Source organism: Alosa sapidissima, chromosome 4 (genome assembly GCF_018492685.1).
Source record: "Alosa sapidissima isolate fAloSap1 chromosome 4, fAloSap1.pri, whole genome shotgun sequence".
Taxonomy (NCBI): Eukaryota; Metazoa; Chordata; class Actinopteri; order Clupeiformes; family Clupeidae; genus Alosa; species Alosa sapidissima.
The window spans coordinates 19,190,663-19,262,068 of NC_055960.1; the positions used below are offsets into that span (position 1 = coordinate 19,190,663).

General features: G+C 42.4%; 4 protein-coding genes across 8 annotated transcripts in view; all 4 read left to right on the top strand.

Moving 5' to 3' along the window:
- Positions 1-3,032: 3,032 nt before the first annotated feature.
- Positions 3,033-43,097, top strand: cntn2 (contactin 2). Of its 3 annotated transcripts, XR_006031166.1 has the most exons (24): positions 3,380-3,687; positions 12,088-12,164; positions 13,589-13,730; positions 15,594-15,769; positions 15,946-16,041; positions 16,476-16,688; positions 17,005-17,107; positions 17,321-17,502; positions 18,902-19,038; positions 19,840-19,969; positions 20,403-20,553; positions 23,125-23,252; positions 23,365-23,540; positions 24,363-24,483; positions 24,676-24,834; positions 24,930-25,079; positions 25,484-25,554; positions 26,160-26,394; positions 27,034-27,149; positions 28,065-28,251; positions 29,747-29,859; positions 40,180-40,348; positions 40,869-41,132; positions 41,992-43,097. XR_006031166.1 is itself a non-coding variant. In XM_042088840.1 (23 exons), the coding sequence occupies exons 2-23, from the start codon at positions 12,107-12,109 to the stop codon at positions 40,979-40,981; spliced, it is 3,126 nt and encodes a 1,041-aa protein (XP_041944774.1). In that variant the 5' UTR covers positions 3,033-3,207; positions 12,088-12,106; the 3' UTR covers positions 40,982-43,097. The 3 variants fall into 3 exon arrangements, 2 of the variants coding, with proteins under 2 accessions (XP_041944774.1, XP_041944773.1); XM_042088840.1 differs by lacking the exon at positions 3,380-3,687 and adding an exon at positions 3,033-3,207 and having other exon boundaries at positions 40,869-43,097; XM_042088839.1 differs by having other exon boundaries at positions 40,869-43,097.
- On the top strand, positions 30,366-52,117 carry chia.1 (chitinase, acidic.1). 3 transcript variants are annotated; one of them, XM_042088842.1, is made up of 14 exons: positions 30,366-30,406; positions 42,891-42,894; positions 47,377-47,385; positions 47,596-47,630; positions 47,730-47,759; positions 49,162-49,366; positions 49,618-49,674; positions 49,852-50,017; positions 50,217-50,341; positions 50,610-50,733; positions 50,957-51,139; positions 51,274-51,390; positions 51,484-51,610; positions 51,729-52,117. In XM_042088842.1, exons 4-14 carry the CDS (start codon positions 47,606-47,608, stop codon positions 51,935-51,937), a joined length of 1,368 nt encoding a protein of 455 aa, XP_041944776.1. In that variant the 5' UTR covers positions 30,366-30,406; positions 42,891-42,894; positions 47,377-47,385; positions 47,596-47,605; the 3' UTR covers positions 51,938-52,117. The 3 variants fall into 3 exon arrangements, with proteins under 3 accessions (XP_041944776.1, XP_041944777.1, XP_041944775.1); XM_042088843.1 differs by lacking the exons at positions 42,891-42,894; positions 47,377-47,385 and adding an exon at positions 42,680-42,685 and having other exon boundaries at positions 30,400-30,406; XM_042088841.1 differs by lacking the exons at positions 30,366-30,406; positions 42,891-42,894 and having other exon boundaries at positions 47,324-47,385.
- A 4,355-nt stretch (positions 52,118-56,472) lies between these two features.
- chia.2 (chitinase, acidic.2) lies at positions 56,473-59,885 on the top strand. Its single transcript, XM_042089422.1, has 12 exons — positions 56,473-56,521; positions 56,788-56,848; positions 56,938-56,964; positions 57,054-57,258; positions 57,468-57,524; positions 57,632-57,797; positions 57,966-58,090; positions 58,397-58,520; positions 58,686-58,868; positions 59,088-59,204; positions 59,376-59,508; positions 59,611-59,885. The coding sequence occupies exons 2-12, from the start codon at positions 56,827-56,829 to the stop codon at positions 59,862-59,864; spliced, it is 1,413 nt and encodes a 470-aa protein (XP_041945356.1). The 5' UTR covers positions 56,473-56,521; positions 56,788-56,826; the 3' UTR covers positions 59,865-59,885.
- Positions 59,886-63,425: 3,540 nt separating this feature from the next.
- The window catches only part of LOC121707005 (acidic mammalian chitinase-like), a 9,368-nt gene continuing 1,387 nt past the window's right edge, over positions 63,426-71,406 (top strand). Inside the window, exons 1-6 of the mRNA XM_042089199.1 lie at positions 63,426-63,450; positions 63,817-64,021; positions 64,135-64,191; positions 64,526-64,694; positions 65,480-65,604; positions 65,706-65,829. Coding sequence (XP_041945133.1) covers positions 63,426-63,450; positions 63,817-64,021; positions 64,135-64,191; positions 64,526-64,694; positions 65,480-65,604; positions 65,706-65,829 — 705 coding nt within the window. The remainder of the gene's footprint in view (positions 63,451-63,816; positions 64,022-64,134; positions 64,192-64,525; positions 64,695-65,479; positions 65,605-65,705; positions 65,830-71,406) is intronic.

Here is a 71,406-nt window from a genome sequence, read left to right on the forward strand (position 1 = left end):
CTGCCCCTATGCACATATGTTATTTGCATTGCATGCATATGCGCATAGGAAAGAGACAGAGAGAGAGAGAGGAAGAGAGAAGGTTACCGCATGAAAGCCCATTTTTTTCCAGCCCAAAAATGATTGCTCGCTATCGCTTCTGACAGACTGCAGTCTCTTCCAGGGGATCGGTGGTGGCGGGATGTCATCCTGCCTGTCATCCGTCAACCCTGACAGTAGTGGGGCAAAGCACTTGGGTTTCGGTGGGCTTTTAGGCATCACTAAGGAATCAAACGTATTGATCCTTTACGGCAACAGAAGGCTTTCCTTCCCACTGGGAGTTTTAGGGAAATCCAGCCCAAGGCTCAATCATGGCTCTGTCATTAATAGCCAAGAACAGAGGATTACATCATAAGCATTTATTGACCAAGATAATGTGGCCATGTGTACACCCATTACTTATCAAAAGACATTAATGCGGTGCAGAATGAGCATACAATGAAAAGGTTTTCCTCAAAGGAAAAGACATAGAAAAGTGTGGTCAAAAGTGTACATACTGCCACTCAACTCTGGGATGGGTTTATTTAGATGATGATGATGATGATAACATGTTGTTGATGATGATGACGATAACATATTCCCTTATATTATATTATGTATATATTGTTGAAGATATTGAACTATCCTCAGATATGTGTGTAGTACATCACTGACAAATTTTGAGATATTTATGTCTTCTTCTGTGGATGTCTCACTGCTGTTTTCTGAATCATCATATTTGTGTATTATGAAGGAGATATTGCTTTATTATAATAATGTCCCCCTAAGCTCTGAGTAACAATTCTGAATTACTCAAACATTTTGAAATAAGTGAATTTGGTTAATAAGATTTCTATTTTTCTTTCTTAGTCCTAAAAAAGAAAGAGCTAAACCAGTGATGACTAGTGAATAAACTGCTGCAGTTCATGGAGAGAGAAACAAACAACTCCAACAACCAGCAGACAAGAAACATATGGTTCCTGATGGTCCTGGGTGAGATGTGTTTTGTGTTGCATGGTGTGAGCTGCTAATATGAAAATGAATACGACCTGTGAGAGTCGTCTGGGGCAGGGAGGCGAGGGGAGGGCAGGTGGGTAGTGGGGGGGGGCTTCCCAAGGGAGTCCACACTGAGACGACAGGCAGCATCCTCCCGGCTGTATCGCATGAGCCCGGAGAGGAGAACAGCAGACAGGGAGGAACGTTCCCGGAACGGGACACTCCTCGTGTCATCTGACAATGTCTGTAGTACCCATGTCTGGCTGTCACTCTGTCTGGATATGTTGCATTTTGCATGGGTGTGGTTTCAATAAGAACATCAACTCCATGCAACAACGGCCTGGAATCTGACATTTCAGCCCAAGAAGTAATTAGAATAGGGGATTTTAAATAGTCAGTCCCTTTCTTGCCTACAAGTAAATATACAAATGGTTTATTTCATTTCAGGATCAAATTTGCTTACACATTTTATGTGTACAGTATGAGATCCATATATCAAGTATTTATAAGCATTGGTATGATAGGATGTCATCTCCCAAAGACATAAAATATAAAGGAAAATATCCTGCTCAAGTAGTTACTGAGCTGAACTGAGCACTCATGAAGCTCTTAACTATCCATGCAAAATGTGCTAGAGAGAGACAGCAGCAGAAGTAGAAAAACAGGTCATGAAATCATTAAGATAAGTGGGAATTGTAGTAGCCACGCAACGGAAACCGACTCCATTAAAGACGTTCATTAACACTGACCTCTGCAGAATACAGATACAAAGATAATGCACACTGAAAAATGTGCATTATCTTTTAATCTGTATTCTGCACATTTCGTTCATAATTTATTGTGTTGCACATGATATGATACATTCTGCAACTACCTTATTTTGTGAAAAACAGCCATAATCTTCCAGTCCTGTACTGTAAAGCTACATGGCACATTTAGAGTTTTTGGTGTCATCTTACTACATTTCTGATTCCATTACGGTAACTGGATCTTTTCTCAAGGCCAGATACATCTCACTCATCTCCATGCACAGGGCAGTCTGTCTGTCTGACTGAATTTCTTTATTGAATTCATTGCCTTGGCGACTTCCCCTGATAGCGTCCATTATCTTACCCTGGCTTTCTGCCCTTTGGTGCTGATCTCAGAGCAGTTGTCCAAGTAGAGGGGTCAGAAAGGTCATTCAGATCTGAACTGAACATCTGTCCTGTGGCAGCCCGACAAGTCAACCAGCTTTTCATTAGGTGGCTTTCTCACTTGTGGGAGACTAAATTTCATTAATTAGAGCAGAATCCATAACAGCACACTGTCCAATGCATTTGCTATAGTCTTACACTCTTCCTCAAATACATTTGACTTTAAACTGACTTTGCATAGATTTTAATTTGATGCTTGAGAACCATTATGTTGACCTAACATATCTGCATGAGTAGCAGATAATAATAATAATAATAATAATAATAATAATAATAATACAAAAAATACATGAGGGACAAATGAAAATAGAATATAGAAATATAAAACACAATTAAAATACATAGGTTACTAAAACACACCATAAAGGTAATAAAATACATAATTAAACGTTATAAAACAAATACTGCTAATGATTAAAAATGGAAAATAAGATGTAAAGTAAAAGTTAAAAACACTGGATTATTATTATTATTATTATTTGTTGTATGTGTTCTGTATGGTTTGTGAAGAAACAGTTGTTTTTTTCTTTGTTTGCCACACATACTTTGTAATCATTCTGGTTTAATTTTGTGGTGCCTGTCTTGTTGTGAATTTAGTATAATACCACAGGACCAATAGGTGTTACATGATGTGATGTGGGCACTGGGTGCTAATAAGTCACCTCGAGAAAACGTGTGAGCAATCGTTTCTCAGGCACCAGGTGTAGCTTCTGTGAAATTGTGTGAGACACGAAAATCATGCTGTGTGAGTGTGTGTGTGTGTGTGTGTGTGTGTGTGTGTGTTGGTGGGCGCGGGTGTGCTTCCCAATTGTGTGATTGCGTATGTTAGGAGCATATTGTTGCAGATTGGAGAGGTGGGAAGGGGGGGGAAGGGCGTACATCCACCTACCCCCCATCCACATGATTCAGTACGCAGGGGAGACGAGGACCGGCAACAAAGGGCCGAACAATACCGTTATTCTCTCTCTCTTATTCATTTCAATCGGAGGAGACAACGAAGGTGAGTCGGGAGGGGCTGGTGCTGCCGTGTGCGCCAGTGAATGAAAGCAGTGGATTGGAGCATGCTGGATGAGTGAGGGGTGGAGAGAGAGGGTGTGCGTGTGTGTGTGTGTGTGAGAGAGAGAGAGAGAGGGAGAGAGAGAGAGAGAGAGAGAAAGTGTCCCTCAAAATGAAAGCAAGAGAGAGGGCGATCTGAGACACTAACGACGGAAACAGTTGTGCTGAGCACGTCCCTGACGCGATAGGAGAGAGCGCCAGACGGTTAGCTACGCTGACGAATACCCCACATCGGGATAGAGGCGCGCCTGTTATCTGACAATCCCGTCGCCTCCTCTCCTCTACGGAGCATCAGATGCGCGCTGCATCACCCTCCTCCTTGCGCATGATCGGTAGTGTACGCATCTCATCTGCTGGGAGTCAAAACAGCCACTGAGGCAACATCCTGCGTCCAGATCTTTTCTGTTATCGTTGTCTAATTACGGTAAGATTTTTTCACTTGAGATTACTTCAGTACGCAAATAGGGCTTTCTTTAATTTCCTCAAGTGATGTCGCCTAATTTAGAATGTCAAACGAGGGGAAAGCTATCTATGTCGATCTGTTGGTGTGATGGGTTTGAACGAATGTAGCCTACGACACTGGCCCGCATTGGGGGAGCAAGGTACGAATTCGTTATACATAGGTAGCGGGCCTCGTTCAACGTGATCCGGATGTGCACAGCACAGACCGGGCCACATTGCGTATGATGGGCATGTCGTAATGCAGGGGGGCGAGTGTGCTGTACAAATCTGTTCGTCCGTAACGGGAAACCCACTATTTGTCTTCTGCAACTGGCAGGTGGGTAGGCTATAGCCGGCTTACATCCCTTTAACAGGTGCACTGCAACCCCAAAAACACTACCGGGTTCTACTAACATTTCGTTTTTACAGAGATGTGGCGTTTCCTAATGCAAAAAATGTGGACAAATCTTTGAGGTTAAATTAGCATTTTATGCCTTTCAGTTTAAAGCAAGTAGGCTACTAACGTTATGTAAACTAGACGAATATGAGTGCGGGAAGTTGCTCTCTGAGAACTCAAATAACTTGTTCTTAGAACTGTGTCTTACAAAGTCGATGTTTCTATGACTCACCCTGGTGGAATGGGCTGTCTCCGTCTTTTTTGTGAATTTCAGATTATAGATACACTTTGGGCAACCACCGCTTTTTCAGAACAAAGACAAGAATTTCTCGGTCTGTTTTGTGACAAGAATGCAACTGCCTTGCAACTGGTTCTTTGAACAAAGTCTTTCTTTGATAGACACTTCCTCTGTGGTTGCTTCGCCCCTTCCCACCTAGCTTCCCACTCTAATGTGGGTCGCTCTGTGAGTTGAAGTCTCCACTTGATAGGAGTCTCTTGCTTTCCACCTCCTAATACTAACCCATACACACTGGATTAACCTAGGTGTTTTCACGAACTGTACTATTATGGAAGTGGAGACATCTACCTTTGCTGTGGACATAGCCCGCACTAAACAACTAGTTTAGCAACATGAACTAATGTGGTGGATTAAGTTGTGTTGAGGCATCTGGGAGAGGATGCTGGAGTTGGAAGTGGAAGATTGTGATTGTGTGTTTAAGAAGAAAGGTGAAGGTTTAAAGTGGAGGGGAAAGCAGTTTAAATGAGGGAGGAGAGGGAAGGGTTTGGGTAGCGGAGGATATAACATGTGGTAAACTATGAAGAGCTGATGATAGTTTATTTTAATGTAAAGTATAAAGTTGAGGATCAAATGTTAGGTATGTGACTCAGACCTGAAATGCTGATAGTCCACTGTAATGCTGTGTGCATTTATGCCCCCTATTATGTCTCCCTATTTTGTCATGTTGGTATTGTTTGGCTGTCAGTGGAAGGCAGAAACAGTGTTCTTAATCCCAGGTGTGGTAAACAGGCAATTAGATCCCACATTTAGTTAGAGGCGGGCAGGGTGAGGTGGACAGGGTGGGAAGAGGCTGGTTCCGTTTGACCACAAGACCCAATGAGCAGCATCTGGATTTCAACACTTAATTCAGCCATCAGCCATAAAAAAAACACACACACAAATGTGGCCAATTACATGGAGCCTCAATCATTCACCAACTCCTTCCTGAGCGGAACTCGTCCAGTAAAGCACGGAATTATTCATGGGCTAATCAATGGTAAATATAGCTTGACGACTCCATCGGAATCAGGCTGGCTGGTTTATTCTCATAAAAGATTCAGGGGATTTGACTTCTTTAGCAGGGCCGACTCCGCTACTTATTTTTTGTACGCTGCCGTGCCCCAGAAGAGGGGCGGGAGACACAACGAGGGTGTCTCTCTGCTTCTTTCAGTTTGCTTTGGATCCTTTTGGCTTTGTTTCCCCCACTGCATTTGGTATTGAAAGTCTTTCAATTTTTTTTTTCCTTTCTATTTCTTGTGTTTTTTTGTTTTTTTTTCAAACACAGTGAGTCATTTGATTGCTGTGTATTCCCTCTAGCGCTTTGCTGAAAGTTGGTCTTTTTCTTCCAGTCAGCAGTGATACATCATGGTGACTGTCAGCAATCTTAGCAGGCATCTAAAGAACATTATATTCATTATATTATATGCACGCACACGCACACACACGCACACACACACACACACACACACACACACACACACATTATACATGCAAGCGCACACATGCATACACACACACATGCACACAACCCCCCCCCCCCCCCCCACACACACACACACCAAAAAAATGTTAGATGCACCCCCTTCCCCCCCCCCCCACACACACACACACACACACAAATACATCAGTGTTTCCCACATAATTGAATTCTATTTGTAGTGGTAGGTTTGCAGAATTAACTTGAATGCAACAGTTTTTAACAAATTAGTGCAGCGTGATTATGATGCTGACCAGATTTAAGCACAATTTAGTACAACCTGGAAAACCATAGTGGTGGTCAATGTTGATATTGTGGTTGGCCGCCACAAATAAGTCAATGTATGGGAAACACTGCTATATAGGCATACACACAAGGGCATACGCATGCACATGGAGTCTTACAGTAACACATACCTCTACATCTGCTCAGTTGTGTTCTCCTCGGCCCAAGCACTCATATGCCCCCCTGCTCTCGGTTATGCTGACCGCAAAGAGCTCTTACTTCCACCTCTCCATTAGTCTCTTTAAATTCTCTCATCTCACTTCCCCCCTAGGCTGTGTTCAAGCATGGGATGCACACATAGAGAGAAAATCATTTATCAGATTTATCAGTTATGTCCTGTGAAGCTGACCATCTCAGCACATGGCCTACTCTGGGTCTGGTCTTAGGCCAGCTGTGGCCGTATGACCTCCCGTGAGACGGGTTCGACACGGGCACAGTGGGCTCATTGGAGGTCATGGGGATCGAAGGTCAAGGAGCAGTATCCTGAGACATTCACTCCGTCTGAGATTGAGAGCCCGCCAGGAAGAATGGGCGGCTTGTGTGTGATGAAGTGGGCTGCAGAGGCGTTGTGAAGGGGTACAGTGTGAGGCTGAGGAGCCGTCCAGTGCTAATGTGAAGTGTGTGTGTGTGTGTGTGTGTGTGTGTGTGTGTGTGTGTGTGTGTGTGTGCATAAAGGCGGCTATGTTGTGTGTGCCGGGGGAGAATGGAGTACTGAGGAGGATGGGTGGTGAGTGGCGGGTGGGTGTCAGAATAGACTCCCCTTTTGTTCTGTGCCTCCCTGACACAGACGCTGGTTTCTCGTGCACCAAATGAAGTCACGCTGGCGTGCCGTGGAGAGTCCTGCCAAGCTCGCCCAGGAGGGTACGGCCATCCTCGAAGCCCCTTCCTTGCCATATGCATAGACGCATGCACATGTAAACAGATACACATACACACAGACATACAAACACACACACACACACACACACACACACACACGCACACGCACACGCACACACACACACACAAACACACGCACACAAACATACACAGAAAGACACATGCACAAGACACACATACATGCACACTAAATTACATAGATGGTTACATGAACACAGAAGAAGTGATTGGCAACCACTATTTTCCAATGACGTTCATCAGTGACAGATGTGTTTCTAAATGTGTTTCCCTTTGTTTATGTGCCTGTCCATTTCTGTATGTGCGTTCATGCTGTATGTCACCTGTGTTATGTGTCCAATGTGTGTGTGCGTGTGTGTGAGAGACAGAGAGAAAAACAAAGAGAGAGAGAGAGAGAAGTTTAGTGTGTGTATGTATGTACTGTATATATTATGAGGGCCAACGGATCAAGGAGGTGTTCATTCATGGTGTCCCTGCACGTGAGATGCTGCCATCTGTCTGACATCACAGACGTGTCACGGCGGCAGCTCATCCTCCGTCCGACAGCTCCAGACGGCGTGGGCAGGTTGTTAGTGGACCTCCCCTGCTCACTGAACTGTGACAGCGCACACGGACAGTGACATCCTCATCTCCTTGTGCGCTCACATTGATTGGAGCCACAGCTGTTCCCTGCTTGCATCTCACAGTAGCAGTAGCATCATCTCAGCGTCAAAACTGACAGTTTTAGTCGAAATCACTTCTCAATAACGCCTAATTTATAGACATCTTAGACACACATCAGTTTTCGCTCCTAGTCATGCCTCGGGTATCTATTAGATTTCTCCGTACAGCAGCAAAGAACATCCAGTATTGGCTGTTTAATATGAGTTGTTGTCTTGCTTTCTCGGTGTCAGCTCTCTCTTGGCCTTTTCATCACAGCCGTCTCTCTGTGTCCACCATATCTGAAGACATGTGCAGGACAGTGATTATATTACCCATCTCTTGTATGCTGTCAGACAAATAGGAAGAGGAGAGCCTGTATTTAAGTAATGCACTATTCAATTTTATATTCTCCTGTAAATTAGAGGTTGGGTAATTGTTTTCAGCAGTAAACCACCAATTTTTATATTTTTCCTAGTGGTTATTCAACCAAAATACATTGCTCAATTAATTTCAGTGAGATTAATTTGGTAATCCTCAAAAGAATAATAATAGGCAGTTTAATTACTTGGGAGCAAGGTCAGGCGTAAAACCATATGCATGAACCTCTCTCTAATGTAGTCAAGCATGCATGTGCTGTGGGTGTTTTAGTAATGTGTCAATAGATCAGAGCTCTCATTCTCTTTCTGTTTCTCTCTCTGTTTCTGTGTCTTTCTCTCTCTGTCTCTCATTCTATCATATCTCGTATGACTTTATGCGTATATGGCAAATAAACAGAGGTTGATAAACACACACACAAACACTGACGCATGCTTCCCTGGTTACTTTCTAGACAAGCGGGTATCGCCACACTGTTGTCTTAGGGAATTATCTCCCTGTTGGAACAGGTGGTGCACAATATCCCTGGTATGCTTTCAAGGCACGCTTACAGGGCCAAACCACAGGAACAGCCCCAACACACGTACACACACACTCAGGTCCAGCAGAACAACCCCCACACACGTACACACACACTCAGGTCCAGCAGAACAGCCCCAACACACGTACACACACACTCAGGTCCAGCAGAACAACCCCAACACACGTACACACACACACACACACTCAGGTCCAGCAGAACTTAATCCCCAAATCAGACTTCAGGCAAGAGAGGGTCTCTCCAGGTACAGTATGTGTGAGAGAGCCGAGAGAACAGAGCTCGCACTGTAGAGGTCTTCACAGGACTGTGTAGCAAAGTGTGTGTGACCCCACTACTCATAAACCCACACACTCTCACCCTGTGCTCTCAGTAGGGGGTAGCAGAGCCTTTCCTTCTCCTGTTGAACAGTTTAAAAAGACATTGTTGGAGGCACTGGAATGAGGCACCTGTTCCGTGTGGGCTTTAGTGGGTTTTCCTGACAGAGGGCTAACTCTTAGTTCTCCTCATGTTGCATTGCAGGTCTGTGGTCTGTGGTGGGGTCTTTTCTGGCATCAATTGCAGTGAATACACAGAATGTGCTTATCCAACATATGGCAGGACCCTCCCTCACCCATGTTTAGAGGGTAGCCAAGAGTCCATTATGACCTGAGAACATCATCAGGGCAGGATCTGGGGTGGAGTACTCCTACGCTGAGGCAAACAAAGAAGCATAGATGAATGGACAGATAGAGGGAGAGAGAGAGAGATTAGGATGAGCCAGTCATTTGCACTGTCGAGGCTGTGAGTCACAGCCGTGGCACTGGGCAGGGTGTCGTGTTACTGGGATGAGTGGTCTCATGTTGCGATGGGGTAAAGGGATGTTAATCTCTCGTCTGGACACACTGGTGCCACAGCTCACTGCTGGTGATGCCTTTTGCCTTGCAAATTGTTAAAAAATGACTGTACCGTATCAAGATAATAATTGTTTATTTCATTTTAACTGATTAAGGTGACTTTTACACTGTGTAGTAAAGCAAAGCATTGTGACATCTTCACAATTGACTTTTGAAGGAAACATTATAAGCTGAAGATCTCAATGGTATATGAATGGGGATGAACGGATGTGATACTGATGTTGCATATTGGCACGGCGCTGACCAAAATAGATTTGATCACTGGGCTCTGGTAATTGAACTGTTGGTATTAGTGATACGTCGTCCTATCCATGGGGCCAATCTATTCAACTCAATTAGATTCTGTTTTCTTCTATGTTTACACCTATGTGTGTGTACTATGTCACGTGTCAGCAATGTGCCCGTAGATCTCTGGCTAGAAGGAGAGCTAGCATAGCATGGAGAGAGCTGAAAACAATTGGTCAGCAGTTTGGTGGTTGTTAAACACTAATAAAAACAATGATATCAGATCTGTGCTCAGAATCAGTCATTATCCAATGTCTATGTACTGTTACTGGGATTGAGAAAGCCGGATTTGTGCATCCCTAAAGTAGCTGGTTACCCATGGCCTCTTCAGAGGAAAGACTGTCCCAAGTGGCCGGCTTTGCAGAGATGCGTGTCTCTTTAAGCCGTGAGCTGATCGAAACCGTCTAACTTTTAAATAAATGCAGCTTGTGTGGTCTGACTAAGGATCCCCTGCTGTGTAAGAGGAAGATGTTTGGGCTTGGGGGATGCTGGTAGAGGGGGTGTGTGGGTGAGGGTCAGACATGGGGGGTCCCAGCAGCTGCCTGAGGAGCACTCAAGCTGCACTGCCCCAGGCATGCAGGCAGAGGCGTGGAGGATAAATAAAATATGGAGCACGTCAAGGAGGGCAACGGCCTGAATCATGTCAGGAGGCAAGTTTCTGGTTTCGAGGGATCGAATAAATCCCAAGGAGAATCTGTGTGCTGGGCCGGGGGATGCTCCTCACAGACATTGGGAAGTCGATTACTCTGCACAGCCCTGACTTTTTCCCCAACGCTAGTTCTTGTGTGGTCCTGATGCGAGGGCACTCCAATCAGCATCAGTCACGGTAATCAGCGCACAGTGTCAGTCAGTCACCTAACGGGACTTCATCTGCATCTGAAGTGTCATCCAAGACCATCTGTGCATGCAGCCTTGAGCATGGAGTGAGGATGGCCTCTCTGAGCTTCTTTGTCTTATGCGCTAGTACATCGTGAAGCTCAACAATGATCTGTTTCTGTTGGGCTGCAGCTCGGGTGTAAGCTTTCACTGGACTTCCCTGCTGAGCTGGAGGATCCATTTAGACTTGAGCACGGCCTACAGAAAACAGGAAAATTGGGGGAATGAGAGAGAGTGACAGTGAGAGAGAGAGAGAAAGAGATAGCGAAAGAGAATTAGATGGGGGATGGAATTCTGTGTTCTCTCTCTCTCTCCCTCCCCATTTCAGGGCTTAACTGGACAATAACCTCTTTTCAGATATGGTTTCTACTCTCTCTCTCTCTCTCTCTCACACACACACACACACACACACAAACAGACACACACACACACTTCCTCACACTCACAGAACTTCTCTCACACTTGGAGTGGTTGGAAAAGGATAGGTTGGCTTTGTGCAAGGCTTCATTCAAGTAAAATCTGCTATCAGTAGTCAGAGACATACCTAAAAGTCTAATTAGCCTTCAAATTAGCCCTGTTACGGTAACTTAAGTACTTTGGATCTTTACTATGACAACCCCCTTATTGAAACTGCACATCCTCTCTGGGAGCAGACACTGTGCATGTCAAAGTCAAATTCAAAGTGAAGATATGAAATTCGCTGTCATCTTGTCCTTGCCTGGGCTGCATGCGTGGCTGTTATATTAGATGGAGATCCCTTGAGGGTGATTTTGAGAGAGTGAGTGATTGAGAGTGCTGTATAAGTACCCCTCTTGAAACTGGGAGGGTATCTGAAAGACATTTGTTCAACCATTATTTGATCCAGGACTGTGACACTGAGTCATGTTAGCTTTTCAGCCATGATTGCATGGCCTTTCAGCAGCTTTTCTATGTAAGGAGATGTCATTTTGTGCAGCTTGAAGGCAGAGCTTCTGTCCAAAAGGTGATTGGAAAATGACACATTTTTTTTGTGTGTGTGTGTGTGTGTGTGTGGTGTATATGTGTGTCTGTGTATGTTCATTTGAACAACACATTGACGACCACTTTTGTTGAAAAATAATTTTAAAAAAAGAAAACAAGGAAAATAATAGAGACGTGACGCAAAAGCATCACACTCTCCATCTTCCTGGAACTTCGAGCACCGAATGTGTCACATTTGTCGTCCTTGGCCACTTCAGCAATTAGTCATCTTTCCTAGACACATGTGCACTAACCTTAGATCCTCTCCGTAAGCCCTTTCCTCTATCCTCTCCATTAGTGTGGGAGCTGACCTCGGGCTCTTTGTATGCTTGCGAAGCTCACCGCGCTGCCTCTGCGGCTCTGCTACAGTATGTGCAGTAAATTGTGTTCCGAGCCTACTGTAACACCTGGCGCTTGTCATCTTTCTCGTCCTCCGCAGGCCCAGCCGTAAGCGCAGGATGAGAGGTCTGTCTGTCCTGGTGGCTCTCAGCTCCGTCGCCCTGACCTACGCCCTCGGTGAGTACCCTCGTCCTCTTCATCGGACGACTCCGCACTTCACACCGCGCCTCCGCAATGTTTCTTTGACCAACAGGGGGCTCGCAGTGATGCCAACAGCAAGCGATCTTTCCACCGAGGCTGGCTTCTTGTGCTGTTAACGTAAAAGTAACATACAGTGCAATCTGTGCATTTAATCAATACTCCCTCCCAGTTGATCCTATTGGGGACTGCTTAAGCCGCACTCTATTAGTTTTGATCTCATTCGAGGCTATTACAGAGTGAGAGAGGGGTGAGTGGGGTAGGGGGCGGTCGTTTGGATCTTGCTGATGGACTGTCTTTGCTGCTTTGAGAGGTCCATGTCTTTCATGCCCCAGGTCTCCCGGCAGTGCTCACCTGTCGGGCCAAAGCGTGAAGAGTGTGTCAAAGTGTGTCGGAATCAGCCGGAGGAGGGGTTCTCCCCCCAGAGACAGGAGACAGGAGGAGGGGTGGTGGATTAAGAGTGGATTCATTATTGATGGTGTTATTTTAAATCAGCAAGCGATGAGATGGAGACTGCCCTACCACCACCACCACCACCACCACCTCAGCCCATTTTCTCATTTCGCAGGGTTAAGAGGATGTGGTCTCTCATGAATGATTGATGCAAATGTTGAGATGCCATGCCATTAAGCCCCCCAACCCCACAGCCCATCCACCCCTGTTTTTGAGCTGTCACCCCCACCCCCACCCTGAAACCCCAGGTCCACCATGTCTGGGTCTAATGTCAACACTCTTAACACACCACCATTCTGGTGTCCCATTATTCACTGGCATCATCACCCAGTCTATGTGCACACAGAGGTGACACTGATGTGATGGCCTTCTGCATGGCACATTTAATTATGAATGATTTTGTACAGCATATAATTATGAATTATATAGCGCAACTGTTAAGTAGTGGTGGTTATTTTGTTTTTAGCTGAGACATCTGGAGTGCCATAATTACAATAAAGCTGTGAAAGGATGGTGTATTTTAAGATCCTCATGCTTCTGAGACTGCTCTCTGAAGCTGGAAGCTGCGTGGGATTTGTAAGCTCTCTTCAGGGGGTCTGCCGAGTGTGAGTTCTCATTCAGGAATTTGTTGTTTTGTTAGTTCCAGCCACAGTCAGTTCAGGTCAGAGAAGCACACTTCAGCATCCTTACTCAGGTTTTCCCAGACTCTGCCTTTTCACAGCGGAATTGCCATCCTAGGGGGAAAATGATACTGTTAAGCAGTGTGTGTGTGTGTGTGTGTGTGTGTGTGTGTGTATGTGTGTGCGTGTGTGCGTGCGTGTGTGTGTGTGTGTGTACGTGCATGTGCATGTCTCATGCATGTGTGTGTGTGTCTCTCATGTGTCTATGTGTGTGTGTGTGTGTGTGTGTGTGTGTGTCATGTATCTCTGTGTGTGTGTGTTCACATGCAGGTGGAGATATGTGTGTGTCAGGACATGACAGCGGGCCAGTGTTTGAGGAGCAGCCTGTGGGCCTGATCTACCCGGAGGGTCTGAACGAGGGGAAGGTGACCCTGAGCTGCCAGGCTAGAGCCAGTCCTGCTGCCTCCTACAGGTAACACTCCCCCTACTGGCCCCTACAGGTAACACACCCCTCATTGCCCCCTACAGGTAACACTCCCCCCCTGCCCCCTACAGGTAGTACATCCATTGGCCCTACAGGTAACCCCCCCCCCCCCCCCCCACCCCACACTTCCCCCTACAGGTAACACCCCCCCCCCCCTGCTGTCACAGCATCAGCCAAATAATTGCACTAATAACATATCTTATTCAGCATAATTACATAATCATGACCGCTAATTATCATAATCAACATTTCCACAATGCAACCCTGCAGTCGACATGATGTGAGCAGACTTTTACTCATAATATCACGGCAGTTCTTGCATGAAATGTGCCATAAAAATAAAGACTGCATAATTGATTGATTAATAATATGATAGCTGAACTGACTCTCTCAGCAGGGGCGGACCTGCCATTAGGCATGGTCAGGCAATTGCCTGGGGCCTCGTCATCCCCCTATCGTATTTAGTTTTTTTTTTTTTTTTTTTAAATAAATGATCACCGCATCCAAACAATATATTCTAATCCATAATAAAGATTGAAAAAATATTTGCCTCATGATTGCTCATAAACTCATCATAAAATCAATGACTGCAGGTCCGCTTCCTGTCACCATAGCAGCAACTAGCTATCTGAACGAGGTCTTGGTGAGGTGTGGAGTTGAGCGATTGACAGCCAGCCATGAAACATTTCCAGAGTGGAAGTGATAAAAGAAAAAGAAAAAGGGAGGAGGAAGAATTTCGAAAGAAATTGCCTAAATTAACCAACTTCTTCCAGTCGAAGAATTCTTCCACGGAAGAAAGTAATTTGGATAGCTCTTGCACTACATAGCCTATCTACTGATGATGATGATGATTATGATGTTGATCTAAGTGAAACAGTCGTGAGGGACAAGATCACTGTCACTGCCGAAGTCCGCACTAGTGCTGTTGGTGCTGCTACGGACACCATTTCAGTAGCAGAAGCTTTGGTTGCAAACGAAACCAGTACGTGAGTAGCCCTAACACGATACACTACAGTTATCAGTGACGACCCTGCGTTATGGACAGACACCGTAAGAGATGCAGAGCGAGTTGAAATCGTTAAAAAAGGCCCTGTGCAAATTAAGAACTTTGAATTCCCCAGAAATGCAGATAAACCACCCAGAAGATTCACGGTTGAACATTATTACATGACCATGAAAAATTAAGAAAAAATAAACAGAAAATGGCTAGTTTATTCGGTCAGTGCAGACGCTGTTTATTGTTTTGGATGTCGGCTTTTTGTAAGATCGAACGCCTCACTTAGTTCGCACGCACACACTCACTCTCACTCTCTCTCTCTCTCCCTCTCTCTCACTCACACACACACGCCATTCATAATTGTAATACTTTCAAAGGTTTTTACTAATGTTTTTTGATTGTCATCTATGGCAATAAATATTTGTTGTATTTGAGTATGCCTCAGCGTCCCATTATTACAGTTTTAGTGTGTGTGTGTGTGGGGGGGGGGGGGGGTCTCTCAGATACCTGACCCTATACCCTTACAATGTACTAACTTACACCCTCAACATGTTAGCATGCTATGAGTCCTGCAGTTATTTATTAGTGCTGTGTACCAGTCATGGCATATGAGCAAGCATGCTTAACATGATCTCATGATAATGGTCTCCCATGGTCTGTCAACAATCTTTTTTGTTTTGTTTTTAGGTAATAGGACCAAAGATCCTTGATTCCGCTTCAATCCTCTCTGTTAATTTTAAAGTAAATGTAATGTTTATCGATGTCATTGTAAGTCGCTTTGGACAAAATAAACATAAACAATCTCCCAGTGCATAGTTACAGTGTGTGCTGTCTGTGTTGCCTCCCTCCCACAGGTGGCAGGTGAATGGCACAGAGGTGATTCTGGGTGCTGACCCACGGTACTCACTGGTGGCCGGCAACCTGGTGATCACCAACCCACAGCATGACCATGACGCCGGGTCCTACCAGTGCCTGGCCTATAACCGATGTGGCACCATCATCAGCCGGGCTGCCAACCTCAAGTTTGGCTGTGAGCAACCAACCCCCCCCCCCCCTCCTTTCTCTCTCTCTGTCTTACACAGTTATAAGCCTAAGATACAATGTTAATTACTATAACCAACCTAACCCAACCAACATTAATGTGTGAATTAAAAAAAAAACATACATTGTGTAACATTTTGTGCTTTCTTTTTCATCCATTTACAGACTTGCATGACTTTCCACCACAGAACAGGACTCCACAGACGGCCCATGAGGGTTCCGGAACCTTCATAGCCTGCCAGGCTTCTGCCCACTACCCCGGTATGATGTGAATCTCAGATCTCAGCATGGACAGGTAGAAAGGACATTTTATTAGGAATACATTGGCTGTCCAGAACCTGAGTTTCTCAATGGGCAGACATTATGCCAAAGCTTTGGTTCCATCCTTGTGTACTTTGAGGAGATGAACAGAAATTCTCAAGACAGACTTCTCACAGTGAGACATGGTGAAGGCCTGCGGAATCCATTTAAACAGCTGCTGAGGATGTTCACCATGGAATGTTTTCACAGCAGGCTGTCTCCCAAATGTGATAGTTTGGGATTGTCAACCTCTTGATGCTGTATGAAGTCCTTACATCTGTACAGTCCTTACAGAATATTTGTAAATATCTTATTTATAAGAATAAATGTATTTCAATAATGGGTTGGTTGTTGTGGCTGCTCACACTTTTTTCTACCTATGTCTATGTCTGTAGCCCTCTCTTACCGCTGGTTCCTCAACGAGTTCCCAAGCTTTGTGTCATCGGACGGCGGCCGCCTCTTTGTCTCCCAGGTGACGGGCGACCTCCACGTGGCCAAGACCGCGGCCAACGACAGTGGCAACTACTTCTGCTTCACCACCATCAACATGGACATCAGCACCAAGAGCATCTTCAGCAAGGCAGTGCCACTGACCGTGCAGCCCGATGGTGAGCCTCTGCTTCTGGGTCTCTCTACCCCTGGGACCCCCTTGGACCTCCACACAGGCCTGACTGACTTCTGACTGCCAACACTGAGATTTAAATAGAGTGCTTTTAATGTCAAACTTCAAGTAGTCAAGTACAATCTGTAGTCTATTCATCTTTGCACAGATTATTAAGGGACACAAAGACATAGCTACGGTAATTCAGCATATTTTAGTGTAGTAAATCGTAGAGTTCAATAAATTGTCACAGGGGTAGATTGACACACACAGTGCACTACTCTATTTAAAGGAGTCTTGTCTTATGTTCTGTGCACCTGCAGCAAACCCCAGGAAGTCCGCCCCCAGCATCCGTGTGCGTTTCCCCGCTGAGACCTATGCGTTGGCCGGGCACACCACTCAGCTGGAGTGCTTCGCCTACGGCAAGTAAGTCAGCGCTGATGCCTGTGAACCCATCACCACACTGAAAACCATCACCAACTTCTGAACTCTCTAAATCTCTGGTCTCTCTCTCTCATCTCTAGTGTAACCCATTGTGGTAATCTGATTGCACATCTCTCTCTCCCTCTCTCTCTCTTTCCTTTCTCTCTATGTCCCTTTGCGGCCCCCCCCTCCCCCACACCCTCCCCTTTCCTGTAGTCCCGTGCCCAAGCTGCGCTGGAGGAAGGTGGACAGTGTCCTGCCGGTGAAGGCTCTGGTCAGCTCAGAGGGCTCCATCCTGACGCTGCCTGAGCTGGGCTTTGAGGATGAGGGCATGTACGAGTGTGAGGCCTACAGCTCGGAGGGCAGAGACATCTACCAGGGCCGCATCACTGTGCAAGGCAGGTGCCATGGCCTTCACATCACCAGCAGAGTTGTGATAGCAGATTTAAATATATAGTGATTAGATTTATAGAATATAGAATAAAATAGAATAGAATAGAATATCTTTATTTGTCATTGTCACAGGTACAACAAAATTAAGTGCATTCCTTGTTCAGTGCAAAAGTAGCAATAAATAAGTAAAAAAGTCACTATGGACATAAAAGGACATAAAAACGTGCATAAAAACTTTACACCCCACACATATCCCACCCATACACATCCACATTCATAAAATGTAAAACATAAAGATATGCTATGGTAGCACCGTTCAGTGAGATTATGGCTGTTGGGTAGAAACTGTTTCTTAGCCTATTTGTCCTGGTTTTTATGGATCTGTATCTCCTGCCTGATGGCAGTAGTTCAAACAGTTTGTGACCGGGGTGTGATGAGTCTTTCAGGATGGAATTGGCCTTTTTGAGGCAGCGGGAATGGTGCAGTTCATCCAGAGAGGGAAGAGGGCAGCCGATGAATTTTCTGTGCTGCCCTAATGACCCCCTGGAGCCTCTCCCTCTGTGGCACAGTGCAGCTTGTGAACCAAACACAGAGGCAATATGTCAAAATACTCTCAATTGAGCAGCGATAGAATGACACCAGCAGCTTTTGAGGGATGTTGTCCTTCCTGAGAACTCTCAGGAAGTAAAGTCTCTGCTGGGCCTTCTTCACTAGCCCAGTGGTGTTGATGCCCCAGGTCAGGTCCTCCATGATGTTGACTCCCAAGAAGCGGAAGTCTGTGACCCTCTCCACACAGTCCCCTTTTATCACCAGTGGTTGGATGTCTGTCTTTTTCTTCCTGTATGCCACAATGAGCTCCTTGGTCTTAGCTGTATTAAGGAGCAAGTTGTTGGCCTCACACCACCCCACCAAACGCTTAAATTCAGAAGTGTAAAAGTCTCAGAAAGTGAAAGTCCTGCCACATTTTTGTTCCAACCATTCACTTAATCAGCTGATTCTAATACTCTTAAGCCAGGTAGATCAGCTAATTATTGAAATCACCTGTGTTAAATGCACAGGTAGAACCAATACATTGCAGGGCTTTTACTTTCTGAAACCGGACTTTTTCATCTCTGTTTGTCATTGTTCTTACTTGACAGCTAGGTTTTGCTATTTTGTTTTTAAATTCATAAAATCCGAAATATTCTAAAAACAAATTCAATCTTAAAAGAAAGTGAATAATCTTGTAAAAATCATGTAGGCCTACTGTTAAATAAGATCTGAACTGAACTGAACATGAGAATTGATTTGTCTGTGTATACTGTGTGTGTGTGTGTGTGTGTGTGTGTGTGTGTGTGTGTGTGTGTGTGTGTGTGTGTGTGTGTGTGTGTGTGTGTGTGTGTGTGTGTGTGTGTGTGTGTGCAGCCCAGCCAGAGTGGTTGCAGGTGATGAGTGACTCTGAGGTGGAGATCAGCTCAGAGCTCCAGTGGAGCTGTCTGGCAGCAGGCAAGCCCCGGCCATCTATCCGCTGGCTCCGCAACGGACAGCCCCTTACCACACAGGTACACATACACACACACACACACACACACACACACACACACATATGTGGGCACACTGCCTGCACCACATCAGTTTATGCCCTTTTTTTATCTCTGTGAAATTATGGTGTTGAATTGTGTTGAATGACACAGGAGAAATTTGGTTCCTCAAAGGTGATACCTCCCATACTGTGTATGTGATCACACATGCACTCACAACACACATACGCACAAATACATACACACACACACACACCAAATGAGCCAATGTAGCAGCAGTTCTTCTCGTATGCATTGTCCTCACCATTGCTGTAGCCATTGGCAGCATATCATTGCATATCCCTGCTGAAGATGGTCAAAACTGTTAGAAACCAGCTTATGCTGGTAGCTGGTTTTAGCTGGTTGGGCCACCAGGTGGACATGCTGGCGTGTTGATCTGAAGAAGCTGGTCATGCTGGTGTGGGTGTGACCAGCCTGTCATGTGGGATACAGCTGGTATAAGATGGTCATGCTGGTGATCAGCCTGCCAAGCTTGACATTATTGGTGTAAGATGATCATGCTGGTTTTCTAGAATGACCAACATAAGCTGGCATGGTTAAATCAGCAATGTAAGACCAGCAACACCAGCTAAAATGACCAGCTTGAGGTGGCACGACATGCAAAACAAGCTGAATTACGATCGTAAACTGGGTAAGCCAGCTTAAGTATGTTTTCGCAAGAGTTTTGCTGGTCTAGCTGGTCAGCCATCATAGGGTGGTCAAACAAGCTGGTTAACAAGTTCGTAAACTCATCATCTGACTGACTCCTCCCTCTGACAACAGGCCAGAGTTCAGGTGAAGAACGGCCAGCTGAAGATCAGCAACCTGGCACTAGAGGATTCTGGGATGTACCAGTGTGTGGCGGAGAACAAGCATGGCACCATCTACTCCAACGCAGAACTTAGGGTTCAAGGTGAGAGGTCATAGTTCAGCGCGACAGGCCCTGTCAGAGAGTTGCCCCTCCCATACAGAGCTGTACATCTGTGCTTTTTCATCTCTTTTGAGTCACCATTCGATTTCTTAACACTTTCAGATTTTTTTGCATAATGTAATTTTGCTGTTTGATTTCAACTTTTTTTCGATTTCATTTTATGATTAAAGTGCATTGCTTTCTCTCCCCATCTGTCCAGTCAAGCCTCGTAGCCCCTCCCTGTAGCTCCGTCCAGTCTTGTGTTTATGCCCTCCTCACCTCCCTTCCCAAGGCTCCCGCAGACCCAGAATTGGCTTCATGGTACCATGTATTCCCGTGGGTCTCTCTCTTTCTCACATCCCCCTCCTCCTCTCCTCCCTCTCTCCTTCTCTCTCTCCTTCCCTCCCTCTGTCTGGGCACTCCCTCCCTCTCTCAGTCCAGGGCCCGGACTTCCGGCTGAACCCGGTGCGGAGGCTGGTGCCTGCGGCGCGTGGCGGACAGGTGCGGATCGAGTGCAAGCCGCGTGCCGCGCCCAAACCCACGCTTTTCTGGAGCCGCGGCACCGAGCTACTCGTCAACAGCAGCAGGTGAGCCCCTGGGCCAGACTCACGCTGCCTGCTCTCTGTGAGGTGCTCTTTGTGAGTCTCGCTCTATGCTGTAAACAGCTTTAGGCTTACCAATGATTCTGCAGCGGTCCATTATCACTCACATCACTTATCACTTATCAGCAGTTTCCTCTGTCAGCATAATTGGTATATCGTTTTCCATCTCCCTAACATTTACCTATGCAAAACAGAAGTGCTCTATATGCATTACCTAAACCTTCCAGCAGGGAGCGCTGCATTTCCATGTCTGTAAGTGACACCAGTAAGTGGCAGCAGATGCGCTCCCATCAGGAGGGCTTGTCTTGCTTTCCCTCTCCTTTGCTATTGTTTTTCTTGTTCTCAGAGAGACTATTTAGTGGAGCAGTCAGGCAAGAATATGAACCCTTAGGTGGCCGTAAAGTCAATTGATATCACAGCTCATTACATGCCTGACAGTTCATTACAGATGATTTAATTCTAAATCTCTATCTGGCATTTAAAGCATTTAAAGATAGAGCAGAGATCGCAGTTGCACAGAAAGAGCTCAACAAAATGCTTAGGAATGCTAGGGACAAACAGAAAACCTTCTTGGAACAGGGCCTCACTAGCTGTAATAGTAAAGAATTATGGAACTCTATGAAAAAGATGACTAACTTGCATACTAATAAAAAACAATGAATTACTACGAACGAAGAGGTAAGAGTGGATGAGCTGAACAACTTCTTTCTAAGGTTTTCACCATAGAAGGAGCTCTTAGCCCCTGAATTAGACTGGGCTTCGCTTAACAACTCATCTTGCTCTTTCTCTTGGAAAATAACACCTCAGCAGGTACAATCAACTTTTCAGAAAGTGATCAACAAGAAATCAACAGGGCCGGATTGCCAGCCATGGTACTGAAAATATGCGCTGCTGAGTTAACAGCAGCTTGGTGTCCCCTATTCCAGAGATCTTTAGACAGCTGCACGGTGCCTGCTCTATGGAAGAAATCCATTGTAATACCGATACCTAAAGTTCAGTGTCTGGCCGAAAATAAAGATTTTTGACCAATTGCACTAACAGTGTTGTTATGAAGTGTCTAGAGAAAATAATGGTACACATGCTGAAGGTGGAGATAGCCTCCCACCTAGATCCACTCCAGTTTGCGTACCGGGCCGGGCGCAGTACGGAGGATGCGGTTATTAGCGTGACCCACCTAATAAACAAACATCTGGAAACCCCGGCAACATATGCAAGAGTCCTTTTTGCAGATTTTAGCTCTGCGTTTGACACAATACACCCCCTGTTGTTTTCAGTACCATGGCTGCCAACCCATCCGGCCCTGTTGATTTCTTGTTACTCACTTTCTGAAAAGTTGATTGTACCTGCTGAGGTGCTCACAGTACATCTTAAATCTAACGTGGAGAGATAAAACAGCGATGAAGGTAATGAATAGAAGGGATCACCCATCCCTTTAATCCATTTTTGAAAAGGTGATGGTAAACCAGGCACATAAAATTCTTGGTGACCCAACTCATACATGTATTCTCCATACCGAATACGAGCTACTGCCATCAGGGAAGCGGTTTAGGGCCATAAGCTATAAGAGCAACCGTTTTAAGCAGTCCTTCCTCCCTACGTCGGTGGCTCTACTGAATAAAACAAGTGAAGGAAGGAAACATTAATTTTAGAAATCTATTTATTCCTTTTTTCAATTTAATTTTCATTTAAGGGCTTTTTTCACCCTGTATCAGAGCCATGTCCTGCATGTATGTGATTGTTGTTTACAGAGAAGGTACTTTACAGCCCAAGACTAATTTCCCCTTGAGGAACAATGAAGTATATCTTATCTTATCTTATCTGTTCACTCCTACATTGTTTTGCATTTAGGCTTTGATTAGTCTATTGGACGCCATAGTCTGTGTCTCCATCTGTGTCTAGACTAGAACAGATACTCATAAACAAACTCTTGCCAAACTATGAATATTACATAGTGGTGGTGACAGTAACGGCATAGATAGACAGGAAAATTTGACGTACTGTGTTTTTGTTACTTAACTCACCAGGCCTCTGAAAGTCATAGACTCTCGGAGAGTGATATCTGCAGTACACATTGTATTTGCTGCAGCTGTAGAGTAACTTAAGATGAAGCCTTTGGTAGGCATCCATTGCATCAGTCCATGCCACTGCTCGGGCAGATGGGTGTGTGAATCGTCTCATCACAGACAGCTGAGCCCCAGGGGGTCCCACCTGTTCGCAGTGCACCAGCAGACAAAGCTGCACAAATTAGCACTTGCTCCAGGGACGGTTAAAAACACAACAAGCTATGTCAGAGAAGTGGCGAACGATTTCATCAGAATTTCTCCAGAAATGTCTCCCATGCTGAGAAAACTTTTTGAAAGACGAATGAGAGAGAAAGAGAGAGAGAGGGAGGGAGAGAGAGAGAGAGAGGAGATTGCACACTGCATAGCTCTCGAAGGATGACTTATTATAAAAACATCTAGTGTCAGCTTTTGAGCATATTTTAAAAAGTGCGTGCCTCTGCCTGTTCCTAAGGGGTGCTGGTGGGTAACGCTCATGGTTGTGTTCCCTGCTCAGGGTGACAGTGACTGCCGATGGCGTGCTGTATATCTACAACATCAGCCGTGCCGACGAGGGCAAGTACACCTGCTTCGCAGAAAACTCTTTGGGGAAAGCCAACAGCACTGGACATCTTTCTGTGAGAGGTAGAGTATTCTCTGCATCCTTTTTTTGTCTGTCTGCCTGTCTACCTGACTGTTTGTATGTCTGTCCATGTGCGTTGCTGTAAATCTGGCGATATATCTATCTGTCTATCAGATGCCACTAAAATCACCCTGGCACCGTCTAATGCGGACATCAACCAGGGTGAGAACGTGACCCTGCAGTGCCATGCCTCCCATGACCCCACCATGGACTTGACCTTCACCTGGTCCCATAACGGCGTGCCTCTGGACCTAGAGGACCACAGTGGCCACTACCAGCGTGTAGAGGGGGTGAGACAGGATTTACAGCATGTAGCTTCAGTATGACCCCCCTGGGCAAGCCAGATACATTTACATTTGTTCACTACATTTATTCATTTAAATCCACAAACGAGTTTCACCAGGAGTGCTGCTTGGGTGTAGAGAAATTAGTACTCCTCTGGTGCTCATCAGCTTAGAGATCCAACACGATTTCAAATTTAGTAGCGAGTCTGAGGCACTCAAGATATTTGTAAGTAAAACGCCTTTAACATGCATATGCATGATTTTAATTGATAGCCAAGCTCAATAAAGGTGTTTTACTTACATTTATTAATTTATCAGACACTTTTATCCAAAGCAACTTTTTTATCATTTATTCATTTATCAGACACTTTTATCCAAAGCAACAAAAATGAGGACTAACATTCAAGCTACTGTGCAGAGGACACCTTAGGTAGCAATCAGTTCTATATCAATCATTACTATTACTATAGGATGAGAGTGCATATGTTATAATACTAGTCATAAGTAAATAGAGAGCCCTCTATTAGGGCCCACTTTAGTTTTCTTCCTATTTAAAGGGTCTCAAAGTTATTTATACTCTACTAGACTAATTCAGTGGAATTTAATTAATACAATTACTACACACCGCACCGCACACACCGCAACGTCAAACGTTGTTTTTTGTTTAATCAGAACATCTTATCATAATTAGTGGTTCTGTATTTAATGTTTAATGTAAATATTCCTGAATGTTTAATTTCCTGAATGTTTTGATTTGGTTCGAGGATCAAAGAGGTCAGACACACCTGTAATAAATATGTGCTGTTTTTCAACTCTAAACTCTATCAGAAGGAAACGATCGGTGACCTGGCGATTGTGAACGGGCAGCTGAGTCATGCAGGCACCTATACGTGCGCCGCACAGACAGTCGTAGACACGGCCACCGCCACCGCCAAACTAGTAGTCAGAGGTAGGCAGGCCAACATTTGCCATGCCAGAGTGCCATTGTGATAATCTGATTGCACATCTATGAGTCATTAAATGCATTGTACTACAGTACATTGTTTCAGAGTTCTTTACTTTGTCTTCTGCCACCATTTCTCCCCTCTCTCTCTCTTTCTCTCTCTCTCTCTCTATCTCTCTCTCTCCCTTTCTCTCTCAGGCCCCCCGGGTCCTCCGGGAGGTCTGGTGGTGAAGAGTGTAAATGAGACGTCCGTGGAGCTGCGCTGGAGCCGTGGCTATGACAACCACAGCCCCATTGGCAAGTATGTCATCATGAGCCGCTCAGATCCCTCGGCCCCCTGGAAGAGAATGAGGACAGGTAAAAAAAGACCAAAAAAGTACACAACTCTTTTGAGAATGATGACAAATTAGAGAAATGCTGACTAAGCAACACTGACCAATGAATATGCACAGATCCAGACAACATTGAGGGAAACGCGGAGTCAGCGCGTGTCATCGGTCTTCGACCCTGGATGGACTATGAGTTCCAGGTCATCGCCAGCAACATTCTTGGCAGTGGCGAGCCTAGCATGCCCTCTCAGACCATCCAGACCAAGCAGGCAGGTCAGAACCGCAGTGACCACTACCACTCCTTGGGCCCACCCTCGTGGGCTGTTCATTTTATCTGAGCTTTGAAAGTTTGCTCTGTTACAGATTTTCAAACCAGTATAATATGCACTCACATTTGTTAGATGTGATCTTTCATGTCTGTACTATGATGTGATCTTTGTCCTTTATGTGCTGCAGAACAGGAACATGCTGTAAACCAGTTTTAAACTCCGTCAGGCCTGTTTAACTGTAACTGAATTGTTACTTTTAATCCTTTCCTGTATAATGAATTAAATGAATGACCAAAGACATATCATATGTATCTGCATTAGCCGCAAAAGCCCAATCAGCATAGCTGTGGAGGTGAGGCTATACTGTATGTCAGGCTGCTGGTGTTGATGAGTGTGTCTCTTCTGCAGCTCCCACCGTGGCACCAAGTGGACTAGGAGGGGGAGGTGGCGATCGCTATGAGCTCATCATCACTTGGACGGTGTGTTTTTAACTACATATACTGAATATGTGTGTGTATGTGTGTGTGTGTGTGTATGCACTGTACAGAAAGAGATTTGTGTGCAGAGAAAGTGTGTATGAAAGACCAAGAATATGTGTGTGAGCTTCAATTGATACTCTAACGAGATAAGTATAAGTATAAGTATATATACTCTTTTGATCCCGTGAGGGAAATTTGGTCTCTGCATTTATCCCAATCTGTGAATTAGTGAAACACACACAGCACCCAGTGTACACACAGTGAGGTGAAGCACACACTAATCCCGGCGCAGTGAGCTGCCTGCAACAACAGCGGCGCTCGGGGAGCAGTGAGGGGTTAAGTGCCTTGCTCAAGGGCACTTCAGCCGTGCCTACTGGTCGGGGTTCAAACCGGCAACCCTCCGGTTACAAGTCCGAAGTGCTAACCAGTAGGCCACGGCTGCCCCACAGAAGCTTGAGATACAGAAGCTTGTTATATCATCTTACTTCAGTCATATTGAGATGTCGCTTGACACCTTAGACCTCGTACAGATATCCATATGTCTTGTTAAGCCCTCGTCTGATATGTCTCTCCATTGCTCCAATTTCCACCTCCTGGGCTCGTAGCCCATGGCCAGGGAGTACCAGAACGGAGACGGCTTTGGCTACATCCTGGCTTTCCGGCAGCGCAACACCCAGGCCTGGACCATTGTGCGGGTGCCAGGGGTGGAGTCCTCGCGCTTCGTCTACACCAACCAGACCCTGACACCCTACAGCCCGTTTGAGGTCAAGATCAAGGCCTACAACAGGATGGGTGAAGGGCCCTTCAGCCAGGTCGCCCAGGTGTACTCTGCTGAAGAAGGTACTGGAAAGTTAAAGGAGAGTCTATACAAATAAGATTAGTGTCATATTATCTAACCCATGTCATTGAAAACCTGTGTTTGCCATGCCACTGAAAATGCAAGCAGGGCTCATTGAATCTTTATTGTATGGTATACAAAATATTGATCATAACCACAAGAGGTCAGAGCCACTCTGCTAAAGCTCATGCATGTATAAAGTGGTGCATGTCAAGTCAAGTCAAATCAGTTTTATTTTTAAAGCGCATTTAACATGCACATAGTGCAACCCAAAGCGCTCCAACAAACAAGACACATAACAAGACAAACGATGCCGGATGGAGCGGCGTAGTCGTATGTACAGTATTTATGTTATGCTGTAGGCCTACCAGTTACTGGTCTTAAAAGAACACAGTGACAAACTGGACTAGAAAAAAGCTCACTGCCTTATGTTAAATTTGAGTATCTATTTTAGTATGAGTATCTATGGTATTATTTGAGTATCTATGGTATTATTTTTGAGTTAACAGAAGTAAAAACTGCTGATACCTTTCAGAATGTTTCAGAGATTTGGGTGTTTAAATGTCTCAATAAATTCTCTCTCTGTCTCTGTTTCTGTGTCTCTCTCATTCTCTCTCTCTCTCTCTTTCTCTCTCCCCCAGAGCCTACAGTGTCCCCCCGCAGGGTGAGCGCTGAGGCCCTGTCTGCCTTTGACATGAAGGTGTCCTGGGACCCTGTCCAGCAGTTGCCCACCAACGGCATTCTCAGGGGCTATGAGGTAAGGAGAGACCCCAGACACCCCAGTCATCTCCCCAGGGGCTCGGACTCCTGGAGGGCGATAGTTGATAACACTAATAATGATATAATGATAATGGGGAAATATTTATTTTATTCCCTCCTTTGCCTTCACTGATGAGGACACCATAATCATACCTCATCATCACAACTCAGAAACATGGAGCAATGTCGCAGTTGCTGCAATGAACAAATAGATATGATGATAGATAAGATGTCCACTATGCCCATGTCTTGTTCTTCAAGTAATACCATTTTGATTATTAGGTTTGATAAGCAGCTGAAGTGAACTCTCCCCTATCCACACATAGTGTAGAAAATCTCTAGACAGTACTGCACTTTAGTTTCAATAGATTTAGATTTCAGTGTAAGTCCTTACTTTGTGTTATCCTTTACACACACGCTTAAAAAAGTGAATGCAAACTGAAACAGTGGTACTGTATGCAGAGGGACAATTGATAAGAGTTGTTCTCCACCATTCTTCATACAGAATTATATTGCAGCTATTACTAGCAGCATTTTTTTTTTTTAGTTTTTGTACTCCACCTTAACGGTAGATGTACTATGTACTTCACCACAACATGACAGGTCAATGGAGACCCAGGGGCCATTGATGGATACAAATTGTAGCCTCATGGGCCGTTTTGTTTTTCACTGTCCTTCATACCCAATGAAACAGTTAGGACTAAGAATCAGATTGCTGGACAAATGACCAAGTACACTAGTTTCTGTCTGTTGCCTTACTTCCTGGTTTTGTGCCCTGAAAAAGACCAATATGACCCATGTGTTTTTTTTTTTATTCTTTTTTTCTCTCGAGTGTCTTTGTTGCTTTGTTGCTTTGTTACTTTCTGTCTGTTTTTCAAATGTCACCTGCCACTCGTACGTTCCCTCTCTCCAGATCCGTTACTGGCGCCAGCATGAGCGGGAGGCTGCTGCTGACCGCGTTCGGACAGCCGGGCTGGAGACCAGTGCCCGGGTGGCCGGCCTGAGGCCCAGCACCCTCTACCACGTCACCGTGCTGGCTTACAACAGCGCCGGCACCGGCCCTGCGTCCCCCAGGACCACCATCATTACCCGCAAACCACGTAAGACCCCCCAGCTAACACACACTTACAGCTAGCGCTAAGCAGTCAAAAGTTAAAGTTGAGTGGTATTTAGCAGAAGCATTTAAGCAAAGCGTCATGGGCTCGTAAGGGCAGGTCCGGGCAGGTCCGAGGCCAATTGTCAGGTGATGATGATACCGCTGCGCCACCACACCTGTCAGTGACCAAGCCTTAGCCTGTAACCAGAGGGTTTCTGGTGTCCTCATTGTGTTATCTGTGTAGCCTGAAGGGATAAATGAGAGTGAAGTGACCAATGTAAGGGTGTGAACGCATTCCCAGGATGGATCACTTGCCCATTTTGAGCGACAGGTTATTTCAGGTTGTTTTTAGCCCCTGAGCAGTAAAGTTCTCTGATATCAGCCACTGTTAAAGCTCACAACAGCTTTTTTTAGCCCTGTGTTTGTCAGATTGTTATTTGGTCTGCTGATGGCTGGAGATTTCTCCTCAGTTCCCCCGCAGCGTTGGGAAGATGTGTGTTTTTGGTTCAGCAGGTATTCAGCTTTGGATGGAGCAATTACACAGTGGACTTGCTAAACCTGCAGAGTAAAATGATGTGATCCTGTAATAATAATAATAATAATAATAATAATAATAATAATAATAAGCTTTATGTATAGCACCTTTCATACACAGAATGCAGTTCAAAGTGCTTTACATTTGGAACATTTAACACAATAGTAGAGAGAGAACAAAATGTAATAATACAAACAAAACAATAAATAAAACATCAGAGATTTAGAATTAAGTAAAAATGAGAATTCTCAAGATGGTAAGGAGATAGACAACAACACATACAATATTAATGCAGTGAAAATAGGAAGACCCTGTAAATAGTTTGACCACATGTTAATCTGTTCCCTGTTAAATTTTAAATATTATGTTATTACCATAACCATAAATAGCAGCAGTAGAATGTAAAATAATGTGAAGAAATAGGCTAGATAAAAGTGAGTTAACTAAAAGCTCTTGTATACAGGTATGTTTTCAGGTCTTTTTTAAAGATGTTTACAGAATTTGCCTGTTTAATGTACAGAGGCAAGGTGTTCCATACAGTAGCTACGGTGCATAATGGATAAAAGCAGCTTCTCCACTTTGCTTGTGGAGTTTAGCTAACACAGGGGTCATGTGCTCCCCCTTCTTGGTCTTAGTTAAAAGTCTAGCAGCAGGGCCTGTATGAGTTCCAATTTCTTTATGTTTTTTTGGGAGACCAGTAAAAAGTGCATGATGTCCACTATGCCCATGCTTTGTTCTTATCAGAGTAATAACATTTTGATTATTAGGTTTGATAAGCAGCTGAAGTGAACTCTCCCCTATCCACACATAGTGTAGAAAATCCCCAGACAGTACTGCACTTTAGTTTCAGTAGATTTAGATTTCAGTGAGACTAAGAATGGTGTCTCACTTTGATTTTGGTACAACATGACAATCGTCATTTAGGTTTAAAAAAAACAAAGCCCTCTTTTTACTTCATTCACAGCCCCCAACCGTCCTCCTGGCAACATCTCCTGGAAAACAGATGCATCATGGGTAATTGTGAGATGGGATCCAGTGATGGCCATGGATAATGAATCAGCAGTGTTGGGCTACAAGGTGAGTGGCATGTCTAGGCCATATACAGTAGTATCTTTATCGTGTGTGTGTGTGTGTGTGCGTGTGTGTGCGCTGCGCATGCGCATGTGTATTTATGTAATTTTGTATGTGTGTGCAGACTATGCAAATTGGTGTCATTTCTGTATTCGATTATTCCCATGAACACTTTGTTTGTACTTTATCATAAGTGTTTACCGGTCTGAAACCTTTCATCTGGAGAGATGAAATGGAGATAAACGGAAAAGGACTTTTATTACAGTAATCAATTTCACCAACACAAAACATGCGTGCCACATCATCATGAAATAAAAGTCACCAGCACAATGAATTGGTATAATGTTCTGATTTAGGACTGAGATATGAGATATAGCAACTAATAAGACTGCCAATTAAGCCCTCTTCCTTATAGAGGCCCACAAAAAAAAAAATGACTCATAGCCTAGTAATTTCATGGCTAACAATAGCCTATATTAATTTTGCCACTTTTGTAACATTTACCTTTAGTTTACCTTGGTGTATGACTTTAAACAGCTTGTGTGCTCTTTCGGTATGATAATCAGCTCCTCTAATGCTTAGGGTACGTTTTGACGAGCATACCTTGTTCTTGCCCATCTGAAATAATAATAATAATAATAATAATAATAATAATACATTTTATTTGTTACATAGCGCCTTTCAAAGCACCCAAGGTCGCTTTACACACTAGACATTTACGTGTAAGACAAAATGTCAGACGGAGCGGCTTAGTCGCCAGCCTTCCCGTGACATCAATACAAAACATTTTTTTTTACAAAGACGCACAAGCCTGATGGAGCGGCGTAATCGCCAGCGTACCCGAGACACCTAATGGTAGACATACAAGACAGACAACAAACAAAAATTAACAAGTAATAAAATAAATAAATAAATAAATAAATAAGAAATTAAAATAAAGAACAGTCCGTGTTAACTTAGTCCCACTCAGTCCAATGGCAATGATATAGCGTAGCTACAGCTGTGTCTTCAGACCAACCCGGAGGATTTAACGTTCAAGGTAAACTATGCAGTATTGGCAATTTCCTTACTGTTTTTTTCGGTTTTTGCTTATTTTTCGCGTGCTCTGTCATGACTAATGTCTGAGAAACTCCATCGCTACCTTTTTCTAGCCGGTGCCTGGCGTGTATGTGTATTTGAATGCAGTAAAGCAATTCGTTACACTCGTTATACTTCCTGACACTGAGGCCGTCGGCCCACAGTTGCAAGGGTGGTTTTTCCGCTCACAGGCGCTAGGGGAAGTGAGACGGCCACCATTCAACCCGAAAAAAGTCATATAACCATTCCAATGACTCTGAAGCTGGTAAATGAAGGTAAATTAAGCTAAAAAAACTTGCATATTAAGCTAAAAAACCTGCATAGTGTGCCTTTAACAGGCCTTCAATAAGTGATGTTAGTAGGCCCTAGTGCTACTTGTAAGACTGCAGTCTTGCTCCGCTTTAACCTCTCTGGCATAGGCCTAACCGTCTGAAGTCGTGGGCGATCTTACAGATGGCAGTTCGCAGGTCTGCAGCAGCTCGGCGGCCGCGGTAGATCTTTCGCAGAGTAGGTCCAGCTGTTCCGAGACATCTCCTCGACCAGACAGTGAAGTGCAGCACCGCTCACGGATGGATGGATGGATGGAAGAATGTCAGTCCAGGGCAAAAGCTAACGTTAGCCATAGCAAGCTTGAGCTTCCAATGGACCAACGTTAACGACATCAGCCGACTTGGAAGCAGTAACGTTAAAAGGGACTAAGAATAACACGAAAACTATCAAAAAATAACGTAAATAAAGAGAGAATGAGAAATTACTCTACCTGCTGCCTCCATCCTTTCTGTTTTTGTTGTGTAAAAAACGTTGTATATGATGCCATTGAAGCCTTGAGTTAGTGAATTGCCTTTGTTTCTTTGTTGTTAACCTACAAAGCCTATACATTTTGTAATCGCTGCGTACGCATTCTCTCTCCTGCAGATTTGCCTCCGTAGTGCGTAATATTGCAAAAGTTGAAAAAAAAATGTTTATTGTACAGAAAATACATAGTCTAGGCTACTGTCATACTGTCAGTTAATTGTCTACAGTGCAGTGAAGAGTTTGGAGAGTGAATTTATGATAGGGCAACTTAGAGTTTTAGGAAAATAATTTACAAGCAGAACATGGGCCATGACCATGAAGCCTCTATTTCTTGCAGCTGTTAAAACACCCGCTAGATAGTTTACAGTAAATAGCCACCAACATTTGTTTTTGCAGTAGGCTACATATTATTTCTGAAAGTTATTTGTCCACTAGGCCTACTGGCTTATTTATCAAACGAGTGGTTTCTCGTTCGTCCTCCGCAAACTACAGGTAGTTCGGTAGAGCCATTGAATAAGCGATGCCAAGCAATTTCTAATATGTAACACTTTTTGTGACATTCAGCAAATATCTCCTCACCTAATGTAAGTTGCTTTGGACAATATGTTCTAGCCTACTCTACGTCGAGTTGTCCTCCATCTCAGCTGCATCAGTTATCTGATTTTGAAGGTTCTAAATTATGATATGCTGCACTGTATCCTTTTTTTATTATTTTTTTTTTGTCCAGCTAACTTTTCTATTGAAACTAGCCATTTATGATTAGTTACACAGTCGACATTCTGAAATGTCCTGCATGATTAAGGCCAAATTAACCATCATCATGCAGCTACTGTGTCAGCAGCACCAGGGGCGGAGCTTGAGGGGGTGCGGCACGCCCCAGGGGCCCGGTGCGAGGGCGCCCCGACGGGCCTCTCTCACGGCACAAGGCCGGAGGAGCTCATGCAAACGGTTTCTTTTCAATCATTTTCAGCAGAGTGGGACGTATTAGGCTTATATGGGTATTGCCCCAGTCAGGACGAGTTATGACTCACGGTTGCTGAAAAGTTTTGAAATTTACTTTGATGATTTAGTAGGTGTAAAATATTGAATAAAATGTTCTGCTGTATGGCTGGCTTTATTTTAACTCTTATATTGAACTTTACGACGTGCAAATTTACGGAATTGGATCGTCTCCTACAGGCGTCAATGAGAGAACACTTACACGATTTTGGTTTCGATTTTCTAATCGAGTAAGAGTAAGTCTTTGTCATGATACATTTGATAATGTGTGATCGTTGTTTTGGTATGAAGCATCTTTTACGTAGCCTAATGAATGCGCTCTAGAAAGTGAAAGTAGCCTAACCTAGGCCTATACTATGCGCTCTGTGTCTGAGCTGTCTGTGCACGTCCGCAATTGATTACGTTCCTCAAATGGAGAACACATCAATCCCATGGTATTTTTTGCCCTAAAATGCATGAAACATGCAAGTTCAAAATCTCGCCGGTAGCCACGTTACATCTCCGTTTCATATTTGCCTGGCTACTAGCCTACAATAAATGAATTGAACGAACTCAACTGACAACAGGTAATACAGACTACAGAATACAGTACAACAAACTTTCTGTCTTTCTGAAGTTTATTTTTGTATTCCGGGGTACAGTAACCTAATTGCCTAATGTCTTGACAATAGTTTTTCTTACCGGCTTGCTGTTTAAACTGACTGCGCCGCTCTGAATTTTCCTGCCAGGTTTATGACGCAAACCGCTACATCTAGGCTCTGGCATTGCCTAAATTCATCGTGTGGGAAATCAGGTTATCTATCAATATTGGGCTTTGAAAGTAAGGGATATTTGCTCTGTAGGCTAGTAGGCTACATTTTGTAACATTTATAGAGAAACCGAGGGGAAGTTAAATTAGAAATTAGAATCGTTGTAAATTGAAAACACATAAAAAAAAATATTCGGGGCTTTTAAAAAGAGATTCGGGGCTTGAGCCCCTGAAGCCACCCCCTCGCTCCGCCAATGCAACCACCCAGCAGTAACTTCTGCATTCAGTGAGATTTGCACCGCCCTAATTTTATTTTTGACTCTTCCCGTCACCGTTGCAACCTCTGAGCGCTCATTCTCCATGTCAGGGCCGGCGCTAGCCATTTGGGTGCCCTAAGCACAAATGCTTGGTGGTGCCCCCAAGCCCCCAACCCCCACCAAAGGAATAACAACCATTCAGAATTTCTTAGGTTCTCTTTATTTACAAAATCAGAGCTGACTTTAAAAGGCCCTCTCCGCACAATTTCCACACATCAGCATCTAAAATGTGAGCTGACCATATAGCAGGATCAGTTGGAGGGGGCAGATGTCTCTGCAGTGTCACTTGCTGATGGCCCCTCAGTGACAGGACTCACTCTGCCTTCAGAAGCAGATGCGGTTGTGTGTCGACTTGTATCTGGGCTATTTGATGATTGTTGGTCAGGGCTGAGTGCTGTTGCAGAGTCTGCAGAGCTGGTTGGTGGCTGGTGTTGTGGACTAGAACTGATGGTTGATCTAATTCTTCCTCCTGGCCTTGAGTTGCTCCTTGCATGTATCTTAGCATTGACCCTGCATTCAGAAATACAAGACAAAATATTCAGGAATTCTACTGAAATGCATTTTTGATTGAACCATCATACATATATGATGTGACAGATATTGCACACATTAGGCTAGTATTTTAGGTTTATATAGGCCTACATGTGACACTATGTGAAAATGTAAAATTCAAAACTCTATTTTACCTTTAAAAGAGGTCTAGGCACAATATAATAATTCTGTACATAATTTGACAACTCTGTGAATATGGAAATCTACAAACACTGAGATTGTGTTTTTTTTTTTTTTTTCTAATTGCAGTTCCACCAACACATGTCGCCCTCTTTGAACCTCTTGAAAATAACCACATAGAACAACAACTAAACTTATCTAAAGCTGTCTAATTTGGCAAAATCACATCAAGTTTAGTTACAGGGTTTTTCCAAAGTTCACCTTAACAAGAGCCGTTTCCCACTCATCTAGGCCTACGTTATGAAAGTGTCACTTGTAGCGTTACTTTTTCACTACACAATCAGATCGTTTGATCATAATTGATAACAAACGCCGAAAAGGCGTCCTGAAATGCAAAGCAAACTAGACTAATAGGCTAACGTTATCTGACTATATCTGATGGCTAAAAGAAATAGCAAGCCCAGTTTAAGCATAATCGGAAATACCATTGCTAGCTAGCAACCTGAGGAAGGATTGCTAGTCTAATGCACCGATTGCTAACGTTAACAGAAAACAGCCGAGTGCATTCAATAACCCATAATCCATATCCATATCCACAACGTAAAATAACTAGCTAGCTAGCATCAGTCAACGTAACACTTGAACATGAACATGACTAGTAGGAGCTTACGTTACAAAGTTTAAAACATAGACATGCATACACGCAAGGGCCACAAAACTAACATTTTTTAAAATTTAAAACATTGTCTTACCTGCAAGCGCCGCGCGAGTATCATGCCTCTTCTTTTTCCTTTTTTCCGCCCCCGACTCTTGAGGCCATGTCAAAGGTGTCTGCCTAAAGATTGAGGCGTAATCGAACAGACCACTGGGAGGTGGGGGAGGGGGGCACCAGAGCGAGACTGGAGGGGGGAGAGGGACGCACAGGAGATTCACCTTTTTCTCGACTAATAGTCTAGGCCTATTACATTTGTATTGCTTTTGCATATTAACATGCTTTAGACATATTTTATTTGTTTATACTAGTAGCCTATTGTGATGATTTTTCACGACCAAGATTTTATTGGTGCCCCCCAGGCACATTGGTGCCCTACGCGCAGTGCGTGATGTGCGTGTGCGGAGCGCCGGCACTGCTCCATGTTAACGATCATTAAAAACCACTTGAGGAGCACAGTGGGACAGGAGAGACTGAGTGGACTTGCCATGTTGTCCATAGAGAATGAGAGAGCAAAGAAAATGGACATACACAGAGCATCGTGGACGAGTTCGCGGAGCGCAAGGCTCGTCGTATGCCCTTCAAATAGTGCTGCGTATTATTGTCGTTTTATTATTAGGGGTCATGTAGCCTAATGTTGTTGTTGTTCTCTTGGTTACACTTCATGTACGTTCGATGGACTTACAAATTACATAGTTGCTCTCCGTGGCGCTGACGCTTGTAAGACCCGCTGTTGCGGACATGTGTAGCCTATGTTGTAAAATAATGTTATGATGAGTTTAATAAAGGGCCCGGTCATGTGCCCCGGCCCGGCTCTGACTTGTTCCGCCACTGAGCAGCACGAGCCCTGACGGTGCGTTTCTGATGTCAGATTATTATGTACTAGACTGTTCTCACGTTGCAGTGCTTTACTTATGGCCAGTTCCAGCGTTATGGATGTGACAATTGTACTCATATTGGTAAACAAAATGCCTTAGAGTGGGGGCAAAATTAGTATCAGTCAATTCATTTGCATAACTTTTAATGTAACCTCTGTCCTCTGAATACTGAGAAATCCTCAAATTTCATATAATCAATTTCATCCTAAGAATACAAGGCATTTCATCAGCGTTATGGATGTGACATGAAATGGACACACTTTTGTGAGAGATTACAGGTTTTCTACAAACTCTGTGAATTTTGAAGGAAACTGCCGAAACTATGATATATGTAGCATGAAGGAGACTTGAATGAACACAAAAAGTGTGTTTTTGAAACTATGCATCATTTTCGTAATGCATTATGCAGGAAAAACTGGCGCTATGGATGTGACGGTTTCACGTTATGGATGTGACGTGTCTGAACCAGTCCTCGACAAACTACATAAAACACATACTTAAGTAGTGAATTTTGATATGAAACAATTGAAATAGTAATCATGAAAAACTAGCGATGAAATTATTGCTTCCTCAGTGCCCACTAAGATCCACAGGACGAATCAGGACAACAAGTCATTTAAAATATAAAAAATACATTTATTTTTTTCTTTTACCGTCATCAATTTTGGTCAGTGATTCCCGGGTTACTGAAACACCAGGGAACATGAAACTTGGTGGCCACTCCCCTAAATAACTATCCCTACCTCAACCGTTGCACCCAAGATAACAAAATATTTATGGTATATGTTAGTCTCAAGAGCCCGCATCAACCTAACCCATACCCACTCATTTGTGATTTGCACACAAAAAGTACATGCACGCGCACATGCACACACACACATGCACACACACGCACATGCGCACACACACACTCGCACACATACAGACAGGCAAGCACACACATAAACACATACAGACAGGCAAGCACACACACACACACACAGACAGGCAAGCACACACATGCACAAACACCCACCCACATGAATGCAGACACATAAACACACACATGCACAAACACCCACCCACATGAATGCAGACACATAAACACACACACAGGCACACATACGCATGTGCGCATGCAAACACACACACACACACACACACACACAAACACACAAACACACACACACACTCTTATCTGATAATGCTCTAAACTGGTTTCAAACCTACATTACTGGCAGAGATTTTTATATCAGTCTAGGAGATCATGTATCTGAAAAACATGACTTGCCTTTTAGTGTGGCCCAGGGGAGCTGCCTTGGTCCCCTGCTATTTTCTCTATATATGCTTCCATTGGGAAACGTCATAAGTCAGCATAATGTAAACTTCCACAGCTACGCAGATGATACCCAATTGTATATTTCTGTGGAGCCAACAAACCCAGATGGCCTTTGCTCCCTCACTGCATGCCTAACCTCCATTAATAAGTGGATGAGCAACAATTTTTTGAAACTAAATGATGACAAAACAGAGGTACTTTTGGTTGGACCAAAACTAAAGCGAGATATTATTCTTAGTAATCTGGGGAACTTGGCGCACCAGGTCAAACCAAAAGTAACAAGCCTCGGTGTCATCTTAGATGCAGAGTTAAGCTTTAAGCCCCATATCAGTAAAGTTACTCAGACAGCCTATTTCCACTTGAGAAACATTGCCAAAGTGCAGCCCTTTTTAACTCAACAAGATGCAGAAAAACTAATTCACGCCTTTATCACTAGCAGGTTAGACTACTGCAATGCACTTTTCACTGGTCTTCCCAAAAAACATCTAAAGAAATTGGCACTCATACAGAACTCTGCGGCTAGACTTTTAACTAAGACTAAGAAGAGAGAACACATCATCCCTGTGTTGGCTGAACTGCACTGGCTCCCTATTTCCTATAGAATTGATTTTAAGGTTATGTTAATTACTTACAAAGCTCTGAATGGCATAGCACCTTCATATATCTCTGAGCTTTTAATATCTTATCAACCACAAAGGAAACTTAGATCATCCAATTCTAATCTTTTAATCGTACCCAAAGTGCTCCACAAACAAAGTGGAGAAGCTGCTTTTATCCATTATGCCCCCAAACTATGGAACACCCTGCCTCTGTACATCAAGCAGGCGAGTTCAGTAAATATTTTTAAAAAAAGATCTGAAAACAAAGCTTTTAGTTAACTCATCTTATCCTGTAGACTACTTTTTCAGATTATTCTACATCTGCTGCTATTGGAGGGCGCAGCCAGCCAGAAGCAGATGGGCTCCCCCTATTAAGTCAGGTTCTGCTCAAGGTTTCTTCCTGGAATATGGGAGTTTTTCCTTGCCACAGTTGCCATATGGCGTGCTTGTGGGGGGTAAGAGGGTTAAGGCTGCCAGTCTTATGACGTCGTTTTCTATATTTTTGATATGTTGCTGAGTGGATCATAAACAGCCCCAGCAATGAAGAAAAGTGATTGATAATGACTGACTGACTATTATTGTGTTACATGCTTCAAATGTAAAGCACTTTGAGCTGCATTCTGTGTATGAAAGGTGCTATACAAATAAAGCTTATTATTATTATTATATTATCTTATAAACAAAAGCAAACTCACAGCACACACTCATTTACATGCACATGAGTTGCAGGAGTAGGAGATGGAGACAAATTGACAAGCGTGATTTATTTTTGCGAAGAGAATATGCAGGACTGAGAGGCGGTCATATTTTGTACCACTATGTGGTACATCTAGTTTATTGCTGCCCTTACTCATGTTACTCTGTGGGTATTAGCTACAGAGGACCTGACACTTATGCTGTCATATCGTGTCACATTTAAAATTAAACTGTGTTAAGCAGACGTGAACGGCAGGCTGAACAGATCTGCAACAGAAGGAGGTTGCTATGTTAACTCCAGCTGCAAAGTCAGCCATCTTCACCAGCTAACACGATAATCCAGTTACTGTACAACAACAGTATGACAGTTACAGGAAGATAATCGCTCAGATTTTCGTTATTAGGCCACTTGAAAATAGGCTATGGCTAGGCTAATCACTGGAGGTATTTTAATATTATGTTTGTTTTGCTAATGGTTAGGCAAGGCCTCCCTGAGGTTTTGATCATCCTAATAATCTTTGAAATGTCAATTGTAAACACTAAGTTGAAATGCGTTGAAACTGACATGCCACCAGAACAGACGTTTTATCGGCTTTGAGGTATAATAAAGTCCCCAGTCTTGTAAATTCACATTATGTAACATCCATAATGTCACATCCCTAACGCACCATGAAAAGTTTTAAAAGTAAGAAAGGGGCACAATTTGGTCATAACACTTTACATTGATATAAATCAGCTTTGCACAGACACTATGGACATTGTCGCATCAACACTGTATGTGTAGCATAAACTTTTCCTATAAAACGTTATGGATGTGACATGGCCATGGAACTTGCTGACTTAAAAACAAAAGCCTTACAAATGTAAGGAGTTGTGCTCTTAAAGGCAAGCTGAGCATAGACATTGCTCTACCATTCCCTTGTCAATCTGGAATTTGTCGAATGACACAATTTGTTTGAACCTTGGGTCCATTTATCCACTTTTTAAATATGTATAATATTACCATGTGAAAAATGTTGTTTCTGTATGGTTGCACACCATATTTATGATGTAAAAAGAGTGTCATTCTCCATCAAATTCAATCAGATCAATAAACAATAAAATATAGACCTAAATTAAGATTTTAACAACAGTTCTATTTGCGTTTGCACAACTTTTTTTCTATGGTAAGGATGACCTTTGCATGGAATTGCCCTTATATGAAGTACTGTAGCATTAATCAATATGAGGGGCAGAGGGGGATAAATGTTGTCCCCCCCAGTGATGAAAATAATTAAGCAAAGGGGAGGATATCAAGGTCAGAGGCGGGGCACCCTGTGTGTATACATAAAATCATTTGATTACTGTGTAAACATACTTACATGTGTTTGTGTATGTCTGTATGCGTGTGTGTGTGTGTGTGTGTGTGTGTGTGTGTGTGTGTGTGTGTGTGTGTATAGTTAATTAGTTGTGTGTAGTTAACGTGTCAACACACAATTGAAAAACTCAACAGTCATACCTGTGCTTCCTTTGCAGGTCCTATATAAACATGAAGGCCAGTCCGCCCTAAAGGTGCTAGACAAAGGTCAGACATCAATTCGGCTGCCGCTGCCCAAAGACAACGGTTACGTTGTCCTAGAGGTGCGGTCATGGGGCGAGGGAGGGGACGGTGCGGCCCACGAGACAATTGTGTCCCGGGACTCAGGTAAGCACAAAGGGCAAGCTCCCTATGACGTCTGAGATAACATAACAGTGCTGTTAGGCTAACTTGAGATGTTATTGAAGAGTTCCGACTGCTGGCAACTTAGCCTTATCATGCTTGAGTGACTGTGGCTCAAGTCTGGCATTGATCTGGCTCAGATCTCTGATTTGCAGAGCCAGCCTCTACTGTATTTGAGAGGCTTCGCTTCTGTGAGAAGACAGATGCTGCAGACACAATCCCCCTCAACCCCCCCCTCCCTCACACACACACACACACACACACACACACACCACCACCACCACCACCTCCCTCTCTTAACATAACTGACCTACTATGTTTTCACCCAGGCACTGTTCAAGTACAGCATGTCAACACAATTGACATTTATTGGTCCTCCACGCATGTTTAAGTTCCAATACAAGTATTTCTTGTAGAACTGGTTTCTGATAGGGAAAAAGAGGTTGTGCATGCATTTTCCCAATGTATTAGTATTTGATGAGTGTTGTTTTTTTTTTCTTTACAGGTACTGGAATGATGGTACAGAATAGAGCAGGCCTGATTCATTCCCAGAATGCCTTGTTTCTGGTCACAGCTGCATTGTGGGGACTTTCTGTCATCATCACTCTAGAACTGTGATTTCCACCAGTCTTTGAGCTGCCTATTTTTTTGTTTGTTTGTTTTTTGGTCTCTTTTTCACCTGTCCCAAGTCTACCAGCTTCTAATCCTGTATCATCACAGGACATGTTGGAAACATCCTGTTGTTTTGGACCAGGAGATCCAAAGAAAGGTAATGGCCGGCAGGTTTTTATTCATTTTTTACATAAAAGAAAAAACAAACAAACAAAAACCTAGACTTAGAAATTAATAGCTGTATTGGATTTAAGCAGAAGCTGGCTTTGATTGTGCACAGGTAATATTGTCAGTAGAAACTTGCCTTATGGGAACAAACCAGGTGTGTTTGGGTTTGTTTGTCCCCACAGAAATACCCCTGGTTCCTCCCACACTTGTTTCCTTTTATTTTCTCCACTGCCCATGGCTTTCTTTCAACTATATGATGTAAGGGTCAAAGTGTGATAATAACACAGTCTGGCTGTGAGGGTCTGATAATGAAAGCAGAGGCTTCTTGACCATGCCTGCTGATGAATTTTTCTCAAGCAAATCAGTGCTCTGTTTGATGTTTCTATTTTGTTTTCTATTTATTACTTGTTTATACTGTAATTAATTTTGTATGTGACAGATGATACATGATTTATTAATGAATTGGATGGGACAGGCTGTTGGATTTTTCTAATTCAGTAACATTATCCAAGCTGTTGCATGTAATATAACCTTATATTATGCTGTGTACTTCACTTGAAACATCTCCCATAGTCAGCAGTGTGTATCATCACTTGAAGCAACTGATTGGATAGTTTCAAATTACTTTATTTTAATAAAATATTTTTTTTGTTACTGTATTACAACCATTGTTGCAGAACATACATGGTAGTTCCTGGAATGTCATCCAAGATATCCCATCAACAGCCCCGCTTTTGTCAAATGTTGTATAATACTCTTGTTAATTATTAGTTGATTGGCTAGGTACTACCCAGATAAGGGTTTAGATTACATTGTTTCTTATCCAATGCACTCTCGCCCAAATAAAGGCTAAGTATGATGACACGCAAGCAAGAAGCAAAAGCAAGGTCTACAGATAGCATGCCTGTGTAGCTGCACATCTCTGGCCTTGTGGGAATAAATGGAGGATGAAGATGGCAGCCATCCAGTTGGAAATCAGGTGTTACTTTACTAAAGTGGGACCATAAATGCTATTTAAAGTGTAAACCCTGGTGAGACTGTGAGATGTCCTTTCTAGAACAAGGATCTCAATATTTTCTTTTTGTGTCACTATTGCAGGGAGACAGCATTTCAGTCATGTACTCATGCCAGATATTTATGTACTTTTGTTAATTACTGTATTATATTGGATACTGTTGGACCAAGATAAGCCCAAACGTACTCAGCAAATGATGTGTTTCACTCTTGTGCTCTGCATTCTAAAGACCAAGACATTCTTGATACAAATGTAAACTTGTACAACAGTGTTAACTCTGTGCCTAATGAAACACAGGGTGGTTTTCTATTCAAGTGAGTCGTGACTTTTTTTGTAATATTAATGATAACAAAAGTTTTTTTGTATGTGATTAACATCCAGATAGAGGCAGCTACTCACACCGTGAATGTTAAAGCCTCTTGAGTTTCTTAGTTGTTTCTTAAAGAGAAATATAGTTGTTCAAACATGTGACGATTCGAATATGGCCATTTTAGCATTGCCTTCTGTACAACTGTGAATAGATTTAGGTTTTGTTTTTGTTTGCTTGTGGTCTTTGTCACCTACATGTACTGACAGTGCTGAGAACTAGAGAACTAGTCAGCTCTCCACAGACACACAGACGCCCATGACTGAAGATATGTGTATATTTTTTATTTTGCAACAGCGACTGAGGCCTACCTTGTAAGGTAGTCTAGTTTTGGAGTCATGAGGATGCATTCCCAGTCAAGTGAGATCTGTTCTCCACATGCGTGTAACTTTTCAGTCAGCACACAGAGATGTTGGACACTTTTGTGTCAACTGGTCAGTTTTGGTCAGTCATCTAGCTGCTTCCTGGGAGCCCATCTTCTATGCCTCAGTACCTCTCAGGTGACTGTCAGCGGGAAGATCAAATGGGACGATGTGAAAATGGCACTTGTAAATAATCTTCAATAAATACATGGGGACTGTGTTCAAGGCGGTGGTCTGCGTGCATTATTTTCTTATTCATTATCAGATCCTGCACCGTGTGATTAAATAACCAGCCACAGCAGATGCTGGCCTTGGCACTGCCCAAGTATATGACAATAACCTTGAACTACTGGTTAATACAATGGGAACATGGGCAGTCTTTAGAAATATATTGATCACTAAATTATGAATGTTCACTGAAGATTCCACACACAGAGCTTGCTAGAAGCTGGGGGTGAGTTAATGCAAACCTAAGCTGAAAGAAGAACACGTAACACTTTTTGTAACATTCAGTGAATATCTGCTCACGATCCACTGGTTCTCCATTCTCGTACACTAAAAAAACTGTTCTTATAGCCCTGGCTTCATGAACTGGGATAAAACTCCAAATTGGAGGCAGCCTGTCCCCCAAACAATAACAAAAAGACAGTGAAGTTTATCGGGGAGCACTGAAGAGAGGGGTGAGCTACCGTACCTCTCTAGTGTGTTTTGTTTGGTTTTACAGTTTTTCTCAGTCGCTTTGGTGCTTTTCTCACATCACTATTAACATTTGCACAGCAGTTACTGCATTTCTCAAACCAATTAGTAGAAATTAGCAATTAGCAAAAGCATGTCACTTGCTCTAAATGGATAGACCATTCCTCAAAAGCGTCAGTGTCATCAAAATAAGAAGTCTTTACACCATCGTTTATAAACAAGATAGTCAAATGGCTTTGTCATGTTTTCATTATGACAGTTTATTCTCTCAGGGCCAGATGTACTAATGCTTTTGCACCCACTTCAGGCTGCAAAAGAGTCTGAAGTTCAAGGTTATTGTTATATATGACAATAACCTTGAACTACTGGTTAATACAATGGGAACATGGGCAGTCTTTAGAAATATATTGATCACTAAATTATGAATGTTCACTGAAGATTCCACACACAGAGCTTGCTAGAAGCTGGGGGTGAGTTAATGCAAACCTAAGCTGAAAGAAGAACACGTAACACTTTTTGTAACATTCAGTGAATATCTGCTCACGATCCACTGGTTCTCCATTCTCGTACACTAAAAAAACTGTTCTTATAGCCCTGGCTTCATGAACTGGGATAAAACTCCAAATTGGAGGCAGCCTGTCCCCCAAACAATAACAAAAAGACAGTGAAGTTTATCGGGGAGCACTGAAGAGAAGGGTGAGCTACCGTACCTCTCTAGTGTGTTTTGTTTGGTTTTACAGTTTTTCTCAGTCGCTTTGGTGCTTTTCTCACATCACTATTAACATTTGCACAGCAGTTACTGCATTTCTCAAACCAATTAGTAGAAATTAGCAATTAGCAAAAGCATGTCACTTGCTCTAAATGGATAGACCATTCCTCAAAAGCGTCAGTGTCATCAAAATAAGAAGTCTTTACACCATCGTTTATAAACAAGATAGTCAAATGGCTTTGTCATGTTTTCATTATGACAGTTTATTCTCTCAGGGCCAGATGTACTAATGCTTTTGCACCCACTTCAGGCTGCAAAAGAGTCTGAAGTTCAAGGTTATTGTTATATATGACAATAACCTTGAACTACTGGTTAATACAATGGGAACATGGGCAGTCTTTAGAAATATATTGATCACTAAATTATGAATGTTCACTGAAGATTCCACACACAGAGCTTGCTAGAAGCTGGGGGTGAGTTAATGCAAACCTAAGCTGAAAGAAGAACACGTAACACTTTTTGTAACATTCAGTGAATATCTGCTCACGATCCACTGGTTCTCCATTCTCGTACACTAAAAAAACTGTTCTTATAGCCCTGGCTTCATGAACTGGGATAAAACTCCAAATTGGAGGCAGCCTGTCCCCCAAACAATAACAAAAAGACAGTGAAGTTTATCGGGGAGCACTGAAGAGAAGGGTGAGCTACCGTACCTCTCTAGTGTGTTTTGTTTGGTTTTACAGTTTTTCTCAGTCGCTTTGGTGCTTTTCTCACATCACTATTAACATTTGCACAGCAGTTACTGCATTTCTCAAACCAATTAGTAGAAATTAGCAATTAGCAAAAGCATGTCACTTGCTCTAAATGGATAGACCATTCCTCAAAAGCGTCAGTGTCATCAAAATAAGAAGTCTTTACACCATCGTTTATAAACAAGATAGTCAAATGGCTTTGTCATGTTTTCATTATGACAGTTTATTCTCTCAGGGCCAGATGTACTAATGCTTTTGCACCCACTTCAGGCTGCAAAAGAGTCTGAAGTTCAAGGTTATTGTTATATATGACAATAACCTTGAACTACTGGTTAATACAATGGGAACATGGGCAGTCTTTAGAAATATATTGATCACTAAATTATGAATGTTCACTGAAGATTCCACACACAGAGCTTGCTAGAAGCTGGGGGTGAGTTAATGCAAACCTAAGCTGAAAGAAGAACACGTAACACTTTTTGTAACATTCAGTGAATATCTGCTCACGATCCACTGGTTCTCCATTCTCGTACACTAAAAAAACTGTTCTTATAGCCCTGGCTTCATGAACTGGGATAAAACTCCAAATTGGAGGCAGCCTGTCCCCCAAACAATAACAAAAAGACAGTGAAGTTTATCGGGGAGCACTGAAGAGAGGGGTGAGCTACCGTACCTCTCTAGTGTGTTTTGTTTGGTTTTACAGTTTTTCTCAGTCGCTTTGGTGCTTTTCTCACATCACTATTAACATTTGCACAGCAGTTACTGCATTTCTCAAACCAATTAGTAGAAATTAGCAATTAGCAAAAGCATGTCACTTGCTCTAAATGGATAGACCATTCCTCAAAAGCGTCAGTGTCATCAAAATAAGAAGTCTTTACACCATCGTTTATAAACAAGATAGTCAAATGGCTTTGTCATGTTTTCATTATGACAGTTTATTCTCTCAGGGCCAGATGTACTAACGCTTTTGCACCCACTTCAGGCTGCAAAAGAGTCTGAAGTTCAAGGTTATTGTTATATATGACAATAACCTTGAACTACTGGTTAATACAATGGGAACATGGGCAGTCTTTAGAAATATATTGATCACTAAATTATGAATGTTCACTGAAGATTCCACACACAGAGCTTGCTAGAAGCTGGGGGTGAGTTAATGCAAACCTAAGCTGAAAGAAGAACACGTAACACTTTTTGTAACATTCAGTGAATATCTGCTCACGATCCACTGGTTCTCCATTCTCGTACACTAAAAAACCTGTTCTTATAGCCCTGGCTTCATGAACTGGGATAAAACTCCAAATTGGAGGCAGCCTGTCCCCCAAACAATAACAAAAAGACTGAAGTTTATCGGGGAGCACTGAAGAGAGGGGTGAGCTACCGTACCTCTCTAGTGTGTTTTGTTTGGTTTTACAGTTTTTCTCAGTCGCTTTGGTGCTTTTTTCACATCACTATTAACATTTGCACAGCAGTTACTGCATTTCTCAAAGCAATTAGTAGAAATTAGCAATTAGCAAAAGCATGTCACTTGCTCTAAATGGATAGACCATTCCTCAAAAGCGTCAGTGTCATCAAAATAAGAAGTCTTTACACCATCGTTTATAAACAAGATAGTCAAATGGCTTTGTCATGTTTTCATTATGACAGTTTATTCTCTCAGGGCCAGATGTACTAACGCTTTTGCACCCACTTCAGGCGTATTTGTTTCGCAATGTGCGTGTAAAATCATTGCGAGGTATGTATAAACAGGCCGCAATGATGTAAAAGCGCAAACTGCCTGTCGCGGGAGCTGAAAGTGGCAGATTGCGTTTGTCATGTCATGCATATGCATTCATGGGAGGATCCAGGGGAAAGTGGGAGTTCTGGGGGCCCCCTATCAGTGCTGGGCCCTTGGAATCGTCCCCTGCGCTTGCGTGTCGCATTGTGTGTCCTATTTCTAGCATGCGCACATTTTCAGCATGGCTCGAGATGTACCTGAGACGTTTGTGTCACACAGGCAGTGTGCACACCATAACCTGTTAACATGGGTGTCAAAATGAAAACAGACAGGTAACGCAGTCACCACGCTAGCAGTGTGAATAGGCCCCTAAGGGACTGTCAATGAAATGGGCAACAAGAACCAGAGAAGGATGTCAACTTCCCCTTAGAATAGGCTAGGAAAATCACACTGTATCAAGAATCGTAAATCACTGATATGTTGTGGTATGTGAAAAAAATGAAGGGTCATATTATTCATGATCAATGGTTGACTTATCAGGTGTACTTTGGTACCCATTATTAAGGTCGGAGTATAAATGAGCGTTCCTGGATCCTCACTGAATTGTCATAACAGAAGGGGAAACAGGTAAATCTTCAGCCCATTTAATTTTAAAAGACATTGGTTAAATCTGCATGTAATCTAAATACTGTGTTGGAGTCCAGGTGAAGAATAATTGATTTTCTGTGCCAAGAAATTATATAATTTAAAAGGCATTGCCCTTTACAAGAAGCAAAGTATATTATTGCCCTTGGATTATAATATAGGCTAATTTAAATATAACTTTTTTCCCCACAGAAATTGCTCAATGGCACGACTTGTTGTTTTGGCAGGTGGGTTCTGATGTCAGCGTAATAGTCAACACATGATACATTTGTTACAATGTTTGCAATTATTTTAATACTTTCTATCTCTCTCTGCACTTTCTTTAGCTTTGGGGGTGCTGCTCACCCTGCAGATGGGTAGGTGTCTGATATTCATATCCTATATGAAGCATATAGAAATTCAGACCTATAGGTTTAATTATTTTACAACTCAGGGACTTAAAACAAGCTGGGTCTGAAAAAAATTCTGAAAAAATCACCAGGTGTACCTATGTTATCCAGGAGACACTGTAAAATTACTCTTATGTAAGATCAATACTTTCCAAGATACAGCCTATTTTACAGGGGGAGGGGGTGTCGATTTTGGTCGGCCTTTTTTTTTTGTCAAAGTTCACAAGCCCACAGCGCAATAACTATAAACCATGTAGGAGGCTCAAATTTTGCTTGCTGGTACATAAATAAGAATAGTATGTAGAAAAATCATCACGCTTGGTCTGGATGATCCTGCATGGTCATAGTTGTCCCTCAAAGTTGATCAAAATTGTATTGGAGTTTTTGGCTGGTCTCTGTTTAGGCCTTCAGAAGACATATTTGTACTCAACATAGGCTCTTGATTTATTTTCCTTACTGAGATAAGTAGAAACACTCTCACAAAAAGCAATGAACAGAAAATAAATCCCTTCAGGGTCTGAACAGCAGACCTCACAAGTCTGAAAAATAATTTTGGTTATCATTTTCAGAGCTCCCAAACACCTTGTGGGAATATAGAAATATATGTTTTTCTTTATTCTCCATGATCCCTTCTTTTTAAAAACACCAATTTGACTTGTCTTATGAAAATCTTTCTTTTTTATTTTTCACCCTGAACATGGGCAAAATGCCCCATTGACATCAATATGTTTTGTGTAGAGTTACCACAGTGCCACCTGTGGTTGTATAGAGTAACCTGTGGTAGCTCTATACAAAACATATTGATCTCAATGGTGCATTTTGCCCAGAATGGTGCATTTTGCCCAGAACAGAATTTATTTTCTGTTCATTGCTTTTTGTGAGAGTGTTTCTACTTATCTCAGTAAGGAAAATAAATCAAGAGTCTATGTTGAGTACAAATATGTCTTCTGAAGGCCTAAACAGAGCGCAGCCAAAAACTCCAATAAAACTTGTATCAACTTTGAGGGACAGCTATGACCATGCAGGATTATCCAGACCAAACATGACGATTTTGCTACATACTATTCTTATTTATGTACCAGCATGCAAAATTTGAGCCTCCTACATGGTTTAGTTCTTGCGCTGTGGGCTTGTGAACTTTGACAAAAAAAAGAGGCCGACCAAAATCGACACCCTCCTCCCCCTGTAAAACTGGCCGTATCTTGGAAAGTATTGATCTTACCTAAGAGTAATTTTACAGTGTGCCTCCTGGGTAACATAGGTACACCTGGTAATTTTTTCAGAATTTTTTGAGACCTAAGTGCGTGGGCCCTGGTTCAATTGACGTGGAATGACCCAGCTTATATTGATCTGACTCCCTCCTCTCCAGTGAGTTCCACCAAGCTGGTGTGCTACTTCTCCAACTGGTCCCAGTACAGACCGAGCGTGGGCAAGTTCACTCCCGCCAATGTGGACCCTTTCCTCTGCACACACGTTATCTACACTTTGGCCACCATCAGTCCTGAGAACAAGTTGGTGACCGTCGAGTGGAATGATGAAGACATGTACAGACAGCTGAACAACCTCAAGCTGACGTAAGTGGGGCCCTTTTTGGACAGTTCTTCTCACCACTGGAAACGGGCGGAATATCAAAAAATATGCATAACATAAGACATGCATGGACATGCACAGTATAATGCATGCATTTATTTCCATCATGTTGTGTTCTGGAACAGACCCTAAGTAAGTTAAACATGTGTCAGTCCTATCTAACCTAAAATGAAACTACAGTATTTTTCATAGTTTTCATAATTATCATAGTTATTTACTTGTTGTACCTTTTCAGCAATCCTAACATGAAAACTCTCCTCGCTGTTGGAGGCTTGGTCAATGGAGTCAGTCCGTAAGTTGAAAACAAGGAAAAAAGTAATCCATTCACTGCATGAGATAAGCTACATAACGCATAATACAATTTGGTGCAATTAAGAGTGCGTTCAAAAAATGTGAGACACAGCATACAGTAGCAGGTATTTTTGGTCCTTGTCCATGCAGTAGTCTTCTCATCCTGTCCACATTGCAGATTCGTCTCCATGGTATTCACACCAGAGGGCCGTGCAACATTCATCCGTTCGGCCTTGAGTTTCCTGCGAACTTTTAACTTTGATGGGCTGGACCTGGCCTGGGATTTTCCTGGACAAAATGGAAGCCCGCTGGACGACAAGCAGAGGTTCACTGCCCTGCTCACGGTGAGAGAGCAAACCCACAGTGTGCAGATAGGCTGGACAAAACAGTTCATCACTGATATAGGGTGTTTGTAAAGAGGACTTAAGCTACAAAATACAAATAAGCTAATCATCATTCAGTCATGGCATTTCAGCATTTCTTGCATCTCTTAACCGCCACTCTTATTTGTTTGTTTGTTTGTCGCTCCTTGCCCGTTTACAGGAACTAAGAAAGGCAATCATGAAAGAGGCCACGGAAAACAGGAAACCCCCCCTCCTACTCTCTATCAAAGTCGGATCTATAAGGTCCACAATCGATATCTCTTACGAGGTTCCAGAGGTGTCAAGGTACCTGTGATTACATAGCTGCAGTGGCAGCCTACATGTCTGGCACTGTTACTTGAATTCACAAAGTGACATTAAGAATCTCTGATCGATGTGATTGTTAAGGCTGGACCAATGATTTCAAAGTTAGTGCCTGTCGCAATGCAAGTGTTGCAAACGTTTCCCAGTCGAGAGTTACCAGAATAAATGAATTTAGATTTTCCAGGCTAACATATTTAGCCTAAACCTAAATGTTTACAGTTGAGATGTTTACATGTTTACATCTCTACAGCCAAGTGGACTTCATCAGCATCATGACCTATGACTATCATGGTGCCTGGGAGAAAAGGACCGGACACAACAGCCCTCTCTTCCCCAGCTCTCTCGACCAGGGAACTCATGTTCACCACAACATTGTAAGATGATAATCACATCTTAGGGCAAAATTATCACAGGGAAGTCATAAAAGTTATGTATGCATAGGATGTTTTCTATTCTGACTTACTTAATTATCAAAATATCCTGCAGTGTAATGGAAAATGTAGTTCCCTACCTCAAGAATGCTGTTGATACTAGCCATTCAGTTTCAGAACAATAGATCTGCACATTTCTGATTTTGCATTGGTCTTCCTCTGTTAGGACTCTACTGTGAGCTACTGGCTGATGAAGGGTGCCGATGCCAACAAGCTGCTCTTGGGCTTCCCCACATATGGCCGCACCTTCCACCTGACGACCTCTGCCTCAGGCCTGGGCGCTCCCGCAGACGGCCCAGCTGACGCCGGCCCTTACACCCGCGACCCTGGCTTCTGGTCCTACTATGAGGTAAGGCCTTCTCTGTCAGTGCAGTCTGATCAACACATAACAGCACCGCTGCTTCTAGCGTTGTCAGTACACTGACATCCTCTCTCTCTCTCTCTCTCTCTCTCTCTCTCTCTCTCTCTCTCTCTCCCTTTAAGGTTTGCTCCTTCACATCGACTGGCATTCAGGGCTGGATCACAGAACAGAAGGTTCCCTACGCAACCCATGGCAACTCCTGGGTGGGCTATGATAACAAAGAGAGCTTTGCTGCAAAGGTACACAACAAATGACATCTCTTTGCTATTAGCTTAAGCAAGTATGGTAATAAGAAAACAGTAATATGGAATGTGTTCTGCTATGGCTATTAGACCCAGTGGCTGAGGGGGAAGAACCTGGGTGGGGCGTCTGTGTGGAGTCTTGACCTGGACGACTTTGGAGGTGTCTTCTGTGCAGATGGCGCATACCCTCTGGTCAACCACCTGCGCAACTCACTGGGTAAAGACGCACACTATTCCTAGAGATCACACAAGACCACAGGTGTTTGAAAAACACTGTCCTACATGCTTACAAGTATTTTCTCTCATTTAAGAAAACGTCTGCTATGTTCCTTCAGGTTTCCCACCCAAACCTACCACCACTCCAGCCCCCACTACCACACCGGACCCCATCGCCACTTTCTGTGTCGGTAAAGTCGATGGTCTTTACCCCAACCCTGCTGATGCCAGCACCTACTTTCAGTGTTTCCGTGGAAACACCTACTTGCATAGCTGCCAGCCTGGCCTAGAGTACAAAGATTCCTGCAAGTGCTGTGACTATCCATAAGGAAATACAGGAACAGCTCTGGAGGCCAAGAACGCAACTTTGTGTCAGTATCATTAATTAGCGGAATATTTGGCCATTTGTATCACTTTTTTGTAAAGTGCTATGCTGACTGAATGTTACTGTGAAGAGTAACAGAATGGGATTATTTTTTTATTCTGAAATAAAAGTTACACATTGTCACTTCTTGTCTGACGTATCTTCTTTGCAGCTTTGGCAGACCTAATTGTCCTTTCCCATAGCCTGACTTCATATCTACATATGTATTACACCTAAGCTCTTCAGCTAGTGGATATAGTGATCTATACAACCATAAACATTATAAGTATCTAGGTAGCTTGAGTTTTCTTTTTTATTACACTAGGCATATTACAGTAGGAAGGCATGATATAGGTATACAGTAGCGATAACAGTTGTCCTGTCAGATATACATGTATGTAAGATATGCAAGACATAGGGAAGACCGGAGAGCCATAGCAGCAGTATTGTTGGAGCACCATACCAAATATAGCCTCAGTGTCCATACAGGCTGGAGTCCAACCTGAGGTCATTTCCTGAACCCACTCCTCATCTCTCTCACACACTCATTTGCTGTCCATTCTTCACTGACCCATCAAATAAAGCCTAATAAGCCCATCTTTATAAACATAAAAAGATGTATGGAAAACATTCAACTGAGGTGTGCCGTGACCACTGCCCTCAATGTGTACCATTAGGCAGTCAGCATAAACAACTTAAAGCTGCAGTTGGCAAGTCTGACAGATTGAGGGGACTTAGCCAAAATTTTGAATGTTTCAACTCTCATGCACCTCCCCACTACCACCGAGCACCCTCTCATCAAGTTTGTGCTCATCAGTGCGCACCAGACTACACTAGACTGTGATTGATAGTCAGATCTCACACAGCCCTGCTCTGATTGGACCAGAAAAACCGGGAGCTGTGGATTTTTGCAAAAAAAAATAACAGGCTCTAGGTGGAGGTAGAAGTGCTATTTTTTTTCTAAAACCAGCTGATTTATGTTAGCATTTTACTGTCGTCATAGTGTCGGTTTCAGTGAATATGATCAAAAAAATCTTGCCAACTGCAGCTTTAATAGAAATCATTATTGTACACACAGCAAATCCTTGCAAGTGAGAGTCAGATCAAAGCAGTTCAGTGAATATAGCTGATAACAGGAATTAGCCAGCAGTCCTTATTATAGTTAATTATTATTATCATTGTTGTAGGTCTAAAGTTACATCTATGTCGTCAAGAATACAGTTTAAGTGTACAACAGAGAAGACCGCAAGAACATGTTCATGTCTCGCAGATGAAATAGGGTCGGGGCACTCTTTTTAAAGGACAATTTGCAACAATTATTTATAAATTACAAGACTGTGAGAGAGCCCACATGGCATGCCAGTTGACTCAGGACTAATGGTAAGGGTTGGGTCAGATTACTTTGAAATGTAATCCATTACTGACTACAAATTACATGGCAATTTTTGTAATCAGTAATGTAATCAGTTGGATTACCAAAAACATGTAACATAATCTGATTACTTTAGGATTACTTTTAGATTACTTCAATAAATATACCCATTAAGTAAAAGACACCACCACAGAATTGATGAAAGAATTCTCATTCTGTTTTTCTCCACTCTTCTCCAAACATGCACAACTCAGCTTAACCTTTATAAGGGCACACCTGGACAAAGAATTTAGCTTTCGCTGGATTTTTTTGACCCAGGGACATGGCCTGAGATTGGCATAAAAAAGGGAAGCATTAAACCCAAATGACACCATGTCCATTTAAATTGTGGGGGTGAGAAAATTATTATTTTGGGATGTTTTTCAACCAGGGGGACCTGGTGACTTTCTCAAAGTAAACGGTAACACTAAAACAAGAGGCCACATTAAGATTAGGAGGAACGATCAGGCAGTGCCAAGAGACCTGCCCCAATAGTATGTAAGTTAGTAAGTAAGTGTATCTTTTGATCCCGTGAGGGACATTTGGTCTCTGCATTTATCTCAATCCGTGAATTAGTGAAGTCGAACCGACAAGCCCAAAGGCCAAAGCCCTAACCAGTAGGCCATGGCTGCCCCAAAAGGCAGCATTTGAACATTAAACCACACAGTGATCCAAAACATACAGTCAAACAAGGCAAGAAATGGTTAACAGAGAACAATATCAACATTTTAGAGCAGACCTCAATCCGTCAAAAAAGTGAGCACAAGGCCAAAGTGATGCCAAATAATCGTTCCTGCCTCAAAACCCAGATTGCTGCTAAAAAGGTGCAGTCTACAATCATTGTGGAGACATGAAGAGGCTTGGTGGGTATTATGAACCATTTTGAGAGCTGTGGTGGTAAATAAAGATGTTTCCAGTGATTGTTTAAAAAGGGTATGAATAATTTTAAACATGCAATTTTTCATAAAAATGTTAAAAAAGATAAAAACACTTTTTTGTTATTCCATGTTTTTACCACATTGTCTTGCAACCTTTTGGCATGTGCAAGTGTCATTTTAAGTAAGAACAAACATATTGGTCAAGAGAAAATCAGTATTTGCCAGGGGTATGAATAATTTTGTTCTTACAAGGTAACAAAAGTGTTTTGAGAATATCTGCGAGCGTCATGTGTCATGTGCCATGTGTCCCTTCAAGAGTGAGGAAGCCGCATTCCTGTACCTTTTTACTATCATTAAATGTTTATACAATCTCTTTATGGCCTACATAATAAAACCATAAAAAATGGAAATCAATATGGTACAGTATTCATGGCACCATGCAAGCAGAACATGGTGTGATAAGCCCAGATAAAGCCGCAGCCTGCTTGTCAAAAAGCTGTCAAAGCCCTGATTACAATGAGAATAGCTATACCAGAGCTCTGGATGACATAACCAAGTTGTTTATCTGTCATTCATGCGTCGTTATGACAATGAGGTTGTGGTGTCCAAACAAACTATATCAACTAAATATGTGTGCTCAAATATCAGCTGGATTCCTTAACAGTGTATTATCAATTAACAGTGTGTTATCAATTATCAATCTGTATCGCACCGATAGAAAATGCAAATTCTACAAATTGATTGGTCTGAGTAAGCAATAGTCCACGCTGTAGAAGGTGGACATATAGATTTTCTTGTACAGCATATGAGAAGTTGAATACACCAATTGATAATATTCCAATGAACAGAAAAAAACACTGTCAACTTTGATGACTTGTTTCTCCTGTGTGAGATTTTGTACCGCTACGTTATTATTTCTTTTATAACCTTTATCAGTTTTTATCAGTTGTTTTTACAGTGGACTGTAGGTCAGAGAAATGAACTTCTGTTCTTCTATTCCAAAGGGATATTGCAATCATTGTAAGATTTATTGCAAACCATGAGTCATTGCTAACCGACTATGCATCAATTGAAAATTTGGATGTATGAATGTTGTAGCTATATGCGTGTGTTGGTCATTTGATTATAAGTTCCATGATTGTCGACCTCAGGTCTTCTCCAGTGCACCTGTGCAGAACAGGTGCAAAAGTCTTTATTTTTTTTCAAAGTACTCACAGTGAAATGGTCTGTGTACACTGCGCACTGACTTACTTTGTCTCAAAGTCCTTAAGAAACCACAAGGCCTGAACCCCTTGAACTTAAATGACAATCTGTTTATGATCAAATATTCAGGACTTGATGCCAACAAGGGCTGACAATGACACAAATTATGTCATCAAGAATTATATAGCACCATATATCTATATTTCATATATCTATATATCCATGTATAACAATTAGACTCCTGAAAATTTGCAACTATATTATACCACCAACATTATTGTGTGGCAATTAAAGTTTCTATTCTATTCTATTCTATATAGGAATTAAATACGTGTTTCATGCGATGTATTCAGAAATCACCTTTACTAAGCAAAGCAGTTGGAGGATAAATGCAACCTGAATTTTGGGATGTAAAATAGTTCAACCTGTTATCAATGTCTTTTCAAATATTTCAGTTCAGTAGGAGGCTAATTTCTCTCTTTCTTTCTTGCTTTCGATTGGACTCTCAAATGAAGTAGTCAATACTAAAATTAAATAAATAAAAAGGACTTTTCAATATTCCTTTTATACAGTGCCCCTGTACCATAATTTCCTGACACGGGCAGGCTATATGGGCACTTATTTATTTTCTTCTTTCTTATCTCTTGATTCATTAAGTAATGTTTCATACATTTTGGTTAATACATAGGTACAGTCAATACACAGTTTTCATTTGCATAAAACACTGTTCTGCAGTTCACACATGATGTGACTAATACTCTGACAATGCAACGCCAAAATCAATCAGTTTCTTGAAAATGCATATAGAGTGCATTAACATGAAGAAAGATTACGCAAGATCAGAGTCCTGGCTGTAAAAAAAAAAAAAACATTGATAAACATTTCAGAGTTTTACACTACAGATATCTTATCATCTGGGTCCATATAAAATTAACCATATCATACCTTATTAGGTTTAGAGGTTGAGTGAGGTGGAACTTTAATGCCCTTGGACTTATAAAAGACAGTCAGTTCAAGAACGTCTTTGGCTTCTCAACAAGTTAAGAGGTTCCCGAGGTAAGGACAGAAATCCAGCCATTTAGAATGATCATATATTATACATATTCAGTGAGAGTTCAGAGAGAGATAGAATTTCTTTATTCTAAAAAATATATATTAAGTTAATAAAATAATACTGATAAAAGCTGACTTCTTACATTAACTGTTGGACTGCTGTAATTTTAATGAATCCATTTTGAAGCAACATAGTTTTTTATTCCATTTTGTCAGTTTTTATACCTTTACAATCAAAGTGACTACTTTTAACTTTTTTTTGAAACCAGATATAAGATCTAGAAAGAAAGGAGAAACAACAGTCAACCATGAGGCTCACACTCATCGCAGGTATAGCTGATAAACTGATTACATACAAATAATTAATAATAATAATTTTAAAAAATCTAATTCAACATAATGATTTTGTATACATTTAGGCTTGTGCCTGGTGCTCAGCCACGTAGGTAAGTAGTCCCTTGATCGAAATGACTTATGTAAGTTTACATTACTCATTGTTTACTCTCAGACTTATAGTACTGTCATATGTCTACAGGAGCATCCATGGACATGGGTTGTTATTTCACCAACTGGTCCCAGTACAGACCAGGGACTGGAAAGTACCTTCCCGCTAATGTCGACCCATTCCTGTGCACCCACCTGTTCTACGCTTTTGCCATGATCAACCATGCCAATGAACTGGTGACCTACGAATGGAACGATGAGACACTTTATGCTGCTTTCAACAACCTCAAGACAATGTAAGTGACAATACTTTGAAGTCAGTACTCTCTTTAAAGCCACTTAGCCATTAATTTTGACCCTAGTCTACTTTACACCAAGCATACATTGGTGACTACCATACACAAAGCTATACAAGAGGAAAAAATATATCACTAATTATTCAAAGCAGTAATAAATGACCTCTTTTCTTATATCTAATTGGTGTATTTTCTTCTTGTCCTTTCAGCAATCCATCACTTAAGACTTTGCTAGCTATTGGGGGATGGAATTTTGGCTCAACACAGTAAGTCACTCTGGTGGATGGCCATTTTTTTCATCCCACAGCTCCAAAAAGATTTTTCCAAGACATGATACACCTATGTGAATTAAAACAACTGCCATGTCTGTCAGATTCTCCATCATGGTGTCCACCCCTACCAATCGTCAAAAGTTCATCCAGTCCAGCATCAGCTTCCTGAGGACGTACGGCTTTGATGGCATGGACCTGGACTGGGAGTATCCCGGCTCCCGAGGCAGCCCTCCAGAGGACAAGCAAAGATTCACACTTCTGTGCAGGGTGGGTAAATGGGCCTCCTGTCTAAGAGTGTAAAAGTGCCCTCTCCCTCTCTTTCCTTCTTTTATCACTTTCTGTCTTTCTCTCTCTCTCTCTCTCTCTCTCTCTCTCTCTCTCTCTCTCTGTCCCTTCTCTGCCTCTGACCGCTTGCTCTCTTGTCCACTCTAACAGGAGCTTTTGGCTGCTTATGAGGCTGAGGCCCAGGCCACTGGAAAGCCAAGACTGCTGCTCAGTGCTGCAGTAGCTGCCGGGAAGCCCACCATTGACGCTGGCTTTGAAATTGCTGAAATTGCCAAGTTAGTTCAAACATTTTTTTTCCCTCAATATGCATGATGTGCTTTTTGCATGAAGCTAGGCAGACTTCTGTAGTTCAAATGGTTTGATATGAATACAAAGACCTCAATGCTTAAATGGATAAGGAATCCATATAACTCACGTCGGCTGAGGTTGAGGTGCACCTTTCTGTCAGTTTCTGCCAAAGCTAAACCCAGACAATTAGCTCAGCTGCATCTGAGAGGGACGTGAAAACCTGGTGAAGATGGTCATCCAAATGCCTTTTATTCTTTTCATTCCGATCTAACTCTGATCTCTGACCTTTCTAGGTCCCTGGACTTCATCAACATCATGACCTACGATTTCAATGGCGCCTGGTCAACCGAAGCAGGCCACAACAGTCCACTGTACCGTGGGAAATTTGATCAGGGCATTTTCATGGACTTCAACACCGTAAATGATACTTACTTACTTACTTACTTACTTACTTACTTACTTACATGCTTTACTACGGCATGCGTTGTTGCCAAACCATACCTCTAACTAATAGACAGGATTAAGAATAAATTATTAATCTATGTCCCAAATATCCGTGTGCTCACTGTGCCCCTTTTTCAGGACTTTGCTATGACCTATTGGAGAGACAATGGCACCCCGGTGGAGAAGCTCAGAATGGGCTTTGCCACGTACGGACGCACCTTCCGCCTGACCTCCACCGACACTGGCGTTGGCGCACCAATCGGTGGTGCAGCGTCAGCCGGGCCATACACCCGCGAGGCCGGCTTCTGGTCCTACTATGAGGTAAACCTTTAAACGTCTTAAATAAAGTGGGGCGTAGAAATTTCATGTTAATGTTTAACATTATAGATATGCATAGTAGTCATGGAAAAAGAGTAGCCCACTTGGCCCTTTTTGGTAAGCATAAGGGCAGTTTTGTCATATTTCACGTCCGAGTGCTCGGAAGAGTAGAAAAGCACTATATAAATGCAGTTGATTTACTATTTACCATTCTTGTTCCAGATCTGTGGTTTTCTGAATGGTGCCAGTGCGAACTGGATTGATGATCAGATGGTTCCCTATGCTGTTAAAGGCAATGAGTGGGTTGGATATGATGACAAGAAGAGCTATGACATCAAGGTAATTAATCTCTTTTCTAAGTGGACGGGCTTACTTATATTTATTACTAGCCTCGTAAACCATACTCTTGAAGTAAAATGAAATTGAGCGGAAGTACGTAGACGGGCAGAGCCAGGCTAATTTATTACTGCTTAGGAAGTAAAAATTATTTCATCTTTTTTCTCTTCATAGGTACAATATCTGAAGGAGAAAAAGTTTGGTGGTGCCTTTGTCTGGGCCCTTGATCTGGATGATTTCAATGGAGAGTTCTGCGGAGAGGGCAAACATCCCCTCATGATGCACCTGCATCGGCTCCTGGAAATCAGTGAGTCACTTCTTTTGCCATTCCAAAATTCACAACATCTCACAACATTCTCCTCTGAAATTGCTTCCTCTGACACCTCTTTATTTCTTCACCATCATCCAGAGTACCCCCCTCCTCCACCCACCACCACACCTAAGCCTGGCGCCCCCACCACCACCAAAACCACCACCACCACCACCACCACCACCACACACAAGCCCAGCCCCGGCTTCTGCAACGGAAAGCCCGACGGCTTCTTCGCTGACCCAACCAACCCCTCCATCTTCTATCAATGCTCTAAAGGGGAAACCTACCCCCACTACTGCTCTGCTGGCACAATTTATGATGCCGGGTGCCAGTGCTGCAACTGGCCCTAAAAGCCAGAGACGGACCCTAAAGAAGTAATGCCAACCTTGCTTTAACAATATGTGCCATCATTATTGGCACTTTTAGAGTGAAAAATATGCTTTTGTGCTGTTTGTTTGCATTTTGTTGTGAAACTACAGAGATTTACAGGATGTACTGTTTCTTAAAGAGTTTTTTAAACCTTAAAATAATGTTTCCAAAATCGTTTCAGTGGTTCATCAACTTATAACAGGGAGAAAGGCACTTCTGCATTCACTTTGCAGCCCTCTATCGGCTATAACCTCACTATGTAAGTTTGCCAGATCGGGTAGCAGATCTGTAGTTCGATGGAATGAGACATAAGAAACTACAAATTTGACTTGCATGATGTCTCAATACATCATACTTTCATAAAATCATGCAACATATTCTACCTTGTCTGTGGACATCGTTATTTGCAAAGCCGGAGCTGGATAAACAAATGTATTTCAAGAGCTTTACATCTGATTCCAAAAAATACAAACAAATGAAAATAAAAAGGGCTTCAAACATTTCATGGTGTCAGACAAGCTTTCCTACTTTTACCTGGACTGGAAGTTATATCAGAACACACAGACATACTGTATCTTTGTGTACAATTACAAGTGGATTAAGGTATTATAAGTGAGTGACTCTTTACTGAACTAAAAGAAAGATATAACTACAGTGCTCTCCGGAATTATTGGAACCCATTGTAAAGTTCACTAAAACATGTATAAAAAATATCTTGATGATGTATTGAATCTCACAATGAAAACAATGAGGAAAAACCCAAACCTTGAAGGAAAGCGAATTTATTCTGAGACAAAGGAAAGGGAAAAAATAAAATAAATATTTTTAACAAAACGCATCACCCCCCAATTATTGGCACCCCAACAAAATCTTATCATGTTTTAACATGGGAAAGGCAAAGAGAGGAGACTAAATTTAAATAAAAGGAAAGTGTGTTGACATAAGTCAGAGAATGTTGAAAATGCCCATATTTACAGTTAAAACAATAATAAAACAAAACGTTCTAATCAACTGGAAATGTGACAAACATGCTTGGACAAAGAGCCATGGTTATCTTGACCCACACACAGTATGGAGGATGGTTGGAGAGTTACAGAAAAATGATCTTTGGGTCACCAAAAAAAACTTCAAAAGTGACCACTGCTAATAGATTATGTCTAGGGCATACCAAGTACAAGCCTTTCAAATGTAAATTGCAGTAGTGAATACTACAGTGACTTTGTCTGGAATTGTTGTCAGGTGAAATGAAAATTGTGCTCTTTGGCAAGAAACACTTTCGGTGGGTTTGGCATACATCGAAGAATGACTATACTGAAAAGAACCCCATGCCTATTGACAATTATGGTGGAGGGGCTGTGATATTGTGGATCTGGCCTTAGGAACCTTATTAAGGTGCATGCATCATGAACCCCAAGAAAAACCTGAACATTTTCAAAGGAAATCTGTCAATCATTGCCAATACACTAAAGGTGGGTCATGATTGGATCATTCAAAACAAAACAAAACAACATTCAAAACAAAAATGGTTTACTGAACACAAAATCAGGCTTCTGCCATTGCCATCTAAGTAAGTAAGTATATATACTCTTTTATCCCATGAGGGAAATTTGGTCTCTGCATTTATCCCAATCCGTGAATTAGTAAAACAGACACAGCACACAGTGAACACACAGTGAGGTGAAGCACACACTAACCCGGAGCAGTAAGCTGCCTGCTACAGTGGCGCTCAGGGAGCTGAGCTGTGAGGGGTGAGGTGCCTTGCTCAAGGCCACTTCAGCAGTAGTAGTCAGCCGTGGATGTGAGCATGGGAGAGCAGTGCTCAACCACTTCCCCCGCCCACATTTTTCCTGGGTCGGGGATCGAACAGGCAACCCTTCAGTTACAACCCTGAAGCCCTAACCAGTAGGCCAAGGCTGCCCCCAGTCCTGGCATCTCAGTCCCCTGATCTAAGCTCCATAGAAAAACAGTGGTGTCACTCAAAGAAAAAAAAATGTATTTCTTTATTAAATAAACTTTCCTTTTTCTCAGAATAAATTTGCTTCCCTTCAAGGTTGGGTTTTTCATCATTGTGAGATTACAATAAATCTTTACATTAAAACTTTAGCAGAGGTGCCAATAATTCTGGAGGGTAATTGTAATTATAATATACAACCACAAGTGGAAAATTAAACAAACAATAGCAGAACACATCTCTGGTGAATATCGTGAACATCCTCACTCACCTAAACATCAGGCCCCTTCTTAACTGGCAAACCTCTTGGTTTCTCTCAAAGCTATCTCACTTAGATAGAAAGCTTTCCATATTTGCATAGTTCAATATATCCTCAATGCTCTGGTAAAAAAAATAACACAAAAATTCAAGAAATCTAGAATTTAAAGGGACACCAGGCAACGTTTTCGTGTTAATTACTCATCTTCGTAAGTCGGTATATGGTTAAATGACTCATTACAGGGCGAATAAAGACTCTCTCGCCCGCCCCTACTGCCTTTAGGAAGAATATCCCGCTTGCAAGTTCAGTGTATCGTACCCGCCGACCGAAGCAGGATCAGTTTACATCCTGCATCCACAGCACAGAGGCAGGCTAACGAAACGCTACCGATTGTTGCAAACGTGTGTATAATGGCAGAGCCGGCGAAAAAGCAGCAAAAACCCTTGACAGAAGATTCAAAGAAAAGGAAAAGAGCTTCAGACCGAGCGAGGGGGAGTTTTGTAGAGAAAAAGCATCAGGCTTGCCTGGTGTCCCTTTGATAAACTCCTGAAGCATCCCCAAATGTCCAAAACTCCTTTAGACTAAAACTCTTAGGGATTCAAGTTCTTTAATAAAATGAATCAATCAAGTTCAACTCCCTCTGAAATTCCCCCATGGATATTCCACGCCATTTTACCCTGACTGTGTATACGCTCGCAGACACCTGGGGCCCCTCAAAGGCTTGTGTGACTAGGCCTCATCCTTCTGTGCAGGTCGTCTCCACACAACCACACAAATAAATCAGATTCTCAATGACAGCATTCTGACAGAGTTGCAGTGCGGCTCGGCTTTAAGTTACACTGCTTATAAAACATAAAACATTACCTGTGCAGCCCCGGCTCAACAGAAGAAAAAACGCTCAAGGTAATGTTAAAATAGGTCAGATAGCAGAACTCCATCTTCAGTTGGGCTGATGCCTGTGAGTGCACCCATAATCAAGTATTCATAACGTGATTAATATGGCTATTTCTTACCATGTGTAGCCCTGAAGTATTTAAAGGTCAGTAAGTAAGTTTGACTCCATTCAGCATTAGTTTCACCACACATTATTAATCCAACCAAATCCCTATAATACGGAGTTGCAGTACATTGGTTGCAGAAAAGGCCTTAATCTTCCCATAGTGTCCTCTGGGATGGGTCTCATCTAAATGTAATCTGAGAGCTTGTTTGTGTTATGTTGCACTGCTCTGGCTTTAGGTCTGCAGGACAGTCTTCCCATGGACACACACAGGGAGTTCTCCATGAACAGCACATGAGAGATGCAGTTGCAATCATCATTTACATTTATTCATCATGAACTGGAGACTTGCTTGGGCAGGTAGGATTGATGCATATCGTGATAACATAATTGTATTCCATATTTATTTCATACAGCATTAAGATTATTATTAAAACATGTAGAACATGTGTAAAACTATAACAGAGTTGAAGAGTTTTGTAACATTATATCTCAAATTATTCAAGGTCTGAATCTCCTCTTTCAGTTTGGTAAGTTACAGAATGTTCCTTTTTGGTTTATTATCAGTTTTTGCATGTAAAGTTTGTAATTTCAGATTCCAGATGTATGCTTTAGATTACTTGAATATAATGTCTGATGATGGAACTCTGGAGGCAGATTAAATTATCTTTCTTTCAATGGCTGTTGTGCTTGTCAACTTGTTAAACTTGTCGTTTCCCCATTCAGCCACCACTTCAAAACTTGTGTGCTACTTCACTAACTGGTCCCAGTACAGAGACGGGCCAGCCAGATTTTTACCAGACAATGTGGATCCCCATCTGTGCACTCACCTCATGTTTGCCTTTGCCATCATAAGCTATGGCAATGAGCTGGTGGCCTCTGACTGGAATGATGATGCACTTTATAAATCCTTCAATGCCTTGAAAACTCGGTCAGTTCCCAGAGTACAGATGCTAGATATGTTATTGAAATATTCAATGTATCGTTAAAATAAGGATTAGGAACTTGGTGGAGATTTTGACTGATTTTGATTGCTTTCTACAGGAACCCAAAATTAAAAACTTTGTTGTCTGTAAAAGGGCAGGACACAGATTCAGCTAAGTGAGTCTCTTATTTTATTGTTGCATCAATCATGCATTTTAATTCCATTTTTGTTCTGTTTGGTTTGTCGTGATTGATTTGAGAAATACACAATATTAAATTGTGGGGATTATTACAGAAAATAAGTAGGGAGAGTGATAGGAGTTCATTGCTGAAGTTCTTATTGTTCACCTATGATACTTATCACCATCCTATAAAAATAAACATTAACATACCGGTATAATTAACCACAGACAAAAACAGCGGTTTTCCTTTAAGTGGTAGGCCAACTGTATAGCTAAAGATGCTGCTTGAACATGAGAGTTGTTCATGTGATGTCAATTTTTATTTTCAGCAAATTCTCTCAAATGTTGTCTTCCTCCTATTCACGGCAGCAGTTCATCCAGTCCTCCATCAGACTACTGCGGACTAATGGCTTTGACGGACTGGACTTGGCCTGGCAAAGCCCCGCATCTCAAGGGCGCCCTCCAGAGGACAGGAGGAGATTTACACTACTATGCAAGGTGCTGGCAAGGAATTTAGTCACTTTTACAATGTTCTGTTTTACTCACATATTTGGTTTGCCTTTTGGATTATATTGCCGCTGGCTTTTGTGCATCATAAGGAAAGGTTCACCCTGGGACATGTATGTCAGCTTGATAGTTGTTGGAGTTAAATTGTATATGTACATAATAAATATACATTTTCTTTAACTCTGCTATACAAACAATATCATGTAGCAGTGGCAAAAAGTGCATATTGTTTGTTATTTGGTATATTTCTTGTATAACAAAACAAGATCTACATGTTCCAGCACTATATAGCAACAGTGTGCTTTGTCACTTATGTGCATGGCTTCAGAAACATATTTTAATGTTAGATTATCTTTTGAAAGAGTAATGTCTGTAATAATTTGAAGAGTTTAATTTCAAAACGCTATATCCTCCATTTTAATGAATTTTCATAAATCATTTATTTTAATTTTGTTTTCCAAGTAATTTCAGTGGACCTGTAATTGGGTAGGCCTATTATTATTTGATTTATCTTTACTCAATCAAAACAACAGAACTGCAATTTTATTGATATGACCTGCAATACACAATTAAATGACATGACTTTTTTCAACGTTTTCAACATTTTAGAATCAAACTCTTCATTTACATTTACATGTACCAGTATTCATTTAGCAGACACAGTTGTCCAAAGTGACTTACATCTGTCAATATATTACAAGGGATTACATTGTCCCCCGAGCAATTTGGGATTAAGGGCCTATCTAATGGTTGTGGTATGATCTTGTCATGCCCAGGAGCTTGTGGAGGCATACAAGGCTGAAAGCAAAGCCAGTGGTTACCAGAGACTGATGATCACTGCTGCTGTGGCTGCAAAAAGAAATGTCATTTACATTAGCTATGACGTCCCACAGATCTCACAGTAAGTCAGAGGAATATTTTACACAACAGCAGCTTCAGCACCATTTGGCAACCACATACAGCTAATGACACATTCATTGAGCAATACACATGTACTTTTAGGTACCTGGACTTCATCAGCGTGTTGACCTTTGGCTTTCATGAAAGTCAAGAGAGTCTGACTAATCACCACAGCCCATTATATAGTGGGGAGCACCAAACAGGAGAGAGTCTGCATTATAATGTAGTGCGTATCCAAATTCTTTTTTTCTCTCTTTCTCTCTCTCTCTCTGCAAACATGTCATGCTCAGGGAGTACACAGTTAATCTTTATTCTCAGCACAACGGAGTAATGTAGTCTTGCAGGGTAGCACTAGTCTCATGCTGGTGGTTGCAATGAACTTACAGTACCTACCTACAGTACACAGTGGGATTCCAGTGAGATTAATCCTTTTCACAATGGCCACTATATGGAAGAATGACAGGAAGAAATGTTACTCAGACCAAGGCCCTGAGTTTGGCGGCGATATCACTGGCGAATATGGTAGAGTATGCACAGTATTGAACGAGAGAATTGCCAGCGGGAAGGTGTGATCAAAGGCAATCAGTGGCTTGAGCCATGGTTGGTTTCAATTAATGAAAGGTTTGGCTAAAGCTGACCAATAGCAGTGTTGAGCAATTCTTTTAAATGGAATGTGTCAGATTACAGTAGCCTTTGAAATCTATATGGCACATCTGAATAGTTTTTCAAAGAATGATATGTAGGCCTAGCATTTCTTCTGCTCTTCCAAACATTTAAATTCACGAAAACATTGTTGTAGCCGTTTTAAATACCGTATAACATCTGACTAGGCTGTTAACCTATGTAGTAGGGCCTAATACGATTTTAAGCAAAACATGATGCAATATAACATTCAATTATGAGTCACACTGAATCGTGTTTTAATGGAATCCTGATGGGATAGCCTACACGATAATGCCAAAAATGATCTTATACCCTAGTTAATATCTGATAACTTCAGGTCAACTATTGTAATATTATATTCTCATCTGGCTTCAGTATTAATTGAAAAGACATCGGAACATAGGGAGTTAAGAGTGTCTTCCTTGTTTCATATGTGTTGGCCATGCATTGAAATACTATAATACGCTCTGTGGATTAACCATGCTGGAAATAACATTGACTAATTGGCTTTGTCTATGTATGTGTTTTGTAGCTTATGTTTTAGAATAATGTAACGATGTCAGAGCATAGCATAGCGACACCCACAGTTGTCCAATCAAAAGGTGTATTTACTCAGAACGAGAGCACACAGACCAAGACCAACACACGCCGAGATACAGAACACAATACACACGGGGCAGGTCAAACAGACACACACACTACACATACAGGGGAGGACGCAGCCCCCCACACAAAAAGGATCACACATGAGGGAAAACTAAAAGGGAAACTTGTCACAATAAAGATGCTAACTTTACACTTATAACTTAGGAGATATAAAGACATAAACCCCAAATGTTCACCCCCGTATCCCAGCATGCCTTTCGCGGGAGAACGCTAACACTGTCTTTTTGCGCCGACGCTACAATAAGTTAGGATACTTTTTTGTGCACATTCCTCCTTGCATGTAGGCTACCTATCTACTCTTCATGCCCCTACTATTTTCCAAATTAAAAAGCACTGTATGAATGGATGAGAGTGGACTAAGATCAAATAGTTTGAAAAGAAATTACACAACTATACCTGATTCAAAGGTACACTATGCGAGATTTATAACCTTTACGAAGCCAATTTGATGGTAAACAAACTTGTAATAGGCAAATCGTTCACCTAACTACAACATAGACATAGCGAGCTGTTTTTTGGCAAGCGATAGCTCCATATACATATTTTGGAACTCGCAAAATTGCAATCATTTGCACGGGAGTGTTAAGTGTTAAGTGTTAAGGCTTAAGGCTTCTACATACTCGACGCACCCGACCGGTAGCGCGACACCGTGACGTCAAAATGACGTAGATCTTGCTGGCACGCCAGGATTTTAGCCAGGTACCGCACCAACTCGTTTTTTTTTTCAGACGAGCGCGACAAAGCGGAAACAGGAAGATGGACTAGTTCGAGGCCAAGCGAGAGTTGCAGTGTTTTATTACAGTCGTGAATTTTTAATAGTTTGCTGGATAAGTTACCAAAGTTACCAGCGAGAGTTGCAACACATGGAATTAAGAGGAAAGAATAGAAACGATTTATTTTCAAACAAAGGATATCTATTAAGGCCTGAACAACATCTCTTTCCACTTCAGGAAATTACACAAACTCAGCCAGCTGCTAGCTAGCTAGCCAGCTAACTAAACTGTTTAAATTAGTAAAATTTCCCTCGGGATGACTAAAGTATCTATCTATATATCCATCTATCTATCTACCTGTGCGCACACCTTGGAAACTAGATGATAATGATGGTGGTAGTTGTGAATAGTAGCAACCAAAGTCTGAAGTACCATCACAGAGGCTAGATAATAGCAGAGCCCGTTTACATTCTCTGCTACTAGTGTTTCTTAATGCAGCTTCTTCTACTGTGTAACGTAGTTAGCGTTAATCTTTTCACAACAGCGACACCTCTGTTCAGGAGAATATTGCAACTGTCGTGACCACGACGCGCGAGCATAAATGGTTACGGCGCTTCTGTGACGTAGTGCGTTGAGTATGTGGAACGTTTCAAGCGTTCTACATACTCGCCACACCCATAGACAGTAAAAGATATGGACAGAGTCATCACGTAGACGTCAATCGAGGCGGGTGAAGCAAATTTCAACCGTTTCCTGTTGGTCGACGAGGCTTTCTGCGCAGGCTCAGGGGACGTAAATGTAACGTAGGCACGTAGTCTGACTTGACTCTTGTGATAGCTGCGCCGAGAGATTGGGTATGTAGCCACTTACTTCGTTACCACCATGTCTACATTACTGTTCTAAATGTCCTAGTTGTTTGTAGATAAATGTGATTTAATATAAACAGCACTCGCCACATTCATAGCCTAGGCTACTGTCAATCCATCAAAACTTCGCTGAAATGTTGTGCTCCGATGCTTTCGTTCTTATCCAGAGAATACGGTTATTTTGCTCCTGTGCGACACTTTCACCCACTCTGGCTGTATGCTTATTACGTCACTTTAGCATTGATTTCGGAAAAAAGTTTATTACTCATTCTGTAAGTCAGTTACGAGGTTATGACGCCAATCACACAATGTTGTATTACTCCGGAAATAGAAAAAGTTCATATAAAGGCTTAAAACGCTTCAGCTGTAACGTTATTTGATGTCAAAGTGGCGCCAAAATTGAATGGGCTTCAATGGGGATGGCTAGGTGAACTGGTCTACTATTTAGCCTCAGATCCGCCATAGTGTCTACGCTCTCCGAATGTTCGCCTGCCCCCTTGGGCCACACCCGACCGGTAGCGCGACAATGTGACGTCAAAATTGCGTCATTTCCTCTGTCGCACAAAATGTCAGCCTTGCCAGAGCCTGTCTACGGAGAGCCTTGGCACTTCCTATTAAGCCTCATTGTATCGACATTGGTTGCAGTTCCATTAGAATTCCACTGGGGGTGATCGCGGGCGAGTGCAGGTTGAATGGGGGTCTATGGAGCTAGACAGCTAAATGTATCTCTTTCACCTGCTTGTCGTGGAAGAATCGTAGATTTTATTGTAGTTTATGCAAGTTCAATATAGATTTTAGATCTAAAGTTGAATGAACGAGTACTTATGTCCTTTTCATTTCTTACAGGTTGGGTCGTTGTTGCCCATATCACGCTAGCATTGTGCTAATGAATGACGTCATTGACATATTTGAAAGGCTTTTTAGAAGACTAATGTGACTTCAAAAAATATAACAATCAACAGTGTGTATTTTCTTTGCCTCTCCTAGCGAATGCAACATTCAAATTACTACTCAAAAAATGATATCCAGAGAAAAGTGGATATTGAGGGGTAAAGCTCCATAGACCTCCATGCATTCTGCACTCGCCTGCGAGCGCCCTCAAGTGGAATCTGAGGAGGAACTGCAACCAGTCCAGAAACCGGAAGTAACCAGACAGTGCCAATTCTCTTCCTATTAGACATTCTCTGGCCTTGCGCAGCAGGTCGTGCACCGGAGATTTTTTTTCAGATGCGCGCGACAAGCAGGATGAGCTTGAAGCCAAGATCAGGGAGCATGCGTGCCTCTATAGAGACATCAACCACATTCAGGCATTTCATATAGCCTAGCCCACATCTTAAATAAACATGTTTGAATAGTCAGTTTGAAGAGAGAGGGAAATTAACCTGGCTAGGTTACCAGCGAGAGTTTTTTAAAAAAAAATAGTCTGCTGGATAAGTTAATGAAGCTATCAGACGGGAATTAAGATGAAAGACCTAGGACCCAGGGACATACCAATAATCCAGCAAAAGGTAGCATAGATATTTATTTTCAACCAAAGGATATCTAAGACCTGAAAAAGGAAATTACACTCAGCACCAGCCAGCTAGCTTACTTGCTAAAAATTTCAGGGATGAATAAAGTATCTATCTATCTATCTATCTATCTATCTATCTAGCTCGCTAACTCATAATATTGTGTTTCAATGGTGCACTGTAATGACAGGTAGTGACCTGAAGGTGTCATTGTTATAGCCTGGGGGCATTGTTCTGCCTTTAGTAGAAGAAGAGCCATCAGGTACCACAGAGCCAAAGATGGTTGATTACGAAGATACTTCCTGAGAGGCCATTTCCTGTCCCCGGAAATGTATGCAAATAGGGTAGCAGTAGTACACGCCCCGCACGGTGCAGTGATCGGGCTCCCTTTTTAACATTGAGGTCTATGGCAGAATCCAAGAATTTACCAGAATTTGTCAAAGCCTTACTTTTCTGAGCAATGGATGCACATTTCGGACACGGTATCATGATCTCCAAACCCTCCTCCCCATTTCAGGAGAATGTCGTGACAGTATGACAGTCAGGAGAAAATCAACATTAATAAAGGTGTACACCAAGTTTGTTTTGTACTCCGGCAACCCTCCCCATGCATCAACCACGTGGAACTGAGGCGTTCAAACGTCAGTCATATGTCAGTGACACGCCCCTGTGCCCACGCCCACGCTCCACTTTGCCCTCATAGACATGAACTAGGACGACCCATCTTGCTACGCATTAATTATCTTTGACAGAGCCCACCAGATAGCTTGTCTGTGACAAGATGGCCGCCGGTGATGCCGTTGGAGACTCGGCCATAAGACATCTAGCCATTCTATATATATATATCTATGGTAGGGCTATCTTATTGCGTGCAGAGGGAATTTGAAAGACAACCAATTATCCCACCCCTCGGACTGAGCACTGCGAATGGTGAGTCCCCAGACCCTACATCTTGATGTGGGTCTGGCTCGTCAGGCTACGGGAGTGTATGTTCCCACAGCCCTATGTCCCCAAAGCCCTATGTTACCAGACCCTAACCCTACCTAATCCTAACCTAGAAGTGGGACCATTGGGCTGTGGGAACATAGGGCTGACCCCGTTTGCACATTAGCCTATAGCTATCTTATATTGGAAACAGAGGGTGGAAATATAGGCTACTAATAGCAGCAGCAAGCAGCCTACAATTATAAAACCGGTCTAGGTTGCCTTCTCATGAACTTGAACTGGTTGGTTGACCTATTTAATTAACAATCGTCACATTGAGATAGCATAGTTTGAATAAAGAAGTGAACCCTCTCTATAACTCCAAATATCAATTCAGCAAATTACTTTAATGACAGTAGGCCTACAATATGCTACAATGACATAGCCTACTGTATGCTAC

Excerpts from the sequence above, each read along its gene's own strand:
- cntn2 (XM_042088840.1), top strand. The coding sequence starts at position 12,107 with ATGAGAGGTCTGTCTGTCCTGGTGGCTCTCAGCTCCGTCGCCCTGACC. Across the intron at positions 20,554-23,124 it reads CTACTCGTCAACAGCAGCAG|GGTGACAGTGACTGCCGATG; the intron begins GTGAGCCCCTGG and ends TTCCCTGCTCAG. Across the intron at positions 40,349-40,868 it reads AATTGTGTCCCGGGACTCAG|GTACTGGAATGATGGTACAG; the intron begins GTAAGCACAAAG and ends TTTTCTTTACAG.
- chia.1 (XM_042088841.1), top strand. The coding sequence starts at position 47,336 with ATGAGCGTTCCTGGATCCTCACTGAATTGTCATAACAGAAGGGGAAAC. Across the intron at positions 51,140-51,273 it reads GCTTCTGGTCCTACTATGAG|GTTTGCTCCTTCACATCGAC; the intron begins GTAAGGCCTTCT and ends TCTCCCTTTAAG. Across the intron at positions 51,391-51,483 it reads AAGAGAGCTTTGCTGCAAAG|ACCCAGTGGCTGAGGGGGAA; the intron begins GTACACAACAAA and ends TATGGCTATTAG.
- chia.2 (XM_042089422.1), top strand. The coding sequence starts at position 56,827 with ATGAGGCTCACACTCATCGCAG. Across the intron at positions 58,521-58,685 it reads TTTTCATGGACTTCAACACC|GACTTTGCTATGACCTATTG; the intron begins GTAAATGATACT and ends CCCCTTTTTCAG. Across the intron at positions 59,509-59,610 it reads GCATCGGCTCCTGGAAATCA|AGTACCCCCCTCCTCCACCC; the intron begins GTGAGTCACTTC and ends ACCATCATCCAG.